This window comes from Euphorbia lathyris, chromosome 9 (assembly GCF_963576675.1).
Source record: "Euphorbia lathyris chromosome 9, ddEupLath1.1, whole genome shotgun sequence".
In the NCBI taxonomy this organism is placed as follows: Eukaryota; Viridiplantae; Streptophyta; class Magnoliopsida; order Malpighiales; family Euphorbiaceae; genus Euphorbia; species Euphorbia lathyris.
Window position 1 is genome coordinate 55,241,144 of NC_088918.1, and position 72,089 is coordinate 55,313,232.

General features: G+C 35.4%; 1 protein-coding gene and 1 non-coding gene across 2 annotated transcripts; both read right to left on the bottom strand.

Moving 5' to 3' along the window:
• Positions 1–2,800: 2,800 nt before the first annotated feature.
• LOC136207155 (protein PYRICULARIA ORYZAE RESISTANCE 21) lies at positions 2,801–4,029 on the bottom strand. Its single transcript, XM_065998439.1, has 3 exons — positions 3,878–4,029; positions 3,706–3,790; positions 2,801–3,612 (listed from the first exon to the last, which is right to left on the bottom strand). The coding sequence occupies exons 1-3, from the start codon at positions 3,887–3,889 to the stop codon at positions 2,954–2,956; spliced, it is 756 nt and encodes a 251-aa protein (XP_065854511.1). The 5' UTR covers positions 3,890–4,029; the 3' UTR covers positions 2,801–2,953.
• A 17,443-nt stretch (positions 4,030–21,472) lies between these two features.
• LOC136207636 (small nucleolar RNA R71) lies at positions 21,473–21,579 on the bottom strand. The gene has a single exon (XR_010676767.1). It is a non-coding gene; the product is annotated as a small nucleolar RNA R71 (small nucleolar RNA).
• Between the last annotated feature and the right edge of the window lie 50,510 nt (positions 21,580–72,089).

Here is a 72,089-nt window from a genome sequence, read left to right on the forward strand (position 1 = left end):
CTCCCAAACTCTTAGGAATTCCATTTTACCTATTCAAACACACTTCAATTACTCCCTACAAATCCCCTTTCCACTACACCTATTATTTCTATTTCTTCTACTTCTGTTCCAAATAAAATTTTACCTCCTCAACGCGATTTTAGTTTTTTTTTTGCAAACCCATGAAGACTCCATATTGGCTTCAAGATTTCTCTACACATTCTCCTAATTCCTCTTCTCATGTATCTTCTTCTCCTGTTCCTGTTTTACCACCATTCAGTGCATCACATTCCGCTTTTATTTCTACTATTAATACATGTAGAACCTACCAATTACAAACAGGCTTCAAGCCATGAATGTTGAATTAAAAGCATTAAAAGAAAATGATACTTAGGATATTACTTCTTTACCTCATGGAAAGAAGGCCATTTCTACTCGATGGATTTTTCGTATAAAACATAAACACGACGATTCAGTTGATCGATACAAAGCCCGTTTAGTGGCATGTGCCTACAATCAAACTTAAGGTATCGATTATTTCGAGAGTTTTTCTCCGGTTGCCAAAGTTGTTACTATTCGTTTCATGATTGCCATTGCTCTCGCCAAAGCTTGGCCCATCCACCAAATTGACATAAATAATGATTATCTTCACGGTTTTGTGGATGAAGAAATGTATCTTCATCCTCTGTAGAGTTATCTCTACGGTCTTAAACAAGTGGGTCGATAATGGAATAAAGAATTCACATCTCAGATTCTTGCATTTGGTTTCACTCAAGCATCTTGTGATCATTGCTTATTTACTTATACCAAAATTGATATTTTTTATCGTCCTTATTATTTACTTTGATGATATACTCATCACCGGTAATTCTGAGGATGTTATTCGTCATGCAAAAGATCATTTACATTCTCTTTTCACTATTAAGGACCTAGGTCCTGCTAAATACTTCTTGGGCATTGAACTTGCTCAGAATAAAATGAGAATTTTTCTCTCCCAGGAAAAATATATTTCCGATTTGCTTTCTGATACGGGGTTAGCTTCCGTAAATTCATCACCTTGTCTCATGCAATCTTGCATTAATTTGGACCCTTCACTTGGAACACCTATTCCCGCTCTCGGTCAGTATTGAAAGCTTATTGGATGTCTACTTTATTTAAATTTCATCTGTCCCGATATTGATTTTGATGTTCAGCAGCTTAGCCAATTTATGCAACAACCTTATTCTCATCATCTTTATGCCTTGTTTTATCTCCTACGACATCTCAAAGGCACTCTTCATTATGGTTTATTTTATGGTGTTACTAATGATTTATGACTCACCGCTTATTGTGATGCGGATTGGGGCGTTGCAAAGAAACACGCCTATCAATTGGTGGTTATTCTATTTTTTTTCGAAAAATCTCTTATATCTTGGAAAGCAAAAAAACAACCTACTGTTAGTAAATCTTCCACCGAAGCCGAATATCAAAGTATGGCAATCACCAGATGTGAACTAAAATGGATCTCCTATTTATTTTGTGCTTTTCAAATTTCACTTCCGTCATTCATTCCTCTACATTGTGATAGCAAGCTGCCATTCATATTGCTTCAAATCCAGTTTTTCATGAACGCACTAAACACTTGGACATCGACTGTCAACTTGTTCGTGATCACATCATTCTAGGTTTTTATCCACACCTCATATTTCTAACAAACTTCAACTAGCAGATCTCCTTACCAAAACCCTTATCCGCAACGGTACTTCATTTTTTTCTTCCAAAACTAGGTCTTGTTTCATCACAACCTCCAGTTTGAGGTATTAATGTATATAAATATCAATGGTAGAATAGTAATTAGACATTGTAATTATTAGTATAAATACATTGTAATATCACTATAATCAATAAGAGTGTTTATTATATTTTTACATTTCTGTCTCATTCCTCAATTTATCGTTTCATTTCAAACTGCAGAACATGTAGTGTTTGGTTAAGTTTATACAACATCATCGTTTAGCATTTTTCATAGAAACACCATAGTTTTGAGGTTTTCATGAAAAGTTGCTTGTATATATTTGATATTGATAAAATTATCCTTCTCCTGATTCAGACATTATCCTTCTCCTGATAAAATTATCCTTCTAATTGTCAAACATTTTTTTTTTAATGTTGTTCATATTTTTATAACATTATGGGTGAAAGAAAGGTTTTACCAATTCAATAAATTTTAATTTAATTTAGTTATTTGGATTATTTTTATTAATTTGTATTGTATTTTTTATTGAGAAAATTCCAAATATAACCATATATTTTGCCAATTTATAGATGGATGCTTGTTGTTTTTTTTTATCGTTAAAAGATGACTAATGTCTGACTGTTAGCAAAACTAAGAATATTTAGGTAGATATTGTCGGTTTTTGTTGTTGATAACTTCAAATTAGAAAATTCCAAAAATTAAAATATGCTCATATTAAACAATTGACATACTAACAGAAACAATTGATCATAATATTATCAAATATTAATATTAATCGATTAATAACAAACAACTAACAGAAACAATAGAATAACTACAACAGTGGTAATAACTATCATCTAAAAGTTTAGATGAATTAAAATAACAAAATACAAATTTACACACATCTTTGTATATATACATAAATCAGAAAACCCTAAACGCGCTTTATTTGAAAATGATTCCAAACCATTTATTTAGAATATAATAACAAAACCAGCAGGGCACACACGTCTTTTATGAACAAATACAAAGCATATAAACATCATTCAAACAAAAAGGCAAGTAAAAAGCGAATTTGTAAAGAAATGCAGAAATAAAATAAAATAAACATGGAAATAGAAAGTTGTATACATTAAAAATGTGAATTAACAACATTTGTTGTACCCATAAGAAGTGAACAAATTAATTGTAAACTTGTCCACTAATCAAAACATTATTAGTAATTTTACCCCTCAACTATTATATGAATCATCACATTTACATGACACTGCACGCACTCGGATTTTCTTCACTCATGCATTCACATCTCCCCCCACAACATCCCCTCCGGCAACCACCGTAATAACTTCCACCGCCACCGCCCCAGCTATCGTACACCGGCCTTCCATAAGCCTCATAACATGGCGCCGGTGCCGGAGTTCCATATCCTTCATAAGTACATGGAGCCACTGTTCCGAACCCATGATAACACGGTCCTCCGCCATATCCTCCATAACATTCCTGGCAGCACGCCCTTACCTGCGGCAGGTAAACCGGGGCTGGGGCCGGTTCAGGTGCCTTTGGAGCCGGAGCTGGGGCCGGTGCCGGTGCCTTGGGAGCCGGTTCAGGTGGTTTTGGTTTTGCAGCTTCTTGTTTAGGAGGTTCAATAATAACGACCTTCTTAGGCTTCTCCGGCTCTTTGGGTTTTTCCGGCTCTTTGGGTTTCTCCGGTTCTTTTGGTTTTTCCTTAGGTTTTTCTGGTTCTTTGGGTTTCTCCGGCGGCGGTGGTTTGGGTTTTGGCGGTTCTTTAATTTCAATACCTTTGATTGAATCACCGCCTTTGCAGCAAATCTTCTTCTTGATTTTGTCCGGACTGCAACAGACGACGGTGACCGTCACAGTATTGGCCTTCTCATCATAAAGTTGACTATGAATTTCTCTTGTACAAAAACACATAAAAAAAACTCAGTCACTTTCCTTCTCAAATTCCCAAAAATCTACAAATTACAATTTAAAAAAAAAGAACTCACGAGGGATTCTGCATAATGTTTTTTTGATTTTCTTGTGACATTTATCGCAGCCAAGGTCCACCTTGATCACCATAATTGTAACTTTCTGCAAAAAGAAAAATCAACTTCACAAAAAAGTCCAAAAAGGAAAGAACCCACAAAATAAAAATAAAAAGAAAATGAAATGAAATACCTTGTCTGCCATAGCTGTGATTGCAGAAATTGAAGATCAGAGATCAGGAGAGAAGAGGAGGATGAGGTGGAGGTTAAGTAGTGAGTAGATGGGAAAGTGAGAAAAAGCAAAATAAAAAACCAAAAATGAAGAAAAGAGACAACCAATAAAAGAAGGACAAGTGGGAAAAGGAGGTTGAATTTGATGGGATCATCAAAATTGTCGTTAGGGAGGAATGATGAATGCTGACTCTTTAATCTTCAACTTGCATGTGCTGGCTCTGATTGCCACATCTTACCTGTACTCCCAATTTTTTCAATCAAGACTAAATTATACCTCAAGTTACCGACCTAAAATCAATTTACTTTCAATTATATTTTAGAATCATAACCATTCACTATAAAATTAATCTGTTCAAATTTAATGATTAAATTCCCAATATAATTATTTATTTAATAAATCAAAATTTAAGTATTCAGATTTATTATATTAAAACTAATTTATTAAATATTTTTAGTTCTCTTAGAAGGTAAATATTGTAATTTATATCTAAAATTCCATCTGAATTAATAAGAATCTAAAATTCCATCTAAAATTCTAATATTTTTATTTCCCAAATCATTTTGATTCTCTATAAGTTTAGCACCACTATGGGCCCTTTTAGGAGTAATAAGAATCTTGCAGTTTAAGGTTCATAATAATAGTTTGGTCAGGTTCAATAATGGGTTGTCGGCAACCTTACACGTGTCCCAATACCTAGTGCCTAGCAACCTTTTATATTTGGGTCACCCTTAAGTTATGGACCTCTCATGTGACTCCACGTGCCTATTAAATCACACGTTTGAATTTCGCTACTACAAAAACGACAAAACCCATCTACAAATCAAAACGTTACGGCCCATCAGGCCATTTAAAACATTCAATGAAAATAGGGCTTTTTACCAGAATATCGACTACAAAATTATAATTAAATTAAAGGGAAAATGATACAAAAATTCATCTTTTAAAAACTATTTATAATATAGTTTTGTATTATATCAAACTAGTTAAAATCAGTACTTTTAATATATTTAAGAATTAGAATTTATAAATTAGAAGTATAAAATATATTTTTTTATGATTTATGGTTTATGAACTGGAGTCTAGAATTTTTAAATTATGATGTAAAATCATAATATATAGAAAATAATGACATATTAAGAATTAAGTTTGGTGATATGAATTAATTGTAATTTTATACTTAATTATGATATTCATGCAATTGACCTATTATTATATCATCAAACTTAATTCTCAATATGTCATTTTTTTCTATATATACTAAATAAAATATGTTTTTACACCTAATTTAAAAAGTTTAAACTCCAATTTATAAATTCTAAACTCTTAACAATGTATTCTAGATCCTAATTTATAAATTTTAATCTTTAAAAATAATAATTTTATTAGTTTAACATAATTCAAAATTATAATTTCACATAATTATAAATAGTTTTTAAAAGTGATTTTCTTACGTTTCCCATGAAAATACAGGACAGTCATAAATGAAAATCAGCTCATTTAAAACTTGGCAAAGTTACCACCATGTCTTTTCTAGTAATATCATGTGTGTGAAAACAAAACTGTTTTTTAAATTCCTTTTTCACACCGAAAAGAGCTAAATTTAACTATAACATTTCAAACGAAATGTAAACTACGTATAAAATGATGTAAATTTGATTCTTACGTTTTTAAGTAAGATCAAATTTAGTCATGTACTATCAAAAATTTGAAATGACTAGTTTGACTGTTATTTAACTGTCAAATCGGATATTCTAAATAAGTTTTTCGATAAATTAAAGCAGTTTCGTATATTTTTAGTTGATTTCTTTTATAACTATATTAATAACATAATAAATATTTTAGACATTTTGATTAAAAAAAAATTATGATTAATTTATACGTAGCAAATTTAGTTTTTAGCATTTTAATGCATATTTTATAATTTTATTAGTAATACTTAGACATAATTCATTTTTTTATTATAACGATGAACTTTTATAACTTTACTTAAAAAAAAGCTTTTATACCTTGAGAATTATTACCTGACACCTCAAATACAGATTCTAGAACACATGCTATAAATATATTACAACTTTGACTTATAATTGCTAACTTAGCTAAAGAGTGGGTTGTTGTATAGGCTTATCACTTGACATGACAGAAGGAAATTAATTCGCTCACACAACAAACCAGGTTCATTTCTGGAAGTGTTTTTGCAATTAATTGCTAGGATTAAGGATAGAGAATCGCTCTCGATTATCAATCTTTTAACCCACACTCCGCACCAATTTTTAAGTTAAATAACACTGCAAAACCTTTAGCTGATTAAAAATTTGGATAGGAAGAAGGGGAGGAAATAGTTGAAACTACATGCAATCATTTGTCATTTCATACTATTATTTCAAAGACCACATGACAACCCATCATTTTGGATAGCGGTGCGCCGACGTCACAATTAAGATTGTACATCAGTTCCGCAGGAAAGCGCCATTTTCAATGAGCATAAATGCATCCTCCTGATAAAACTATGATGGCAATTCAGGGAATCTAGCCCACATAAGAGTCGAGTCCATTGTAGCAGTAGAGGAGACAAAAGAAAGGTGACCAGGTCCGAAAAATTAGGTAGTGTTCCTAGACCAACCATAGCCAATTCTGAATGACATGGTCTCTAACCACATTGTACCTATTAAATACCAAATGTCCCATTAAGATTTTTCTATTTCATTTTCCTTCATTGAGTACCTTGCACCTATATTTTCCTCTTAAAAATCTACTTTAGTCTATATTTTACCTTTTTAATTTTTTTTGGCCCATATACTTTTTATTTTTACTTTTTTTATCTCTAAATTAATTTCACCTTTGATTATTGTATTTATATAATTTTACTTTTTTTCGAAAATAATTTTGACCAAATTTTGCTTTTAAATTTTTGTTATTGGTCCTTCTACATATTTTTTTATTTTTTTTTATTTCTAAACTAATTTGAATTTAATTCTTATGCTTATTTATTTTATTTTTTTGTCCTATAAAATAATTTTGACCAATTTATTTTATTTTATTTTATAATATTATTCATTTTAATTATTTCCTTTTTAAAATATAATTTTATAATTCTTTTTATTAATTTTATTTCACTTTCACCTATTTCATCATTTTTTGATTTTAATGCTTCAATTTGATTTTAATTTTTTATAATTATATGTGATTAATTTATTAATGCAGAATATGCATGTATAAAAATTATTGTTAAAAACATTCCATAACTCTAATTGATTATCTCATTTGAGCCAAACAACACAAAAAGAATCAGATGTAAATCATTCCTTTTCCGGAACTAAAACAATTAAGCAAGTCATTCATTTCTCTCCCTTTATTATTTTTTTTTGGATTATTCTTCGCTACCTCTGCATCAGCCAAACACTCCTTTGTATCTAAATAACATATGAATTGCTAAATGTATCTCAGGATGTGTTTTTTTGCTATATATTATAATAATCCGTATAACCTTTACCCCTATCATTTTATTTACTTATTTAACATTATATATGTTCTGCAAATTTATTATACTTTAGGGTAAAGTAAAAAAAAATTGTGCTTTTTACATTTCCTCAAATAGATAGATGTGGAATTTTTTTTTCTCCAAAATGGGAGTGAGTTTTTTTTTTTTGCAACCAGAAGTTTTTCACTTTACTAAAAAAAAGAGTATTGACAACCTTAAAATTGAAAAACTCACAAACTTGATGATATTCTAAGCAATTTTAATATTTCAACTTTTTAATTTTGAGGTTATTTAGTTGTTGTTGTTGGGTGATGAGAGATAAAGTGAATATTTAAAAGAGAGAAAACTCTGAAAATAATAATTTAAAAAAAAAATTTGGTAATTAAGTTGTTGTTGTTGTTGGGTGATGAGAGATAAAGTGAATATTTAAAAGAGAGAAAACTCTGAAAATAATAATTTAAAAAAAAAAATTTGGTAATACAGATACCTTTTTGACAAACCATGAAAATACAAGGATTTTTCTCTAAACTTTACCCTATAATTTATGGGGATATATTTCACTTTGGTCCCTCTGAAAACTCTTTAACTCTTAATAAAATTATTATTATGACTCCTTACGTTGGGGGATTCGGATTCTCTGAAGTTCAATTAAAACAGGACACATGTCCTGTATTTTAATCCTAGCCCTCTATTATACTCCATTCAATTTTAGTGGTTCAGATTAAAATCATCTCAATAAACTTAATCTAGTAGAAAACGGTGCAGTTCTGTTTTTTTTACATATATATATTTCAAAACCTTAATTACGCCCAACTACTTCTCTTAACTTTTTATTTGTTATTTATCAAATTAAGGCTACATTAATTTGGGTTTTTTTTTAAATTATTTGTCTTCTTTCAACAATCTTACAATTAAACTAATTAATGGTTGGTTCTGATTCTGTCCATGGTTATGTTCTCCATCTCCACCAATTGAATGGTATTTATTTGAAAATTATTGAATAATTGTGTTTATAAATTGTTAAACAATTTTACAGCAGGTTTATAAATAATTGAGAAGTTTTTCTTTATGAATTTTGGGTAAAAAAATGATTATGAAATTTGGAGTGGCATAGAAATCGAATTAACATAAAAAATGACAGCCATAGTATAATACAAAATGACCATGTTAATTTGTTATTTTCTATCTGTCTTTTTATACCAAATATAATGGTTAAAAATCTTTAAAAAAAAAATAGACAGAATGACCAAAAGATTAATAATGACAAATGATAAGAATCTTATAATGTATTTTTTAAAAATAGAAGGACTAACAATATGTTAGGTAAAAAGAATGTGACTAATAAATTATTTACCTTATAATTTATAGATAGGGTTATGGTGCAAAAATACCCCTAACGTTTTAGGCCATGAGCAATTTTATTCTTAACGTCTAAAATGGTGCAATTTTACCCCTAACATTGGAGGCCAAGAGCAATTTTACCCCTAATGTTGGTAAATTGGATCAATTTCAGACAATATTATAAAACACAGATATTTTTGTTCATTGTTCTGCACCAATTGCATAACAATTCGTTCTAAAAAAAGGATTTCATGTTTTTTATAATTTAATAATAGAATTTGAGATTAATATTTATAAATTCGGAGGATTTTTTGAATTTTTTTGTCTAATCTATACAAAAAAGACAGTATATTTTTTTTTATTTTTTTCACATCCCAACAAATGTTTGTGATTTATTACTGATAAAATGACACACGTATGAAGCGTAGATAACAAGATTCATGACCGAGAAGACAGTTTGATGAATTATTTCTTAAATTGACACAATTTATTAACGTTAGGGGTAAAATTGCTCTTCACTTCCAACGTTAGGGGTAAAATTGCACCATTTTAAACATTAGGGGTAAAATTGCTCCTGGCCCAAAACATTAGAGGTATTTTTACACCTTAACCCTTATAGATATGAAAAGAGTTTAGTAATACTTGTGTGTGGAAATAATGAGTTTGGTGAAAGTGTGAGTTTATAATTTGTGGTTTTAATTGATTTTCTAGCTTCCATTGCTAAATGTGTGAATGATTGTAAATAAATGAGTCTTAATATTTTATAAAGTTTATAATTTTTTTATATGAAATAAAATTTAGTTGTGACGATCATTTTGACAGATGATATCTATCTATAGTAATTGTAATTTTAGTAGTTGGGTCTAATTAGTATTATGGAAAAAATGAATATAAAATTGCACCCTTTTTTATCATATTAATTTTAATTGAAATGGTTTTAATCTGAGCCACTAAAATTGAAAGTAGTTTGATAGAAGGTTAGAATTAGAATAACAGGATATGTCCTGTTTTAAATGAACTTTAGGGAATCCGAATCGTACATTGGGTATCTTATTCTTAACCACTATATACTCAAAATTATCTATCCGTATTAGATTTTAGAAAAGCTTGTTAGCTTATATTTTAAATTACAATTAAAATTTTATTTGTTTTGTTTATGTCTAGTTAATGAAGCACACAGTTCTTCAAATTAAATGGAAGACCTTCCTTATATATTTTGTCATATATACTATAGATCCACCTATATTATAAGAATCTTCATTATTTTGTTTATTCAATGAGGTTACAATATACATGTCTAAATATGTAAAAGCTATGCTTACTTTGTTTTTAACAAAGTAAGTCTTACTTTGTGTGTTTTCACCATTAAATTAATTTTATAGTCCATCATCCAATGGTGAAAACATACCAAGTAATGATACTTTATCAAAAACAAAATAACCATAGAAGGCACCGTCTAAATATGATAACTTAATACGAATTTAGTGCAAAGTTTAATCAAATAATTACAATTCTTAAACATAAATAAATTACAACTCTCGTTACAATTCAAGAAAGTGATTTTTGTAGTACTTTTCAATGGATCGATTTCCGTTGTGGACGATAACAGCAGTATTCACTTTAGTTTTCTAGAGTCCAATTTATTAATATTAAAAACACAAGCAACAATGTAATAATATATTGCTCGGAATTTATTAATAAAGATCACATATATATGCTTATAAAAATTGGAATAATAATTCATTATTGGATTTTTTTGATTCATATAGAAGCATTGTGCGGAAACCTACAAAGAAACTGTAGCTGATTTTAATAAAATTAAGTAGAAAAAAGAAGAGCCATTTCAGCTCTAACTTTGGCCAGCTCCTTTTCTGCAACAATTATTTGATCTTGCAAATGAGAAATTACTCCAACGCAACCATGAATAGGATTTTCAATTCTGCATTGCGCCTCGTAATACAACGAGTCCGCTGCTGATTCTCTTAGATTAAGAGGAACTTGCTGTTTTATCACCATCAACAAATTAATCTTATGTTAATTAATTAGCAAATATTTGTAAGGAGTTTAAGATTATTATTATATTAACTGAAGCAATTTTGCAACATTGCTGGCGCCATAGATTTTGTGAACGCAAGCGAATCTTTGAGGATCTTGTGAAGGAAAATAAGGTGAGAAAATGCAATCCAAATGACATCTTTTTTTTTAAATACTTGCAAGCTGCGCAACGACGACTCTCACTCATATTCTTCAAAATCTAACAAAAATGTTCTAAATCTTATGTTAATAAAGGCAGGGGAGTAAGATATATAGCTGTTGGATTTTGAAAGCAACGGCTAGTTTTTTAATCTGAACAAGGAAATATTTGCAGCAATGCATGGAATTAGATCTGAATTTTGGAAATAATCAAGAATGGTAAGTATTCAATTTGGAGAAAGTAGAGGAAGATGGTGCATCGATCTTTAATTCTCATATTTTCATAAAACCAAAGTTTAAAAAATGAATAGTTTCAGTCACTAGTGTTCACAATAGTCTCAACCTCGATGTCTAATTCTGAAATTTTGATAAAAGCAAAGTTTCAAAAATGATAATGAAACAATTTGGAGTAAATATTACTAGATACATATACATATACTATAATTAAAATAGTACCCGAAACCTTTAGAATTTAGTGAAACTTTTTTGTTTAGTAAGATGTAATTGCTTTTTCTCAGTCCCAACCTTTACGCAAAAAAGATGTAATTGCTTTTGTAATGGAATGACCATTACTATAATTTTGTTCAACAACTCTTGTAATCCTCATTGATAGAAAAATAACTTGAATTCTCATTACAATCCAAACATGTAATCCTAATCTGTGCTTTCAAAACTCCATCTAACGTCTCATTTGTCAAATCTCATATCTCATCTTGTAAAAACGCAAAAAGTAAAAGAACATAAAAAAATTGAAAACGAGAAAAAAGAAAAAAAAACTAACAGAAAACCAGAAAAAAATATGAAAATAGAAAAACGGTGAAAATGTTGAAAATAGAAACTAAAAAAAATGAAAAAAATGTAAAAAAAAAACAAAAAGACAAAAAAACTATACACTAATTTATTGATTTCAATTAATATAATTTTTTATTTGATTTTGATTCAATTTTTTTTTTGTATTTTTTGTGTTTTTCGTGTTTTCCGTTTTTTCTTATTTTTCACGTTTTCATGTTTTTCGTTGATTTTAATTTATATAAATAAAATTTTATAATTACATTTAATTAGGAAAACATAAGTATTTTAATTATATTTGTCAACCAAATATGGTAATAGAATCACTTTCCCATTGTATTACATTACAAATTTGATTATATTATATTACATTACGACATACCAAATGGACTCAAAGTTTCATCTTAGTGAAATCAGATTAATTTAGATTTAAAAAAAGCAATCTTATTTCATTTTGTTTTAATAACCAACTTTCATTTTCATTTCGATAAAGTCATTCCGATCATTTTAGATAGAAAAAATTACTTGAATAGTAACATGATAATCATGTTGAAACTTCAAATTACAGTAAAAAAAGAAGTTGTATTTGTATTTTTTAGATTTCACATGGCATACACGTGGTATCCACATGGTTGCCATATTATATATAGCAAAAAATTTCCAATGTGGTTGCCACGTCACTATTCAAGTTATTTTTCTGTCTGAATTGGTTTAAATGATTTTATTGAAATTGTTGGCCCGCAAAATATTTTTTATTTTTTAGAAGCATATTGTAAATTTTATTGTAAAGTATGAAAAATAAAAATAGAAAGAAAGGAAAAAACGTCAATTCGGCACTCAAAGACATTCTAATGGCCAGCTCGATGAGCTGGTCTCCAGCTATAAGAAAAAGGAGAAAAGCACAAAGTCATTTTTTCTCAGCAGTATCAATGTTACTTTAATTGACTATTTTTGGCATCAAATGAACGAATTTTTTTACGAGGTCAGAAGTTTCAGAAACTAGACATCCTGAGAAATTCGGGATATATTCTTGGGCCTCATTCGGATCCATATGAAGAAAGAAATAAAATTTGGAAGTTAGAGTACGTGTATGTCGTACCAACATCACTTCAACTGACTATTCGGAGTATCGAACGGATGAATTTTTTCGCGAGGTCAAAAGATTCAGAAACTAGACATCCCGAGAAATCTGGAATATATTTGTTGGCCTAATTGTCATCCATATGGAGGGGAAAATAAATTTTTGAAGTTAGAAAACATGCTTAGAACATTAACAGTTTTTAGTTAAGTTAGTTGTGATCCATACTTTAACTCTAACTAACTTAACTACCCACCTTCCTAGCAACTATAACTGAAAAATAAGGGAAGTTAGGTAGTTACCAGAGCGAAATTAGGGGATAGTTGCAACTAAACACACCCTCTTCAACTATTAGAGGCCCATTCTCCTCAATTCAACACAACCAACACATCCAAAACATGTAACATCAAACACAATCATCTCTTCTCTGTTGGTCCCTTATAACGTGACAAGTTTAGTTCCAAGGGGGGATATGAACTATTTAAAATTTTGTCCGTTTAGGCTGACTTCTTTTCTAAAGAAAAGGTTTACACAGCGGCGCTAAGTAATTCTAAGACACAAGCTTAGTCAACTTGTGACTAAGTCTGCTTCTTTACTTGAGTCAGGAGATAGCACTTAGAGTCTATTCCCGAACTCAGCTTCTTAGTGCACTCAACTCAGCGTGAGTTTGTTACTTAGTCAGTTTTTATAGCAAGCAATATATGTAAAGGAGTTTAAGGTTAGAAATAAGTTACTCAGCAGACTTATCCTGGTTCGGCCTCTCCGCCTACGTCCAGTCCTCGGAACTCGTTCCGAGCTTTTTGAATTCTCTACTGAGCTCTTTAAAGGTAGAGCACCAAACCTTTTACAATAGAAGCTGAGTATACAAGAGTACCTTCCTTTATACCTCTACTCACTCCTATATCTACCGCTGAGTACTATAACCGAGTACTCAGCCTCTCCTTTCTATTATTCTAGAAATGATAAAGTGTTTGTCCTAAACAATAATTGCTAAGACACTTTAGATGATTGAAAATCACTCTAGACTTTTACACAATAATATGGAAATTGGTGTAAGGTTTTTGCTTTGCTTTTCTCACAGAACTTCGTGTATGAATTTGGACAGCGTTTCAGCTAATTGAAGATCTGCATCAAATGAAGCAAAAGAGAGGTCTATTTATAGTGACACTTGAGGCACAGGTAATTTCGAATTTCGAAATAACCGTTGGAGGGAAACGGCTTCCTGTCGTTGTCACTCAGTACGCGCTCAGTGTTGTTGGCCAATGAGATTCTTGCATCTTCTGTCCACGGCAGTGCTCGACAGCTTTTCGTCTGGCAAACAGAATGTTTCAAATTTTTTGGCAAAGTCTTCCAGACAGCTTCCTGCGCCTTCTGAACTTTACCCAAAGTAGAAATACTTTGTCTACAAGTTGGTTCTTGTCTGCCGCTGTCCTGACTGCTTGTCGCTTAACTCAGCAGCTTCCTCTTGAAGCTTTTGCTAGAAGGCTTCTCGATCCTTCTTCATGCTGAGTCGTCGTTTTGCTTGATACGACTTCGTTTCGTCTTCTTGGGCCGTGAGGTCTTGATTATGTTGACTTGGTCTTGACTTCCACTCATGGGCTTTTAGACTTTATATGTTAATGTCTTATAGATAAATAAACTCAACATTGAACAAACACATTAGTATAAATAAATCAAAGCATTTAAATTTAATGTGTTAGAATATTTTTTATCAATTTACTTAAATAATTTTGTCAAATCAAAATCATGTGGAAAGGAGTTTCAACAAACTCCCCCATTTTGATGTTGGCAAAAATATTCAGTTGAAGAACTCAGTGTTGAGCTCCCCCATGATAGTTGACCTTATATTACTCAGTATACTCCCCCGTAAGGGTTGAGCCACTGACTTAGTTTTACTTTAAACATTTCAAGGTTTAATCAAGTAAGTCTAAGGTCAGTTTTCAGAAATAGGTCAGCTTATAAGTCATATTCTTTTTAACTCAGTTTATGCGGAAGGTTTAGATATCAGAGAGCGCTAAGTATTTCTTTGTTCAATGTGTTTAAGAAGACATGTAAAAGAGGTCAACATCTTAATCAACACAACATACATTCATAAAGCAATGTAGACAAATAACACAGTTGATTTAGTGAAGATGTGTTTAACTATTCAATACAAAACATAAGTAAGCATCACATAAGATTGGTTAATTTTAAAAGGATAGATGCATGCATAGTTTTGTATTCAGGTGGTCAGCACAACAAAAATACATAAGGGAAAGACTACAAGTTTTAACAATATGAAATCTAGTCAATCCTAGTCAAGCTATTTCTTCTTGTAGTTGAGTTGGGCTTCATGCTCTTTAGCTTTGCCCTTTCCCTTTTGTTTTTGCTGACTACCTGAAGCTTCTTCTGAATGTGGGGTTCTTTGAGCTTGTACTTTCTCCCCCGTTTTGCCACCATCAGCAGGAGGAGAAAGTACAAGCTTGTGCTTTCGTGTGCTGGTATTTATACCATCAAAAATGGGAACACCATCATCCAAAATAGCTCGTGGAATCCTGACATCTATAGCACTCAGCATACTCAAAACGTATGCTTGAGACTTTCCAACCTAGTGTATACTGTCAGTGAGCATTGCAAATGCTTGATGAAACATCTTCAGCAAAGATGAATCAAAATACTGACACTGAGCATTGGTGTGTCGCACGTGGTTGAAAGTGACTCGAGAGTACTTCAGGATTTCGTTTGTTTTGAGCTGGTCAGTTTCCATTTCTTCCTTGCTTAAGTTTAGCAGACGCACAGCCTCACTAATTTGCTCAATGGAGCATTGGGAGGAGGAAGAGAGTTGGTGATTGGTTTTCTCTTGCTCAGTATGAAGTTGGTTGAATAGTTGATGAACTTCGGCAGAAATTGCATACGTTGTATTCATAGCTGACAATTGATGAAGTTGACCCTATAGAGAGTTCATGTGATCAACCATGGTCAGCTAGAGTTCGGCCAGCTTCGTTATAGAGTCCTGCCTGGGCTGTTGAGATTGTAATGAAGTCATGACACTCAGAAGATCCTTCAGACCTTTGATCTCAGTAAGAAGCTGAGTGACAAACGAAAGCTGAGTTGGCTCAACATTAATAGACCCAGCGGCATCGGCATTTGTTTGATGAAGGTCCTGGAGAAGGGCTTGAGCTGAGTCAATGATTCTTCGACCAGACTCAGAGGCAGTAAGATAATTGTAGGATCCATCATTTGTTGGCCCAGATGCCAAAAGAGGAGTAGAACCGAATGGAGGCGGTGTTTGGTTCTTCTCAACATTAGAAGTGCCAGCATGATCAGCAGCTGGTCTTGAATTAAGAGTTCCAGTAGAAGCTGATTGGATTAGATTCTGTACTTGGATTTATGGAAGAGGAGGATCGGCAGAATGTGTTACTTGCTCAGGGTCAGGCTGAAGCTGACTAGGTGTTGGAAGTTGAGGAAGTTCAGTGTTCACTTGAGCAGGTAATTCTTTAGCTTGCTCAACATGTTGAGGAGCAGGATCTTCGAGCACTTGCTCGGTATGCTTTTGGCTAGGGGAAGCAGTTAAGTCGGTATGTTCCTTTGGCTGAGAAACAGAGGCTTGATTTTCTTGTTGCTCTGGTTGAGACTCAGGAGGATTAGAGAAGAACTTAAGGTGTACTTCTGTTAGGTCAGTGATCTCATCCCTCAGCGGTGAGTCACCCATGAGGTCAATGACGGGGGCTCGATATGCCTTCTTCTTCTTAAGTCTTCTTAGTCTCTTTAGCTTTGGAGGAGTAGGGTCAGCAGGAATGGACTCAATAGAGTCAGTAGGTGAAGTTTCCCTTTGAACAGAGGGATGATTTGCCGTTGGCTCAGCGGCTTCTTCTTCAATCTCCTCAGTGTAGATTGTGCCATGTTGGTCAACGTCTGATGGCTCATCATGCTCATCCTCCACTGTTACCTATCATCGGACTGACCACCCAGTTCTTCTTCTTCTTCGAACTGACCACCCAATTGGTCTTGTTTTTCCTCTTCTTCTGACTGTTGTTCAGTGTCAATGTCTTGACTCTGTACATAATGTGAGTTAGGAGGAATGACAACGTCAGTTGGAAGGGCATCGATAGGACTTAATTCAGAAGAGATCTTCTTCTTCTTTCTTAATGGTTGCTCATCAATATCCTCTCTTTCTTCTACCTCAGGCTCAGCTTGCCTTGGTCTTTTCTCAGCTGACCTAGGTCCATCCTGACCTTGTTGAGGTTGAGGCTTAGTTCCTCTGGATACAAATTTAAGCTTCTTTAGTGCGGGGACAACTTCTTTGGAGGTGCTTTGAACAGCTTTCCTCTTTCTTTCCGTCCTTCCCTTTCGAGTTACCTTCCCCTTAGCTTCTTGGACAGTGGCCCCTTTCCCTTTCTTGGGCACTATTGGTTGATCGTAGAATAGACCAAACAGTGCCGCAGTAGTGATCTCTGTCCCTATTGCGTGGATTTCCTCAACTAAGCTCACCCTGTGATCCTTAAGGATTTTGGTGATGATGGAGCCCAGACTAAGGGTTCCGGTACTTCTTTGGAATCCACCGATTATGAAGACATGCATGTTTATCGGCGTATAGGTCAGCATGTGCCAGATAAAGCACTGCTCAAAATTTATCGCTGAGTTGGTGCAGTTGATTTTGGGGTAGAGAAAATTGGTCAGTATGTAGTGGGCCATCTTCTGATTCCGACCCATGGAGGTACTCGAAATTTCTCCTACATGACCAGGAGGTTTACAGAACTCAGCGGAGTAGTTGGTTTTGTCCTGGTCACCAGATTTACGAAGAATTGCTCTTTCGTTTTTCAGCTTGAGTAGCAAGGCCAGGTAAATAGGGTTGATGAAGATGTCCTTCCCTTTAACCTTGGTAACCATGTAGTCCCGGTCATCATCCGCGACTTTTAGGTTAGCGTAGAACTCTTTAACTAACTCTGGGTAGGTTTCTTCGCGAACAGAGAATAGCTCGGTCCAGCCGTTGTTCTTTATCCAGTCACAAAAGGGTTGCTCAGCTTCCACAAAACCCCGTGAGAACCATCTGGAATGGTCTACCTTATACCCCCTCACACTCTCGTAAACTGGAGTGTAGGTGCGTTCCACAGGCTTCTTTGCCTTATCCTTCTGTTGTTTTCCTTTTGAGGAGGTAGCTTGGTCAGCTTTGGTTTGTTTGCTCGGCGTAGTGACCTTAGAGTGGTCACACTGGGCAGGAGATGAAGGATTTTCATTGGAGCGATTAATGGCACCGGAGACATTCTGAGAATCTTTCGTCATGATTCTTAGAGAAGTTTGAGAAGTTTGGGAGATTTTAGGGAGAATGTGAGAATACCAGAAATTTCTAAGCGTAAAGAGATAAAAGTGGGAAATCATCCACTATTTATAGAGGTGTCAAAGTGATCCTACGCATTGAGGTGGCCGTTTGACCTCGAGATACTCAATCGACAAATATTCTGGCATTTATGACACATTCGACGCGTGTATTTTCTAATTATTGCGCCTACGTCATCCTAGGTAGCTATTTAATTCGCGTGTTTTGCATTAAGTTTTGCAACGGATGTTTACTCAGTGTTAAGAATTCCAAACGTTTAAGGTTTTGAGTAGTCAGTGTTGCGCAAGGGATAATTCGTGTGTTTAATCACTCAGTTTAAGATAAACACTCAGCATGTATATTTACCCAGCATGTGATAGTTACTAATTTGGCATGATTCACTCAGCATGGTAATCAACTCAGCATGTATATATCACATATTATACTTGGAATTTACTAAAGAGGATTAAACATATCAATGGCTTCTCTAAGTATGTTGAATTGCTCACGAGCCAGTGGCTTTGTGAAGATATCAGCAAGCTGCTCATCCATTGGGACATAGGTCAGCTTGATCTCTTTCTTGAGTACATGATCTCTGATGAAGTGATGTCTTATGCTGACATGCTTCATCCTACTGTGCTGGATTGGGTTCTTTGATAAGTCAATGGCACTCTTGTTGTCACATTTGACTTCAATTGTTTTAGTCTGAACGCCATAATCTTCAAGCTATTGCTTAATCCATAGGACTTGAGCAACACAGCTTCTAGCAGTGATGTACTCAGCTTCAGTGGTTGACAGGGCTACTGACGCCTGCTTCTTACTGAACCAGGACACAAGACAGCTTCCAAGGAAGTGGCATCCTCCCGAGGTGCTTTTTCGTTCAAGCTTGTCTCGTCCGTAGTCAGCGTCAGTGTATCCAAGGAGTGTAAAATCATGAGTATTGGGATACCACAAACTTGCATTCACTGAGCCTTGCAAATATCTAAGGATTCTTTTTACAGCTATGTAATGAGATTCCTTAGGGTTAGATTGATATCTAGCACAATAACATACTGAGAATTGAATGTCATGTTGGGGTTTAGTGTCCTATAGACAATTGTTCTAGGATACAAACTTAATGTAAATGAATTGTTCTTTATATCATTTGTTTAATGAGATATATGTTTTATAACTATATAAAGGTGTTAAGCCCAAAATATACCTAAAATATCATCGATAATTACATCAATATTGCTACGAATTTATGATATTTATAACTATTTAGAATACTTTTACTCTCGAATATGTTTCTTTCATGCAAGGTACATAAATATTTGGTAAAATCCAAATAGGAGTAAAAAGAGCTCAAAAATAGAAGAAAAGCCCTACAAAAGGAGTCGAAGACAACGAAAATTAATAACGCCAAGTCAAGGACACGAACGAGAGCCAAAGAAGTGAAAAATGCTCCGTGCCGCGACCGCGGCCCCCACTATTCACGGTCGCGACACGCGTCCCTCAACCTCTCCTTCCCTTCGTCCGAAGTACAAATTGATGCTCCCCTATTCTCGGTAGAGAATTTAATATTCTCGGTACGAGCAGGAGATTTTAGAAGCCTAGTTACACACTTTCGTTTTCGACAAAACGCGATCGTTCGGGTGGATAAAGATGTCCTTTCGTAACGGACACGATCCTTCACAACGGACACGATCCTTCACAACGGACACGACACTTCAATCAAGACACTTCAACATCTATAAATAAAGATTTGAAATAATGATATATGTGTAGAAGAAAGAGATTAGTGTAGAATTTATGCAGAAATTCCGAATAAAGTGATTCAGAAGTTAGATTTCGATTCTGTTCAAAAGCAATATGATGTACACACATTGTTTACTAAATAATAACAAATTCAGTAGCGTTTAGACATTGTTCCAGTTTAGTTTTCATTTTGGTAGTGGACCGACCCAGTCTCTATTACGAAGATTCAACGAGAAGATTGAGTAGAGGATTCGCCCCTGAGCCTGACAAACTCTAACGAAACCCAAGGAAATGATTGACAACCCGTTCACTTGCACGCCGTCGAAGAATTCAATGCTCCATGTTCTCTGTAAACTTGTATCAATTTATATTTCATCTAATAAAGTCCGTTCTATTCGATAGATCTTTATGCAGCACTTATGGTAACCAATCCACTAAAGTGACTGCTGGTGTTTTTATTAAAACGTATTTAATTCAAAATCTTTACAAGGAAACTTTGTTGAACACTTAGGCAAATTATTATCTCGAAAGAGTTTTAATTTGATTAAGGGCAATTTATCCCGAAAGGGTTTTGTCGTGTTCAAAGCCAATTAATTAGAGGTTCCGTCATTTATTTCATCTTTATAATTCGTACAAAGTTTAAAGTTGTTTTCTTTGCTTAATGCAAACAAATATACTTGTTTACTTTTTTAAAGTACTAAAACGTTCCTGTTTTGCAAATTCATTCTTAAATCAGATATTTTCTAACATCTTCATATTCTAATCTAATTCTTATTCTAGCAATTTCAAAACCAAAACCGATTAAACGATTTTTCCATATTATAAACCTTAAAGTAATTTTAACCGATTGTAAATAAGTTTTGTTAAAAAACGTTCCCTGTGGGATCGATATCTTTTATTACTACAAGCGTATACCGTGCACTTGCGGAAATCGCTCAACAAGTTTTTGGCGTCGTTGCCGGGGAACGCCAAAATTTTTGACAAAATTTTAAATTTTTCGTGTTTTATTACGAATCTAGGTTTATTCATACTTATTCAAACTTTTATATTTTATTTATTTTTTATTATTAACATATTTATTTTTCAAAATTCTGTTTTGTAGGTAGTTTCTGTTCGTGCGAAATTTCAAGTTCATGCGCAGTTCTCGAAGTTCAGGCACGTCACCAGATCCTATTGACCCAGAAATTGAAAGAACTCTTAAAAAGAACAAGAAAGAAAAGAAAAAGAAAAACCAAACCCCAATAAAAACTAGAATTACCGAGCCAGAAGTTATGGCCACACTTATGGATTATGCTAGGCCAGGAGTGGCCGGTATAACAAACAGTATAGTTAGACCCCAAATTAATGCACATCATTTTGAAATTAAGCCTGCGTTGCTTAATATGTTGCAAAATAATGTAACGTTTTACGGGTTACCTAACGAAAATCCTAATACCCATTTGATAAATTTCTTAGAAATTTGTGACACTTTTAAAATTACTGATGTAACAGCAGAAGCAATCAAACTTCGCCTTTTTTCTTTTACTTTGAAGGATCGAGCCAAAGAATGGTTAACTTCTATGCCAGCCGCATCAATTGAGACTTGGGAGCAATTAGCCCAAGCATTTTTATCAAAAAAATTTCCCTTTAGCAAAAACCGCAAGAGTCATTAAAGAGTTAACGTCTTTTTCTCAAAATGATAATGAAACTCTTTATGAGGCTTGGGAACGTTTTAAAGAACTTCAACGTTTATGCCCACACCACCAATTGCCCGCTGAACTTTTAATGCAAACATTTTATAATGGACTAAATCCTACAACTAGAGGTTCATTGGACGCTATGTCTGGAGGGTTATTCATGAAGAAAACATCTGCCCAAGCAAGAGAACTTTTAGAAGAAATGGCAATCAACAGCAGTATGTGGCCCGCGGAACATGGACACGTACCATTAGCGAAACCATCATCCTCAACTACATCATCACTTAAAGGTATAGTGAATCTTGATCCAGTAGCGATGTTGCAAGCCCAATTTTCTGCCTTGTCGCACAAAATTGATAGGTTTATGGCACCGAGTGATCCTAATGGTCAACCAAACCAAACAGATGTGGATTACGAAGGTATGAGTGAAATTGAACAGGTAAATTTTGTCCAAGGGCAAAACCAAAATAATAACCCTTATTCCAACACATATAATCCTGGATGGAGAAATCATCATAACTTTAACTGGAGAGACAACAATAATGTTAATGCTAATCAAAATCGTACTACTAATTATCAAAATCAATCAAGAGATTCGATTAGGACTTTATCTTCTAAAATCGACAAATTCATTGATGCTATGAGCGGAAAAATAAGTAATCACGACGATGGTTTTGAACGGATCGAGAATAAATTCGATCAGCTTATTAAAAACCAATCATCTAGCATCCATTATTTGGAGATTCAAATTGGACAACTCGCTAAATCAATTCCATCCCGCAAAGAGGGAAGTCTTCCAAGCCATACGGAAGAAAATCCGAAAGAGCATGTTAAGGCTATCACTCTTCGTTCAGGGAAAAACTACTTAGGCCCGGAAATGCCCGGAAATTCGACTTTATCTGGAACTGATTTACCAAAGTCCAAAGAAGATACATTAAAACAAAAAGATGCACCGATTGACTCTAGTACAAAAACTTTTGTACCCAAACCACCTTTTCCACACAAAGTCCGCAACAAGGACTATGACAAACAACTTTTAACATTTTTAGACAAACTTAAGAATTTGCATATTAATTTAATGTTTATGGATGCAATTACGCAAATTTCCAATTATGGTAAATTCCTCAAAGATTTAATTTCAAAGAAAATCAATTGGGAAGGAATTTCATCCATTTCGCTAACTGAAGATTGCAGTTCGATTGTGTCAAGCAATTTGCCCACAAAACTCAAAGATCCCGGATGTTTTACCATTCCGTGTAAATTGGGCGATATAGAATTCCCAAGTTGTCTTTGTGATTTAGGAGCAAACATTAACTTGATGTCATTATCTATTTTTAATAAGTTAGGCTTAGAAGAAGACATCAAACATACCAATATGGTTTTGCAATTAGCGGATCAAACCACTAAAAGACCATACGGTATAATTGAGGATGTTTTAGTTAAAGTTGACAAATTTATTTTTCCTACCGATTTCGTTATTTTAGATTTTGCTTATGATGTAAATTGTCCGCTAATCTTTGGTAGACCGTTCATGAACACGGGACGTGCTCTAGTTGATGTGTCGGAAGGGAAAGTAGTTTTACGAATAGGAGATGATAAGATTGAGTTTGATATGAACCAAGCGATGAAATATCCTATGAAAGATTTCGCTTGTATGAAACTTGATTTAATTGAAGAATGTGTAAATGACATTGTTCAAAAAGAAGAAATAATAGAACCTATAATGAGTGAGGAACTAGAAGATAAGGACCCAGAACCTTTGATTCGAGAAGATGGACCAGTTCCGCCTTCAATTATAGTTCCACCTAAATTAGAACTTAAAGAATTACCAAGTCATTTGAGGTACGCTTTCTTAGGCGAAGGCGATTCTCTACCTATTATTATCTCTAACAAATTAACACAAGTCCAAGAAGAGAAATTGAAAGAAATTGTTAGAAATAGGATAGGAAGCATGTGTTGGCAAATTTCAGACTTAAAAGGTATTAATCCAAGTATTGTGATGCATAGAATTCACTTAGAAGAAGATAAGCCACCTAAAGCGGATAGGCAAAGATGCCTAAATCCGAACATGAAGGAAGTAGTGAAAAATGAGATTACTAAACTTCTTGACAATGGAATCATCTACCCTATCTCGGATAGTGAATGGGTTAGTCCAATCCATTGTGTACCTAAAAAGGGAGGCATAACAGTTGTAAGGAATGAAGAAGGTGAATTAATACCTACGCGAACCACCACTGGTTGGAGGGTTTGTATAGATTATAGAAATCTAAATAAAGCAACTAGGAAAGATCATTTTCCTCTTCCTTTCATTGATCAAATGATCGAAAGGATAGCTGGTCACGCTTTCTACTATTTTCTAGATGGTTACTCCGGATTTTTTCAAATATACATTTACCCGGATGACCAAGATAAAACAACCTTCACATGTCCTTACGGAACATTTGCATATAGAAGAATGCCCTTTGGTCTATGTAACGCACCTGCAACATTTCAACGTTGTATGACTGTGATTTTTAATGATTTCATTGAAGATATCATGGAAGTTTTTATGGACGATTTTTTTCAGTTTATGGAGATTCTTTTGATTCGTGCCTAGAAAATTTGGATAAACTTTTGTCTAGGTGTGAAGAAACAAATTTGGTATTAAACTGGGAAAAATGTCATTTCATGGTTGACGAAGGAATTGTTTTAGGTCACAAAATATATGAAAATGGATTAGAAGTAGATAGAGCAAAAACCTCAATAATAGAGAAATTACCCCCTCCAACTACTTTTAAGGGAGTAAGATCATTTTTAGGACATGATGGTTTTTACAGAAGATTTATAAAGAATTTTTCTGTAATTTCCAAACCACTTACTAATTTACTCATGAAAGATTCCACCTTTGATTTTAATGAAGATTGCGTTAAAGCTTTCGAAACCTTAAAAACAGCTTTAGTCAGTGCACCTGTTATTGCTAAACCCGATTGGGATTTACCATTTGAAATTATGTGTGATGCAAGTGATTTAGCTGTCGGTTGTGTTCTAGGTCAAAGGAAAGATAAGAAACTTCATGTCATTTATTATGCAAGTCACACACTGTCTGGTGCACAATTAAACTACACCACAACAGAAAAAGAAATGTTAGCCGTAGTTTTTGCATGTGACAAGTTTAGGTCATATTTATTAGGTTCAAAAGTTATTATTTATACTGATCATGCTGCATTAAGATATCTATTTGCTAAAAAGGATGCAAAACCACGTCTAATTAGATGGGTTTTATTGTTGCAAGAATTTGATTTAGAAATTAAAGACAAAAAGGGAGTAGAAAACCTTGTCGCCGATCATCTATCGCGACTTGAAGATGAAAACGGTCCTATAGGTGAAACTATCGGTATACGAGATGATTTCCCTGATGAACACCTCTATCAAATAAAAAGTGCCATGTCACCTTGGTATGCAGATATTGCTAATTATCTTGCAGCCAATATTGTTCCGGAAGGATTAGATTTCCAACAAAAGAAGAAATTTTTCTTCGATATTAAACAATATTTTTGGGAAGATCCCTTTTTGTTCAAGACTTGTGGTGACGGGATAATTAGGAGATGTGTTGGTGAAAATGAATACGAATCCATAATGTCGGAATGCCATTCTAGCTCTTATGGAGGACATAATGGAGTTAACAAGACAACAGCTAGAATATTTGAAAGCGGTTTCTTTTGGCCTACGATGTTTAAGGACGTCCGTTCATTTATTACTCGTTGTGATAAGTGCCAAAGAACATGAAATCTAGGAAGGAAAGATGAGATGCCCCTCACAATCATATTAGAAGTTGAAGTCTTCGATATGTGGGGAATAGATTTCATGGGACCTTTTCCCCCTTCCAATGGTAAAACTTACATATTAGTTGCCGTTGATTATGTTTCAAAGTGGGTTGAAGCAATTGCAACCCCGACGAACGATTCTAAAGTTGTCGTTAATTTTCTTGACGATATATTTTGTAGATTTGGTTGTCCAAGAGTTATCGTTAATGATGGCGGTACTCATTTTATAAACAAGAGTTTTGAAACGCTTATGAAAAAATATGGAGTACGCCACCGCGTATCAACGCCGTACCATCCTCAGTCAAATGGTCAGGCGGAGATATCAAACAGAGAACTCAAATGGATTCTCGAGAAAACAGTTTCATCTTCTAGAAAAGATTGGTCTTCTAAACTCAATAATGCGCTATGGGCATACCGTACTACATTTAAAACGCCAATAGGAATGACTCCGTACCGTTTAGTGTATGGGAAGGCATGTCATTTGCCAGTCGAATTAGAACACAAAGCCTATTGGGCTATTAGAGAACTAAACTTTGATTTACAACAAGCAGGTAAGAAACGTTTGCTCAATTTGAATGAGTTAGATGAGTTACATCATCTATCTTACGAAAATGCAAAGATTTATAAAGAAAAAGTGAAAAAATGGCATGATGCCAAAATTAAAGTCAAACACTTTAATGTTGGGGATAAAGTGCTGTTATTTAATTCACGACTTCGTTTATTTCCAGGAAAACTTAAGTCCAGATGGTTAGGACCATATTTAGTCGTCAAAACATTCGATTATGGTTCTTTAGAACTGGAAGGTCCTACCGGAGTTCGATTCAAAGTTAATGGTAATCGATGTAAAATCTATTACGAAAATATTTCACAAATAGAAATTCCGTTCGTAACAAGATTATCTGACCTACTCAGTTTCTCTTACACAGTTTCTTTTGTTTTATTGTTTTTATATTTTTGTTCATTTTTTTTATTTTTAGTTTAATTTTATTTTTTCAAAAAATGTCATTTTTATGATTAGATGACTTTATGATATGATTTAAATACATAAAATATTTTTATTTCATGATTTTAGATTTAATTTGTAGGAAATTAAGATGAATTTGAAGTTTCAGGCAATTCTCTGCTGAGAATTTAGAATTCCCTGCCGAGAATCCTCTTTTTTAGAACAGTCCAAATAGGTTAGGATTTCTCTGTTCATACCGAGAATTTTAAATTCTCTACCGTGAATTGGGAAGAGCTATCGATGCCTGATTTCCGCAAGGAAATCACGTGTCGCGACCGCGGCTTAGCCATTCTCGGTCGTGACACGCGTAATTTCTGCGCTATCAGGTCTGAAACATCCTAACCCTTTCGACGAACCTCTTGCCAAACGAAACATTACGTTTCTTCATTCCCGAAAGGTGTAATTTTATACCTTTTCATAATTTAAACAACACCTCTTTTCATCTTCAACTCTTATAAATTAATCCTAGAGAATTCAAGTTCTGTTACAATTCTTTTCATCTTTGTCAAAACTCTGATTTTCTTCGCAAATACCGTTCTTTGCTAAAGTAACACTAACTTTGCACCATGCCTACCAAATACAAATCATCTAGGCACAATGCTGCCTCAATCAACAAACGCCCAGACTTATCCAAGCGGTTTGGGGCGCCTTTTCCTATCTTCAATCACGATGAAGGTAGGCGTTATTGGAATCACCGTTACGAATTCTTCACCGGAATGTTGTATATGGATGAATTTCTTAATAGCCAATTAGGCATTTCTGATGACATGAGCCGCTATATGGAGCGCCTAGGGTGGATAAAATTCGCCCAAATGCGATTTCCAATAATAGGCGACTGGATACTCGAATTTTTCTGTACCGTGCGTTTTACTAATAAACGACGAGTACGTCTCAGTTTTCATCGGGAAGGCGAAATCTTTACTTTCGGCTATCCTGAGTTGCATGCTTGGTTTGGTTTTCCCCCGAGGGATACAATCAAACGTCATCCTGGACGAGACATGACATCCTCGGATATTTGGAGAATGCTCACTGGATTCTGGCGATTCAATTCAAAACTCGCCTATAACCACTCTTTTCGCTCCAACACCATGCTGTATCTGCACAAATTTCTGTGTCACAGTTTATTCGGGCGCACATTCAGTAGTGTGGTCCGTGACACGGATTTATATGTTCTTGGAGATATATTCTAGGGAAATGCAGTGGATTCTTCTAAAATTCTGATGGAGGGTCTTGTCGGCGCTTCTCGATCCAAAGATAAGAAGATTGGGTTCGGCAATATAATCTGTGGAATAATTCTCGGTTCAAAGGGTACCATTGATGTTCCCTAGAGTGATGATGAATTCTTCCCAACAATTGACTATGAATTTCTCGAGCACGAAGGACTTGTAAAACGTGTCTTTCGAGCAGGGCCTCAATTTTTGTCTGCACCGGAACGTGAAACTTTCGTGCAGTTTCAAATTGATCGTATTAAGGCTAGAAATATCCCGTTAGATAGGGATGAATATGTAGAATAGTTTATGTCTTTCATTTTATTTTTGTATATATTTTGTTTTGTATTAATTATTAGTTTGTTTTCATTACTTGTACATATGTTTATATAATAAAGATCTTATTTAGTTCAATTCTGATAACATTAGGATATTATCATAAGGACCAAAAGGGGTAGTTACCTTAAGATATGCCACGTAGCAAAGGAAGCCGTCTGGCGGATCATCCTAGATCAGCTCTAAGAGATCCGTCGGCGGATCTCTTAGGCGAATCTCTCCATTTACCTAGATAATGGCTGGCCGCCGTCTCGGCCATAAATGATTATTAAATGAATCATTAAATAGTCTCAAACCGCCAAATTAAGAGTAACTTGTAACCGCCATTAAATGAGCATTAATGGAGGCTTTCTAGTTACATAGGGGTTACGAATTCCTCAACTATATATAGCCTACCTTTCCATGCTATCAAGGTACACTTACTTTTATATTCTCTAAGCTTCGTCAATATAGTTTATTCTCCCTATATTCTACTGACTTTGGCATCGGAGGGTCCCCGGCCGATCCCAACGGCGCCTCACAGGGACGTGATCCGATCAGAAGTTTCTCTTGTGTTATCAATTGGTGCGGTGAGCGTGGAATCCTTGATCAAATAAAGGATTTTTTCGTTCACAGTGAAACATCATGACCGATGAAGGACCAAATCCCTCCTCTAGGATTGAATCACCGATAATTACACCATCTAGTGCTGGACGCATAAGCACAACTGCTCCTATAATAAATATTGATGGAAATATGCCCACTGCCTCTTTCATCGATATGTGTGTTCAGGATATTGAGGCACGATATGGACTTGAGATAGGGAACCGCCTACGGGCATCCATGACTATCCCTCCGCGTTGGAGTACAATATCTACGACATCTGTCTCATCCTTACCTCCTTTAAACTTTGGTCTGGGACCGGGTGCCCATGGCTCTTCATTCCTTCAAGCTCATAATATTGATTCCATAATAACCACTACGGCACCAGGTGACGGACGACAGGTTAACAGGGAGTTATTTCCTGGCGAGGGAAGTCGAAGGAATGATACGGTCCCTCCTGGCGGATCGGGGGTTCCAAGGTTTAGTCTCGATGGACCAAATGTACCCAGGCGTCCGCGGACAAATTCGTCTCTTGGCGGATTCAAGGAGCCCATGCGTAAAAAGCATAAAAAGAATAAAAATAAGCGAGCAGGATCCCCACGCTGTGGCAGATCTCCTCCATCTACTGGTCGTAGAAGAAGTAAAAGGCCAGAAATAACATCTCATATAGGTGGACCACCGCCGCATCCATCTTCGGGAACTGTTGGACACACTTCGTCAGGAGGCTAGCAGGGAGGAAATGGTCCAACTCCACCAGGCAGAGGAGGTAGTGGAGGAGATGGGGGAGGAAGGGGAGGGAACGGACGTGGTAATGCAGGAAGACATTCGCCATCAGATCCATCGTCTGAGTCAAGTTCTTCTTCTTCTTCTTCTCCAAGTAGATCGCCACGAAGGGGTCGCCCCAGGGCGGATCCGAAGAATTTTGATGATAGGGTGAGGGCCCTAGTACTCCAAATGAACGAAGAAAATGCTAGGCATAATCCATTCGCCAATAGGGATTCGCCTTTTGCAGCCTGGATCGAGGCAGAGGAAACCGACAGAGCTTTCAAGATTCCCAACCTTGCGATATACACAGGCAAAGATAATCCGGAGGCTCATATTCGAAAATATCAAATCTTAGCTAGACTCAATAGAGCTACTGAACCCGTGCTTTGCAAAATGTTTGTCACCACACTAGGAGGTCCAGCTTATTTGTGGTTTCAATCTTTACCTCCAGGCTCAATAAACAGCTTTGATCAATTGAGCAGGGAATTTTGTGCAAAATTTGCTGGATGCATCCCTGCAGTGGTGAAATCCGGAAAGCTTTTCGAATTAAAGCAAAAGGCGAATGAGCCCCTCCGAGATTATGTGGAAACTTTCAACCAGTTGTGTATACAAATAGTTGATGTCGATATCTCCGTAGCTGTGGAATGTTTCGTGAGAAACACTACATGTAAAAGTTTACAAGAGGACCTCATCTGCAAAAAGCCTACCAGCATGGCAGAGTTGATGGAGCGTTGCAAAGAATTTATAGAGGTTGACGATATTCGCCGAGGTTCTCCATCATCGCCAAAAAAAGACAAAGGCGAATCTCGTCCCCGAGATCGGGACAGAGACAAACGTCAAGATTCTTCTTCTCGGAGCAAACGAAGGGATTCTAGGAACAAATCGACGTTTGTCACTTCCTTCACACCTCTCAATGCTTCTAAGAGCGAGGTTCTTATGTGGATCGAGAATAGTCAACACAAACGGAGCATTTCATACCCCGAGCCAAAAGGAGGGGAGTACACCAATAAAGGAAAGAATCCTAAAAATTATTGCAAGTATCACAGGAAAAATGGCCATGATACAGACGCTTGTTGGGAGTTAGCTCGAGAAATTGAGCGACTCATTGAAAGAGGAAAGTTGGATCGGTTCATCCAAACAGAAGGAAAGGAAGATGATAGATCCAAGGAGGACCCAAAGAAGAAAGGAAAGGGTACCATCAATGTCATAGCAGGCGGACCTGGCTATCAGCCAGCATTGAAAAAGGCGAAGACAACCACCCTTGATAGGACATCGCTAAACCGCCCCTTCTCGGATGCGGGTCCTGAGATTTTACCCCATGCGGACGCACTGGTCGTCACTATGACGGTCGAAGGTTAGGAGATGAAGAGGGTAATGATCGATACGGGAAGTTCATATAATGTCATTACCCGAGGAGCATTCGCCAGACTCCGAATTGATCCCGTCCAGGTGGAGCCAACGGTGGTTGACATTTTGGGAGTGACAGGTCATACCATTCAGACGAAAGGCCAAGTAACTTTGGATTGTGAGCTTGCTGATAATGATCAAGTTTGGAGAGGAGATTTGGAGTTCTCGATCTTGGATGGACAATTAGCTTATAACATTATCCTTGGACGACCTTTTATCTCCAAAGCTGCAGCTCTTATCTCTATTCGCCATTTGACACTTTACATTCCCACGGTCAAGGGAGGTGTGATGGTCAAAGGTTGTCAAAAGGTAGCCCAAGAAACATATACGGCATCCTTAACGATTCGCCCTCAATCTAAAGAAGAAGATGAGGAAGAGCGTGTCACAATGGCCCTAGGTGAAACCGAAATGTACTTTGTGGCAGAAGAGAAGCAGGTGCGAATAGCTAAGGGGCTACAGGGCAAGATCCGGGATGCGATCACCAAAGTACTTTGTGAAGCTGAAGATGTCTTTGCATGGAAGGACGAAGTTCTCCCGGGAATCAGCCCAGATGTGATCACCCACAAGCTTAACATCGATAAAGATGCAGTTCTTGTGGCTCAGAAGCGGAGAAATCATGGTCTAGAAAGGCAAAAAGCGATAGAAGAAGAAATCGCCAAGCTCCAAAAGGCGGATGCCATTGAGGAAGTACTTTACACTCAGTGGTTGGAGAACGTAGTGCTAGTCAAGAAAGCTGGCGGATCTTACCCCATGTGCATTGACTTTACGGATCTCAATAAAGCTTGCCCTAAGGATAATTATCCTTTGCCATGCATAGACATGCTTGTAGATGGAACGGCTGGTCACGCAATGTATTCATTTACTGACGTAAAGTCAAGTTATCATCAAATCCCGATGGAGCCCTCAGATAGGATCAAGACCTCGTTCGTAACTCATCAAGCGACTTATTGTTTTAAAGTCATGCCCTTCGGGCTCAAAAACGCAGGAGCTACCTATCAGAGGATGATGAACAAGATATTTGCAGACAGTAAGACTGATAATTATTCTGTCTATGTAGATGACATGATCATTAAAAGTACAACTGTGGAGAAGCATGCAGAGGATATAAGGGGGGTACTGGACGTACTTCGCCACCACAACATCAAGTTGAATCCAGAGAAATGCACTTTCGGGGCAACATATGGCAAATTTCTAGGGTTCATGATTAGCGAAAGAGGAATCAGCCCAAATCCTGACAAAGTCAAAGCAGTCCTAGAAATGCAACCTCCTAGGAATATCAGAGAAGTACAACGCCTCAATGGGCGTATCATAGCCTTGGGCAGGTTTATCTTTTGCTCAGCTCGTAGATGTCAGCCTTTTTTCGAAGTTATCAAGGGACAAAAGGCGTTTGAGTGGAATGAAGATTGCCAAAATGCATTCGAAGGAATCAAGCGGTTCCTTACAGAGCCACCCATGATGAGTCGACCTTTGAAGGGGGAGGATCTATACATGTATGTGTCAGTTACGGATAAAGCCGTATGCACAGTCATGGTGCGAGAAGAAGATGGCCAACAATTCCCCATTTATTACGTGAGTAAGGTTTTGAAAGATGCTGAAACCAGATATTCGAAGTTGGACAAAATGGCATTGGTTGTCGTAACCACGGCAATTCGCCTTAGGCCATACTTTCAGGCGCACACCGTGATAGTTCGAACCCATATACCGATGAGAAAGGTATTACAAAAGCCGGACACTTCGGGAAGGTTGATGGAATGGGCGATTCGATGTAAAGTATGAAAGCAGGTCATCTTTGAAAAGTCAGGTCCTGGCGGACTTCGTGAATGAATTCACTGACGAGGGGATATCTCATCCCAAGCCTCCATTAGAAGAGTGGTCGATGTATACTGATGGAGCTTCCTCTGCAGATGGAGCTGGTGTAGGAGTTGTGATCAAAGGTCCCCACTATATAAGATTGCGATACGCAGCAAAGTTAAATTTCTATGCTACTAATAACGCTGCTAAGTACGAGGCTCTAATATTGGGCTTACGCCTACTTCAAGAAATCACCCCGGAACAGATCGTGATATACAGCGATTCTAAACTAATGGTCAACCAGGTGATCAAGAATTACGAGGTGAAGGACGAGGTTCTACCCAAGTATGTAGCTGAAGTCAAAAAGATTCTAGATAACCTTGAAGCTAAAGAAACTAAGTGGGAATTGGTTCACATACCAAGGGAATCCAATACAGAGGCTGATCAATTGGCCAAAATGGATTCTTATGAAGTAAACTGGGCGGATCCAGATTGTCCCTTCGAGGTAAAAATGGCTCCAGCATTCGCTACTAAAGAAGTGTCCGTACTCACAACGGTGGAAGATGATTGGAGGACAGTCATCCGCCAATATCTACTAAATGGAACATTACCTGAAGACAAGGAAGAGGCGAAGAGGATTGTCAGGAGATCAGCTTACTTCTCCTTGATCAATGATGGTCTTTACAGAAAATCCTTTAGTCATCCTTGGCTAAAATGCATTCTACCAGAAGAAGGGCAACAGATCCTCAAGGAGCTGCATGAAGGATCTTGTGGGTCGCATGAAGCATCCGCCACGATCTTGAGGAAATCCAGGATAGCAGGTTTCTACTGGCCCACAGCTGAGTTAGATGCCCAAAGTTTGGTGGAATCTTGTCACAGTTGTCAGATTCATGCGAATGAGTCACACACTATCAAGCACATTCAGAGACCAATTATTGAAGGCCGTCCGTTCGCCCTTTGGGGAATAGACATCATTGGCCCGTTTCCTCCAACTCGTCGGCAAAAGAGGTATGTAATAGTAGCAGTGGACCATTTCACCAAATGGGTAGAAGCCGAGGCCGTTTCCTCCATTACAGCAGAACAGATAGTGGAGTTTGTCAAGGATAACATCGTAGGAAGATATGGCATTCCACATACCATCATCACTGACAACGGGACACAGTTTAACTGTGGCAAATTCAAAGCTTTTTGTGAGGGATTGGGCATCCTGAACAGATTCGCCTCCGTTTATTATCCCCAGTCCAATGGAATGACCGAAGTGACCAATCGAACGATTGTAAAAGGGATAAAAAAGAGGTTGGGTGAACACGACAAAAAATGGGCGGACCAGCTTACAAGTGTTTTGTGGGCCTATCGCACCACCCCAAGAATTGCTACGGGAGAAACGCCATTCGCCCTTTCTCATGGAGTGGAAGCCGTAATCCCTGTTGAAATACAAGTCCCCAGTGATCGAGTGGCCTTTTACTGTGAAAAAGACAACGATAAGCGATTAAGGGAGCGTCTGGATCAGGTTGAGGATCGCAGGAATCAATCCTATGTACGCATGGCAGCATATAAACAGCGGATCGCATCCTATCATGATAAAAGTGCCAAACTTGTGAATCTAAAGATAGGAGATCTTGTGCTTCGCAAGGCTGATAAAGTCCAATCTCGAGAAGGCAAGGGCAAGTTGGGGATCAATTGGATAGGTCCATACCAGATAGTGGAGAAGGTGGGACCAGCCACATTCAAAATACAAGATACGGAGGGCAACACCTTGCCACGCACCTGGAACCTCCAAAATCTCCGCAAATACTTTGTTAGAAAATAAAGTGTGGTCTTGAGTACTCTTTTTCCTTTAACAAGCTTTTTCCCATGGGGTTTTTCTTGTTAAAGGTTTTGACGAGGCTCATCTATAAAAGACCTGTCCGCTGTAATAAGGTGTTCATCCCATTAATAAATATCATTGGTTTTATTATTCATGTTCTTTTTATAATTTACTGCTGCAATATCAATATTCCAGTCTTAAAAAGAAAGGGGAGGCACCCAACGTTCTCCACATTCGCAATATATCGCTATCTTAAAGCACATAAGAGGATCAATCTTATGGGCGGATCCGTCTCTGGGCGGATCCCAATCTTCAATAAGAGTTAAAACGATCCTTGGACGCAAGGTCTTTACACTCTCTTATCCTTTTCAAAAAGGAATTCACAAGTCCTACGGGCGGCTCACTTCACCTCAAAGATAGGTAGCAAGTTGAACCCCTGGGCAGCTTTACTTCCTCTAAAGAAGGAATAGAACAGCTCCAAACCTTCACAAAGGTTCATATAATGAAGTATGGCTGGCCACCTACTTCAAACAAAAATCCTAAACATACTCACATTAAAAAACACTGTCCTGCGCAAGGATAGAAGTAGCATAATGTTTATACATAGCAATGTTTGGAATTATGCTTGAAAAGTTTTTACAAAAACTTGTTAACTAAATGATAATAGGGGCATCTTCTTTTGTGCTTCCTTCGCCCCCAACGCTCACTTGAGGGTCTTTCTTCTCCACAGTCAGGGATCCGCCTTCAAGAGATACTTCCTTATCCCCTTTTTATTCAGAATCAGCTTTGGACGGCATCTCCTGGAGGTCATCCAGCGCAACTGTGGTAGAAGGTTTGACGTCCGGCAGGGTTCCCTTCATCCATTTTCGCACATAGTTGCGAAGGTACTCCTTGGCATTGGGCATCTTCTTGAACCTTGCCACATCTTCCGGTTCGGGGACAGCGAACTCAGGATCTGTGAAATCAACTTCAGGATGGGATAAAGAAAAGTACGCCATAAGCATCTCTCCATAAAAGAAGGCTTGTTCGCCCGCTGTGTATTCCGCTTCCCCAAGAGCATCTTCATGGCTTTTAGCATCAGAAGCTATTTTTGCCTTCAGGTTTTGTATCTCCTCGTCTCGGAGGACTAAAGCAGCGGTAGCGGAGGCTAGGTTCGCGTTGGCAGTGGCAATAGTGGAATTGGCATTTGCTATCTCTTTCTCTAGCTTTTCAATAGTTGCCCTATTCGCCATATTCTGAAGAACTCCATTCTCCAGAGTGCGCAAACGAGCATACAGCTGAGAAAAAACAAAAAGGATTTAGCCTAAGAACGAAACAAATCATCACATTCTTTTAAAAACTCACCGAAAGAAGCTCAGACATTCCCTTATGGACGTGGATCGATTCAGGAATTTGGTCATAATCCTTTTGTACTTCTCCCACCTGTCCTAAAGCTTCGTCCAGGTCATTTAAGAGAGATTCATTCTCAAAAGTTCCTTGAACCCCAAACTTGGCGGACCAATATCCGCCGATATCAGGCTTCGCCATCTGCTTAAACAGGAAAAATCATACGCCACTTTAAAATCAGATGAGCAGGAAACAAAATCAAGAGACTAATTACCTGAGCCACTTTCTCAGTAGGTTTGGCGGATTTAATCGCGTCCGCCATTATCTTGGTACTCCCAACATTATTGGGCCGCCTCTTCTTCAGCGGCGGATCGATAGCCATCTCCATAGGGCATTTTCCCGTATCAGGTTGAGGGTTAGCCGCCTGATTTTTCTTGCGGGCTTCCTCTTCTTGAAACATCCTGCACGTCTCTGCAAGAGCACGATTTGCCTTAGACACACCCCTGTCAAAGAAGATATCAAAATAATTAAAGCTCCTGAATTATACAAAGTACCTTGATCAAACTGAGTAATTTTTGAATAAATGAATTGATCCTCCACTCGGCGGATCAGAGGAATGTCACTCATCATGAAGGCTAAGGCATCCGCATACGTCCATGCATCCGCCTTAATTTGCTTCATGAGATCCGCCACCTTTTCATCACTGTGTGTTAAGATTCGCATATCGCCCGCCATGTGTAGCGGACGAAAATTCCAGACAGAAGGAAAACCTAACGGGTCATCCTCCTTTATCTTCACGTAGAAAAAACTCTCGTCCCAACTATGAACGTTGGACATTTTGTCGTAAAAGGGCGAATAAACACCAAATTTAGCAAATGTAAGATAAGACTCCGACTTCCTCCTGGAGGGTTTGTGAAAAGCTCTAAAGATTCGACCATTATACACTACACCTAAATTTGACGCAAGATAACAATCTAACGCCATGTCAAGCCAGCCGTTGGGGTGTAGCTGGCTGACGGCGATGTCAAAATACGAGAGGATATCCGCCAACATCTGAGGAAGAGGAAGGCGAAACCCTCTTTCAATATGACTACAAAATACAGTAAAGAAGCCCACCGGCGGATTGGAGGGGCGTTGATGAGAAGCTGGGAGTTGGGTTTCGTAATTTTTGATCCACGGAAAGCGATCCGATAGACTCGCCAAATCCGTGGCACTCATACGAGACGAAGTAGACTCCGCTCGAGGATTCTTTTTTCTAACAGGAACAGAAGAAGAGGCCATTAAACCCAGAAATCGGTTACGGGCACCGGCCGGGGTAAAACTGGAAAAGAAAGATGGGTTTCCGGTGGAACGAGTCTGGTAAGGGTTACGCGCCGAGTTATTGAACTCAGTTGAACCAGAATTAATCTCGCCGACAGAAGATTGGGAGTTTTCCGACGAGGATGTGGTCCAACTAAAATCTAGTTCAATCTTGGGAGAAGGCGTCGAATTAAAGAGCTCGGAAGTTGACCCAGAGGATGAAGATGAACTTCTAAACATTCAGAGTAAAAGAAAAAGCACTTACATGGAAATGTAGAAGCTTGAGTAGGATCTTTGAAGTTTATGAGGAAAAGCTTCGAAAACGGGAGGAGATGGAAAATGAGAAAGGAAGAGAAACTCCGGAAGATGAAAGATGGTTTTTGAAACGTTCCTAGGGCCGTGTGCTATTACACGTGTCGATCATCAAAGGACGTTGAACAGAGTGCACATTAAATGCGGAAGCATAAGACGGCGCGCAGAAGTCCAAAAGCCCTAAAGGACTTTAAAGGCATTTTGGGGGGGGGGGGCTTCTGATAACATTAGGATATTATCATAAGGACCAAAAGGGGTAATTACCTTAAGATATGCCACGTAGCAAAGGAAGCCGTCTGGCGGATCATCCTAGATCAGCTCTAAGAGATCCGTCGGCGGATCTCTTAGGCGAATCTCTCCATTTACCTAGATAACGGCTGGCCGCCGTCTCGGCCATAAATGATTATTAAATGAATCATTAAATAGTCTCAAACCGCCAAATTAAGAGTAACTTGTAACCGCCATTAAATGAGCATTAATGGAGGCTTTCTAGTTACCTAGGGGTTACGAATTCCTCAACTATATATAGCCTACCTTTCCATGCTATCAAGGTACACTTACTTTTATATTCTCTAAGCTTCGTCAATATAGTTTATTCTCCCTATATTCTACTGACTTTGGCATCGGAGGGTCCCCGGCCGATCCCAACGGCGCCTCACAGGGACGTGATCCGATCAGAAGTTTCTCTTATGTTATCAAATTCTTAATTTTATTAGACTTATCCATTTGATCCATTATCTATACTTAGCATATTTCATATGGATCGACTCTAATTATAACTCAATTTCTTTTCAATGAATTAAGTTATCATTTAATCATTTCAATTCATGTATTAAATATGTATTAACATGCACTTATTATGCACTTATTATGGTTCTCTTAACTTATATGCATAAATGAACATTTAAGTTTCATTAATTACTCATAAACCAATTTATCTCACTTTAATTCAATTTATTAAGGTACAACCTTTGGTTTTCCTTGGAATTAATGACATTTATTTAAGTTTTAAGTGCAGGAACACTTCATATTAAGTTCAGGAATCATTCCATCAACATAATTGCACAAACCAAGTCAAAAGGCATCCAAATAGGCCATTTTTACCAATTCTCTACCGAGAATTAATAATTCTCGGTATGAGCAGCAAGTTCGGCCAATTTTCAGGACGAAAATTGCATGAAGTTCGCGTGCCGCGGCCGCGGATTTGCCATTCGCGGTCGCGACACGCGTATAATTTGTCCATTTCAATCCGATTTTGACACAAAATTTTGCCTATTCCTATTCCTATTCTACCTATTCACCTACCTATACAACCCTATATAAACCTACCTCTTACACAAACCTCACATCACCTCTATTTTTACCCAATTCCTTACTCCAAACTCTTCCCAAAAAATCTATTTTTCCTCTTCCCAATTTATTCACTCCAATTTCTATCCTCTTTTCTATTTTCAATCACTTCAAATTCAACACCACCAAACTCATCTTCAAGCTTTACTTTTTCTCTCCATTCCTTTTTCTTCTTCTTCTTCTTCTCAAACCCTAAAAACACAAAACACCATCACCATGGTTAGGACTAAGCGTGTTGGTAACAAGCCCGCTGTTACGGAAGCTAATCGCCTTCGGGTTCAATGTGGAGCTTATTTCGACATCTATTCGGAGGAGGAAGCCGCTCGTTTCAAACATTTTTCTCAAGCCGATCGCCAATTTGTTGATATGCACTTCTTAGACTTCCATTCGGTAAGAGCATTAAATTTCTCTACTCGAATTGATGCCTTTATTGAAGCTTTGGGTTGGCAAGAATTCGTTAATATGCGTTTCCCGCGTATTAATGAATATGTAGTGGAATTTTTGGTCACTTTGACCATGAACAAGAAGAAAACTTCAATCTCTTTTAGGAATAATGGTATCACATACACCATTGACTATGAAGCAATGGGAAATATGTTTGGTTTCCCTACTTCTGATTTTTATGATAAGCCTAAAGATTTTGATAATGATGCGGTTTGGCAAACTCTCTCGGACCAAGATTATTTTAATTCGAAAAACACTTCAAGCAAGTTGATTAAGGACAATTGTGTGTTCTTCTTTCATAAGTATTTGAGTTTCTCCTTGTTTGGTCGTGTTGAGAGTTCCAAGATTCAGGTTCGGGATTTGTATGTTTTGGATAGTTTGCTTAAAGGCTTGTGGATTGATAGCATTGGTATTTTGTTTGATAATTTGTTCCGTGCTTCGAGGGCTAGTACCATTCAAATCCCTCTTTGTAATTTTATCACCGCTCTTATGTTAGGAGCACGGGGAGAATTGGCTGATTATGACATGACCACCTATCGTGGGTATGTTCCGCTTTTGGACATCTCGGCTCTTGAGCGAGCTCATTTATTGCTTCCACAAGGACCTCCCGTCTTTATTTCCTATGCTACCCGAATTGCCCATCTTCGTGGCACTATGGGTGGTGGCGCTTCAAGTTCTCAATTTGTAGGTACCGAAGGCGGCGGAGAGGCGGAAGGCGAGGAGGATGAACCACCGGATCAAGAACAACCCCAAGCACCTCAAGCGGAGGATGATCCGGTAGATTTGCGGAGGATTTTGAACCAAATCAATTCCAACAGTCGTCAAATGAATTTAAGAATTGATGATTTGGTTGAAAACAATATGGTGATGAATGACAACCTCAACCTTTTGAGGCGTGAACATCGATCGACTCGGCATCAGATGCTTTCCTTTTTCCGACGCCGCAATGTGGAGACGTCACCTACACCTCCCGATTCCCCACCTCAAGCTTAGGTTGTTTTCCTTAATTTTATTATCTTGTTATAATTGGGTACAATTTTCATTTTCATATGTTTGGTACAATTTTCAATTTTTAATTTTATGTTGAAATGTTTCATTTGCACCATTCCTATCTTTATTTCGTATGCTTAATTTTTGTGCTTATTATTCTTGATATCTCGCTTTTGCACCAATGAGGACATGGTCCAATTTAAGTGTGGGAGGAGATGTACATCATTTTCATTTTTCTAGCACAAATACCAAATGCAACGAATCATTTATAACAAATGCAACGTATTTTGCAACATAAACTTGTTTAAAACGCTATTTTTATTAACTTAACATTTTCATATGTTTTTAAAATTAATCATAAGTTAATATGATTATTTTTAGGTTATCATTATCGTTAGAAATGATATTTCTATACGGGTAATATTTTCATATTTTTTATAAAATCTCCGATACGATTTTTAAGTAAAATTGTCTCGAGTGAATGTATTTAAGTAAAAATTCTTTATTCTATCTCTATTTTATATCATGAAATTCATGATACAATAAATCTTATTTTAAATTTTCAATTAGGTTTATAGGCATTAAATTGAACTAACAATTTTAGCTCGGTATTTCGTCTTACATTAACACCAATTGAAGTTTTTAAGGAAACTTTAGCCATAATACATGTTGAATTTTAAGTCAATATAGGATGAATGTGCTATCTTTCTTTTTCCCAAGTTACAATTTCAAATTTCTAATTCATATTAATCAATCAATTAGTTGAATTCTTAACTTTTGGCCACGATTGAGACCACCCTTATCGCAATCGAGGTATGAAAGGGAAGCAAATTAAGTACCGTTTACTTTTGGCCACGGTTGCGACTACCCTTATCACAATCGAGGTATGGAAGGAACGTTTAAAGCAAAAATAATAAGCGTGTATAAGTTTAAAGTAACGATTGCGTCCACCCATGGCATAGTCGGTACCTCTTAAGCAAACACCAAACAATAAAATACGTATAAAGTTACGATCAAGACCACCCTTATCTCGGGCGTAACTAAGCAAATAATTAACCCAAGTACTTATTTAAAATTTAATATATCTCATATATTAGTTTAGGTTTGGGAAAGGAAATTTAGTATTTTGAAATGCCTTGAGACGAAAGACTCAATAACATGCGTGCTTACATTGTCCCGAATGCTTCGATTCAAAATTGAAAATACAAGACGAATGATATATCGTATTTATACTAAGTTAGTCTTTTCGGCTTAACTAATTTAAAAGGTAATACAGAGATATATGTTTTATTTTCATAAAGAGATTAGTTAGAGAATAAATTCAGTGAAATTTTGCTCGGGACTAGCAAAAGATTAAGTGTGGAGATTTGTTAAGCCCAAAATATACCTAAAATATCATCGATAATTACATCAATATTGCTACGAATTTATGATATTTATAACTATTTAGAATACTTTTACTCTCGAATATGTTTCTTTCATGCAAGGTACATAAATATTTGGTAAAATCCAAATAGGAGTAAAAAGAGCTCAAAAATAGAAGAAAAGCCCTACAAAAGGAGTCGAAGACAACGAAAATTAATAACACCAAGTCAAGGACACGAACGAGAGCCAAAGAAGTGAAAAATGCTCCATGCCGCGACCGCGGCCCCCACTATTCACGGTCGCGACACGCGTCCCTCAGCCTCTCCTTCCCTTCGTCCGAAGTACAAATTGATGCTCCCCCATTCTCGGTAGAGAATTTAATATTCTCTGTACGAGCAGGAGATTTTAGAAGCCTAGTTACACACTTTCGTTTTCGACGAAACGCGATCGTTCGGGTGGATAAAGACGTCCTTTCGCAATGGACACGATCCTTCACAACGGACACGACACTTCAATCAAGACTCTTCAACATCTATAAATAAAGAGTTGATGGAGAGTTGAAATAATGATATATGTGTAGAAGAAAGAGATTAGTGTAGAATTTATGCAGAAATTCCGAATCAAGTGATTCAGAAGTTAGATTTCGATTCTGTTCAAAAGCAATATGTTGTACACACATTGTTTACTAAATAATAACAAATTCAGTAGCGTTTAGACATTGTTCCAGTTTAGTTTTCATTTTGGTAGTGGACCGACCCAGTCTCTATTACGAAGATTCAACGAGAAGATTGAGTAGAGGATTCGCCCCTGAGCCTGACAAACTCTAACGAAACCCAAGGAAAGGATTGACAACCCGTTCACTTGCACGTCGTCGAAGAATTCAATGCTCCATGTTCTCTGTAAACTTGTATCAATTTATATTTCATCTAATAAAGTCCGTTCTATTCGATAGATCTTTATGCAGCACTTATGGTAACCAATCCACTAAAGTGACTGCTGGTGTTTTCATTAAAACGTATTTAATTCAAAATCTTTACAAGGAAACTTTGTTGAACACTTAGGCAAATTATTATCTCAAAAGAGTTTTAATTTGATTAAGGGCAATTTATCCCGAAAGGGTTTTATCGCGTTCAAAGCCAATTAATTAGAGGTTCGGTCATTTATTTCATCTTTATAATTCGTACAAAGTTTAAAGTTTTTTTCTTTGCTTAATGCAAACAAATATACTTGTTTACTTTTTTAAAGTACTAAAACGTTCCTGTTTTGCAAATTCATTCTTAAATCAGATATTTTCTAACATCTTCATATTCTAATCTAATTCTTATTCTAGCAATTTCAAAACCAAAACCGATTAAACGATTTTTTCATATTATAAACCTTAAAGTAATTTTAACCGATTGTAAATAAGTTTTGTTAAAAAACGTTCCCTGTGGGATCGATATCTTTTATTACTACAAGTGTATACCGTGCACTTGCGGAAATCGCTCAACAAAAGGCAATCCCTTTTAAGCACTAGATAAAGTCTAATAAAAGGAAATCCGTAAGTTTATTTAAAGTGATTATAAAGTGTTCATACAAGCATGAAGTGAGACAAAACTTTATAGTAAACTGATAAACATAAAATCACCCTAAGTCAAGTGATATGTTTGGGATTGACATATCACTGTTGAGACTTGTATGTAACAATGTCTTCTGTCCGACAGAAAGCTGATCTCACAAGCTTCATATATACAGATATCTGGACAGTTACATAGATACGATGAAACGTTGTTCATTAGGATTGGGGATCCGATTTAAGATAACAGGATGGGTAGATTCATCCTTGTCACATGTTCATCTCATTGGTATTAATAGGTATAACTAATCCTCAGACTCAAAGGAATATTAATTGGTATTCTAGATTACGGAATGTGATGCTTTGACTCTGGTGTAACACGATCCTTAACAGAGATGACTCTGGGGTGTGAATAGTAGACGTTGGGTATCACAGGAAGTAATTGCGGAGTCGTTATATATTGGATTGAGCATTTATCACTCCCGATAAATGGGAGATACATCCATGGATCGCTTGTGGAAGACTCGACTCTAAATCCTTGCAAGGTGATAGCTTAATAGTTGAAATACAGATTTCACTTAACCTATCTATTTGAGTTGACTCGGCCTGTACAAGTAACACAAACGTCTCGCTATATGTGACTTGACATCACCCATAGTCATAAGATTCAGTTCAAGGATGTAGTTGATAAAGGATCGAATTATACTGTAACTAATACGGAAAGGTTAACGACAGAATCAACCTGTCTTCTTATAGCTCTGAGGGAATGATTACAGACTTGCTAATCACATACTCTGTACATCATTCCGTTATGCAAAGATTAAATATAATTCTTTGAAAATTAATTTAATAACGTTGCATACGGCTAGAAGCAATAAGAACCTAATGGATCACACATAAGACTTGGAACCTAAAAGAGAGATAGATGTTAATTAATTGATAGAAGCCCAATTGAGCCCAATAAGGCCCATGGACATAAGGGGGTCGAAATTCATGTAGTGATATACATGAATAATTAATTTGATTTTGTTAATCCTAATTAGATTAGGAATATGAATTAAATTAATTAAGAGATAATTAAGTTAGGAGTTTTAATTAGATTAATATACTCCTATTATTATCCAATAAGGTTATTATTATTATCCTTAATATATTAGATATATAGTGAGATAATAATTAGGAATTCTATTCCGAATGGAATTCCTATTCAGTAACCTAATTCTATCTAACTAGGGATTAGATACAAGAGATTATAAATACCTCTTCCCTTGAGATTTTCGCAATCCAAGCAAGCCATACCCTACTTGTGATTTTCGAAATTCACCTAGTCCAAGAGAGAGAGAATTCGACACCCCTAGTTCGAGGACGAGATTTCTCTACGGCTTCGTTTGATCAATTAATTTTCATCTATTTCTTTTATCCTTGATCTCGTGTTGATTAATTAGAGGCAATCTACTTTGGTTGCTATTCAACGGTTGATACTAAATTAATCTTCTCGTATTTTATTTCGTGTTTGGGAACTCGAAGAAGAAAAACAAACAAAAGGGAGAAATTCGTTTTACTACTCCTACTTCAGGCCAGTTCACGATTTCGCGGATTCCCGGAGATTGAACCGTCGGATCGTCGCGATTTTTGGACAGGAGCTTCTAGACATATTCTGCCACGTTTCCACCGATGGGATTGTCGTTCAGAGGTCTGGAAGGTCTGTTTCGGATAGGGGCAGATTGGTAGACAGTTTCTATCTCTTTTGAAGTTGTTGGCACTTCGTTTGCAACGGTAGATAGAACTTCTAAAAGGTATTTCTTCTTATCCTTCTTTATATGAAATAACGGTTAACGGATCTTGTGGTTAAATGGAAATAGGTTAAAATTTTTATATTTCCGCTGCTATACCTTAGCCTAATTTCCAACATGTCCGGCCTACTAGCAGTTAAGTAAAGTAGAGAACCAATCATACCTCGGTACAATCTGCTGTCTACTGACTTACTACTTTTGTTAGCGCAGAGGACAGTGTCAGTGCCCATAGGGGTAGATATTGGCTTGCAATTTTCAATTTCATACTTCTTCAATATCTCCTTAGCATACTTAGTTTGACTGATGAAGATGCCATTTTTCCCTTGTTTGATTTGAAGTCCAACGAAGAAGGTGAGTTCTCCCATCATTGACATTTCAAACTCAGTCTGCATCTACTTACTAAATTCCTTGCACATTGACTCGTTAGTGGCACCAAAAATAATGTCATCAACATATATCTGAGCCAATAGGGTATCTTTACCCTTGCTCTTAATGAATAAGGTTGTATCAGATTTACCTCTGACATAATTTCTAGTCAGTAGGAAACTGGTCAGCCTCTCATACCAAGCATATGGTGCTTGCTTGAAACCATACAGAGCCTTTTTGAGTTTATAAACGTGGTTTGGAAACTTGGGATCCTCAAACCCTGGAGGCTGATTAACATAGACTTCCTCGTTTATAACTCCATTAAAGAATGCACTCTTAACATCCATTTGAAACAATTTAAAGTTCATATAACTTGCATAAGCACATAAAATTCTTATAGCCTCTAGCCTTGCCACTGGGGAGAAGGTCTCACCATAGTCAATACCTTCTTGCTAACTGTAGCCCTGAGCTACAAGTCTTGCTTTGTTTCTGACCACGTTCCCTTGTTCATCCATCTTGTTGCGAAAGACCCATCTTGTTCCTATGGTCTTCTGGCTTTTTGGTTTTGGCACTAAGTCCCATACTTCATTTCTTCTGAATTGATCAAGTTCTTCTTGCATTGTATTCATCCAGAACTCATCATACTCAGCCTCAGCAAAGTTCTTTGGTTCCTGAATTGAGACGAATGCTACGTTGCTGAGGTATCTCCTGAGTTGATTCCTTGTCATCAGGGTGTTCTCAGCGGCATCAAGAATGGCACTCTTTGAGTGTCCTCTTGGTATTCTGATATCTTTTGGTAGATTGATGTCTTGTGCTGGTTGTGTTTCAACAATCTCTGCAGGTGTAGATTGGTCAGTGAAAACAATTTGAGTTTCGCTTTTACCTTTGGTCAACCCTTGAGGCAATGACTCAGCGGCTGTTTCTTGGTCAGCGGGAGCTGAGTGGGGATCATCCTCAGTCAGCTGCATGTTTCTTCCTGTAGGGTTAGTTTCATCGAACTCAACGTGTACTGACTCTTCTAAGACCTGAGTTCGTTTATTGAAAACTCTGTATGCTTTGCTATTAGTTGAGTAGCCTAAAAAGATAGCTTCATCAGCTTTTGAGTCAAACTTAGCTAGACTGTCTTTGGTATTTAAGATAAAACATTTACAACCAAAGGCACGAAAGTATCCAATGTTGGGCTTTCGTCCTTTCCAAAGTTCGTAGGGGGTCTTCTTTAATATGGGTCTAACTAGAGCCCTATTAAGTATGTAGCACGCTGTGTTGGCAGCTTCTCCCCAAAAGTACTTTGGAAGCCTATGCTCACTCAGCATTGTCCTGGCTATTTCAACCAAGGTTCTGTTCTTCCTTTCAACAACCCCATTTTGTTGAGGCGTTGTAGGAGCAGAAAAATTATGGTCAATGTCGTTGGCTTCACAGAATTCAACAAACTGTTGGTTCTTGAATTCTCCACCATTATCACTTCGGATGTGAGCTAACTTAAGGTCTTTATCATTTTCAAGTTTTCTTACTAAAGTTGAAAACGTCTCAAAGGTTTCATCATTGCTACTCAGCAAGATGATCCAAGTGTACCGAGAAAAGTCATCTACAATGACCAAGGAAAATCTTCTACCACCCAAGCTTAGCGGCTGGACTGGACCGTAGAGATCCAAGTGTAGTAACTCTAATGGACACTTAGTTGAGACAATGTTTTTATTATGAAAAGATTGTTTGGTTTGTTTTCCAGCTTGACAAGCGTGGCATAATTGATCTTTTTCAAACTTAAGTTCTGGCAGTCCCTCAACCAATTGCTGTCTTGCTAATTTGGCCAGGGGGTCCATGCTTACATAACCAAGTCTCCTGTGCCATAGCCAGGAATTTTCTTCCTTTGACACTAAGCATACAGTTTTTGAAAACTTCTTTTCTAAGTTCAGCATGAAGACATTATCAATACGAGGGGCAGTTAAAATCAACTCATTTGTTTTACCCTCAAATATTTACATCCAGTGTTATCAAATATAACTTTTCTCCCATTGTCACATAGCTGAGCTACGCTGAGTAAGTTATATTTGAGTCCGCTGACTAGGGAGACTGACTCAATAGTAGGATTACCACCAACGGTTCTTGACCCTACTATCTTACCCTTTTGGTTGTCTCCAAAACTTACACTTCCACCTCGTTTACGCACAAATGTGATGAACTGAGTTTCATCACCAGTCATATGCCTCGAGCATGCGCTGTCAATGTACCACATCTTTGACTTCTCAGCACACCTCAGGCTTACCTGCAATATAGCTAGTTGCTTTTAGGTACCCAATTCTTTTTGGGTCCTTGTTTGTTAGGTTCAACAAGTAAAGCATCATATTTCATTTTATGACGACACACTTGGACAGTGTGTCCATTTTTCCCACAGAAGTCACAGCTGACCTTCCGTTTAGGATATCTCATTGACTGGTCAGCACCCCAGTGCTGAGCGTGCCAGCACACCTTTGTGGTGTGTCATTTCTTCCCACAGAAGTCACACTAGACATTCTGCTGAGGATTCCATCTCTGCTGACTAGTACTTCAGTACTGAGTGTTCAGAGGAATATTTCTTTTATTCGGAACCTTAAGTTGGTTCTGAATAGATGTAACATCCTTTTTCAGTTTCTTAGAATCTGATTGGACCTCAGAGACAAACTTTTGCATAATTTCTACATTACTATGCAAAGTTGAGTTATCCTGGAGAAGATATCAAAGGTCACTCAGCTTGACCTCCTCAATCTCGTCACATCGCCTGCTGAGTGCTCTAACCTTTTTGTTACACTTTTTGACAAGTGTGTAGAGGTCACTCAGGGCATTAACCATTTCATTTCTGAGCAAGGGTAGTGATATTACCTCAGTTGAGTGTTCCTCATCGTCAGATGCAATGGAGGGGTCAGCATGCTCAGAAACACAAGGCTCAGCAAGCTCATCTGCCATGAAGCAGATTTTTGCTGACTTAGTGGCATCGTCTCCTGATGATGATGACTCATCACTATCACTCCAGGTTGCCACCATTGCCTTCTTGCCGTTCTTCCTTTCCTTCCTCAAGGTAGGACAGCTTGATTTGATATGGCCAGTTTGATGACATTCAAAGCATGTAATGGGCTTTGAGCTGTCCTTCTTGTACTTGCTGTCGCTTGACTCAGCTTTGTACTTATCAAACTTATTGTAAGGCTTCTTGGAATATTTATCATTCTTTATGAACAGCCTTTTCATCTTTCTAGTGAACATTGCAATTTCTTCATCATCTGTTGAGCTCCCATCAGTGGAGTCAGCTTTCATGACAATAGACTTTTGCTTCTTGTCTTCAGACTTTTCCTTCACCTCAAAATTCTTCATTGAGATCTCATGGGTCAGCAACGAGCCAATGAGTTCATCATACTTGTAGGTGGTTAAGTCTTGAGCTTCCTCAACAGCAGTTTTCTTGGCTTGCCAGCTTTTAGGAAGACTCCTCAGTATCTTCTTGACTTGCTCTTCCTCAGTAAAGATCTTGCCAAGTCTCTTGAGCTCGTTGATAATGTTTGTGAACCTTGCGTTCATCTCAGAGATTCCTTCATCATCATTCATTTCAAAAAGCTCATACAACCTCATGTGCTGGTTCACCATGGACTCCTTCACTTTGTTGGTTCCTTCGTAGGTGACCTCCAGCTTCTTCCAGATCTCCTACGCTGACTCACATCCTGAAATTTTGTTGTACTCTGCAGCATCTAACGCACAGTGAAGCATGTTTATAGCCGAAACATGATTTTATAGCTTTTTGAGATCATCATCTGTCCATTTAGTCTCAGCTTTAAACCGTTTGGCCGTCAATAGTTTCAACAGGAACAAATGGGCCTTGGACTATAGAAAGCCATGCACTCATATTTGTTGCCTGAATGAAATTTTTCATTCTGTTCTTCCAAAAGGTATAGTTAGACCCGAAGAACAGAGGAGGCCGAGTAATGGACAGTCCCTCAGGTAAAATCTAAGTTGTCTAATTTCCTGGGAGGAAACGAGTGCTGTTCTCAGCCATGGTGGGGATCAGCTCAAGATAGTTATATCTTGCTCAGTGAGCTGTTAAGCTCTGATACCACTTGTTGGTCCCTTATAACGTGACAAGTTTAGTTCCAAGGGGGGGAGGGATAGGAACTATTTAAAATTTTGTCTGTTTAGGCTGACTTCTTTTCTAAAGAAAAGGTTTACACAACGGCGCTAAGTAATTCTAAGACACAAGCTTAGTCAACTTGTGACTAAGTCTGCTTCTTTACTTGAGTCAGGAGATAGCACTTAGAGTCTATTCCTGAACTCAGCTTCTTAGTGCACTCAACTCAGCGTGAGTTTGTTACTTAGTCAGTTTTTATAGCAAGCAATATATGTAAAGGAGTTTAAGGTTAGAAATAAGTTACTCAACAGACTTATCCTGGTTCGGCCTCTCCGCCTATGTCCAGTCCCCGGAACTCGTTCCGAGCTTTTTGAATTCTCTACTGACCTCTTTAAAGGTAGAGCACCAAACCTTTTACAATAGAAGCTGAGTATACAAGAGTATCTTCCTCTATACCTCTACTCACTCCTATATCTACCGCTGAGTACTATAACCGAGTACTCAGCCTCTCCTTTCTATTCTTCTAGAAATGATAAAGTGTTTGTCCTAAACAACAATTGCTAAGACACTTTAGATGATTGAAAATCACTCTAGACTTTTACACAATAATATGGAAATTGGTGTAAGGTTTTTGCTTTGCTTTTCTCACAAAACTTCGTGTATGAATTTGGACAGCGTTTCAGCTAATTGAAGATCTGCATCGAATGAAGCAATGAGAGGCCTATTTATAGTGACACTTGAGGCACAGGTAATTTCGAATTTCGAAATAACCGTTTGGAGGGAAACGGCTTCCTGTCGTTGTCACTCAGTACGCGCTCAGTGTCGTTGGCCAATGAGATTCTTGCATCTTCTGTCCACGGCAGTGCTCGGCAGCTTTTCGTCTGGCAAACAGAATGTTTCGACATTTTTGGCAAAGTCTTCCAGACAGCTTCCTGTGCCTTCTGAACTTTACCCAAAGTAGAAATACTTTGTCTACAAGTTGGTTCTTGTCTGCCGCTGTCCTGACTGCTTGTCGCTTAACTCAGCAGCTTCCTCTTGAAGCTTTTGCTAGAAGGCTTCTCGATCCTTCTTCATGCTGAGTCGTCGTTTTGCTTGATACGACTTCGTTTAGTCTTCTTGGGCTGTGAGGTCTTGATTATGTTGACTTGGGCTTGACTTCCACTCATGGGCTTTTAGACTTTATATCTTAATGTCTTATAGATAAATAAACTCAACATTGAACAAACACATTAGTATAAATAAATCAAAGCATTTAAATTTAATGTGTTAGAATATTTTTTTATCAATTTACTTAAATAATTTTGTCAAATCAAAATCATGTGGAAATGTGTTTCAACATTCTCAACTTTTTGAGTCTTTTCCTTGATTTTTGAGTTTTCCCAGTTCTAGGTGAGTAATTCTTAGCTTTCTTTCTTTAGTCCGTTTATTCGAAGTCCGATTTTAGAGTTTTCGTTGCTCAAAGTTCATAATTTCTACTTTTTGTTCTTCTTTTACACATGTTGCCTAGACATCTTCGTGACCTTATTTATATCCTTTCAAGTCCAGTTTAGTCCTAAATTTTGCTTTATTCTTATTCTAACATCCTGAATTTCATTTTACGCTTTCATTTTGCTGAACTCCGTGTTCGGAAACTCATTTTATATATATTTGTGCGTCTTGATTTCCTGTTTCAGTTTTCAAAAGTTTGTTTCTATTTAGTTTTTATGGCACAAAGTCAATTCAATCTAGAGTCGTCCTCTTACTTTATTTAACATCGTTTAGGTTCTCATACTTGATGTTCAATTCAAAATCATTTATCAATCCCGATCTAAACCCAAAATCCTCCAAGCATCCAATTCGTTCACCGTCAAATCAAAATTAAGCTTTCCTATTCAAGGCGTTCATATCAATGATCGTTCGTTCAGGACACTCTCACACTCAGGGAATGGAGACCAACTTCAACTCAAGATTTGTCGAAGCTAGCCATTTAGTAGCTCTAAGTTTATCATTGCAAATTGCTTTTGATTCTATTTTTAGCATTTCAATTCCGTTATTTCATTTTCACATTCCAATTAATATATGGTTCATATCTTATTTTATCTTGATGAGAGGTATGTATTTACGATACGTAATTAATTATCAAATCATCAAGCATAATTTAGTCTCTTAAGTTTTTTTTGGATACTGATATTTACCAGAATAATTTGCAGTTATTTGTAAAATATGTACAAGCCTTTGATTCGATTCGATCCTCATGTTGTTGTTGAGATCCTAAGTAAAATGACAGTGTTTCTTTTAAAGCACAAACCGAAATGAGGCAATTTTTCTAAATTGGTCAAGGAAAAATTAGGAACATTTACAAATTAGAATTAGGAAAATTTACACACAAATTCATCTTTTAAAAATTATTTATAACTATGTCAAATCATAATTTTGGATTATATATTTTTTTGAAACAAATAGTAATTCATTCCTTAAATCAAATCGGCAGAAATAGTCTCATGCAACCAATCCGGAGCAGAAAAAGATACAAACCCGTTAGTATTGGACAAGGCATGTCGTGCAACAACATGAGCTCCCCTGTTTGCTAGACGTGGAGAAAAAGACACTGAGTAATCGTGCCGTCTATTTATAATTTTGGATTATGTTAAACTAGTAAATTCAGTACTTTTAATATATTTTAAGGATTAGAATTATAAATTAGAAGTCTAGAATATATTTTATAGGGTTTATAATTTATGAATTGGAGTCTAGAATTTCTAAATTATGATGTAAAATAATACTAATATATAGAGAATAATGACATATTAAGAATTAAGTTTAGTGATATGACTTAGTTTAGTGATATGATATTCATGTATCCGACCCCAAGAATTATTACTATTCTTGACATTTATGTAAAAAGCCCAAACTAGGCCCGTCAAAAGTGAAACTCAGCCCATTTAATGAAAATACAAGGTCCGGGATAAGTGAAATTCAGCCTAATAGTAATACTAATAACAACTTCACATAACCGATGTATTTCACAAATCAACATCCATTGTTTTTCTTAGTTTAAATAAAATTTATATTTCATATTTTCTTTCGGTTAGAATTTATTAAAAGGTTTCTATGTTAATCTTCTATGCTAATTCATACATCTTATAATTACTATTAATTTCTATCTTTTTTGCACTTTTCATATTTTCACCAAATTAATCGTTGGATCTCCTTTAAAACAATACAACATCAGGTAACTGAAATCAAACAATACCTTCAACACCAAAGACATGGGATCTTTGCAATACTTTCTTGATTTAAATTTGCAAGAGCCAGTGCTGGTCTTCACATGTGTATTGATAGGTGAAAATAGTATATAGTAATTCGGAGTTTTTATTGATATTTGTAGCTCATATTGGTTGATCACTAGCCTTAAAATCTTATAAATACATGTTTATTGTGCAAATTGTTCTTGGACAGGGTTACCTGCTCGCTAGAGGTGTACTCATGTTCACTGGACATAAAGGAAAGCAATGATGATGATGAAAGTGTATCCAAATGGTCCTTTTTAATTAAGTCTATTCAGTCTAAATGTCCTACCACTAAACTTGCATTATTTTGTAATTGAGTCGCAGTTGATTCTACTTAATCCTTAAACTAGGTAGTCATGATCTTGATTTATTTCTCTAATATATCCATGGCTTTTTTTTGTTCTTGTTTCAATGCTCTGTTCCTTCTGGTAGAATTACCTCGACCGAAGGAACGAGATCTCTAATACCAATGTCAGAACTATAAGTTCTGAATTGCTAGATTTATTTAGGAAGAATTAAGAAGAAGAGATAATACCAAGAGAATTGAGAAAGGAATAGAAATTGTTGTCTTGATACTTACTAACGATAGAGATAACAAGAACACCAAAATAAGTAAATTAACAAAATTGAAATAAGAAAATATCACCCATGGTCCTTCTAATTCTTGCGTCTCACATACATGACATAATTGTCCTAAAGACGCATGAATATGAAATAGGGGATCTCATCTCAGTTTTGTTTTGTTGACTTGTTGCGTTTGGGTTTGGTATTAAATTCATTTACAATTGGCTTGGGGTTGAAATTCTTGAATCAAATAACGACGGAGGGAGGCGGGAGTCATGAAGTGTGTGGGTTAAAAAGGGCAGTGTTTCACTGAGATTTGGGCATGGGCTGGACCGGATCGAGGTTGGGTTGGGTCTATCGGGCTTTTAATAAAACCTGACGAACTCAAACTCAGTCCAGCACAATCCGTAATAAATTGGGTCGGGCTCTGGTTCGGGCTGGACTCAGCCCTAAAATATAAATCTCAAACCCGTCCATCCAAACCCATCTATATATTTAAAAAAAAATACAATTAAAATGTCTAGTCCTAATCTCCCACTGATTTATTTTATTTATTTTTATTAAAAACCTTTTGCAGTAACATATATATCTCTTTCTATTTATGGTTTCAACTTCAACTACCATAATTGCAAACTTATTAAGAAGCAATTTCACTATTTCTTTCTTGCATTACACCTTGATTTTGTAAACTATATAGAGAATGTTGTTGTTAAGAAGATTGCTAATATTTTTGACAATTGCATTAATGCTAAACAGACATTGAGTAGCTTCTTCGTCACATGAACCATGAAAATTTGAGTTGCTTTGTTGGTCAATACTTTTGCTTTTATTTATATATATATATATATATATATATATATATATATATATATATATATATATATATATATATATATATATATATATATATATATATCGGGCTGGGCCAATAGAAATTCATATAACCCAGTCCGTCCAGTTTCTGGCAGGTTTATACGGGTTTGGACTCGATCCGGACCTGACACAAATTTTATGTATTCAACCTCGGTTAAATGGGTCTGGAGTTGGACGGACCGAACGGACTGGCCGGCCATGTTCAGGTCTAGGTTTCACCAGCGAGTATAAGCACCCCATTTTTCTTAGTTTGCTTAGTGATTTAGTTCTGAACCCATTACAATATATATAGAGAGACTGTAATGGCTACAAAATAAATGAGAAAAACCTTCGCGAAAACAAAGTTGTACCCATGTTTTATTCATGATTAATGATACATGAATATAGATAGCTCTAGTCGAGTCCCCACTCTTTTCATTGCATAAGAAAGACTTTTAGAAATTATTATTTATATATATGTATGGAGTATTATAGATTCTTGAGCTATATATTGGAGTATCCCATAAGCAGAACCAAGTTGGGTATGTGAAGACACAACATTAAATCAACTTTTTTCTTTTCAAAGGCCATTCATTTTCATTCATTCGGAGACTGATGTGATGATAATGCTTATCACTTACACGTGTCTTCCATTCAATGGTTGAAAATTATTGATTTGGGTCCCATCTACTTTTCCAAAGAAAAGATCCTTAGGCCGACCCATTAAGTAGCTTGGTTTTTGGTGTCTCAATCCCACTTGATGCTTAGAATCCATAAATGTGGGCTCTATACTCTATTCTATTTCACATCTATATGTTATGATCATCATTTTTTGACAGCCATATTTTTTTTTTTTTTTGAAAGAGACAACCATATTTTCTATTTTCTATGAACCACAAAAAAAATGGTTTTTATGGTCCTTTATTTCGCCAGAAAGAAACCCTTTTGGAAATTGATGATATATTTACACTTTTGAAAATTAATTAATCGATTTTGCTGCTTTTAATCTTTAATTTTTTCATTTCCAACACATTCAACTTTTCATTTTTTATTTTTAGTTATATTAAATCATTGCATGTCGAATTAGTTAGTTGTTTACGTGAGTAAAGCTTTAAATAGTTGTTGGGTGTTAATCACGGTCCCTTCAATGCCTGAAACAAGAAGAAAGTGAGATCAAAAGAGATGTCAGAGACCGACGACCTTACTCTGATCTTAAAATTAGCAAAATTAAGAAAGATGGATGCTCTTCTAGATGTTTATTCTCCTTTGGATACTGATAGGTATATGCGACTTCCATCTTTGTTTGGTAGGTCTAAAAATGACATTTTTGGTTTCTTAAAGACACTAATTCTTAAACATTCCAATAGTTAGACATTTCAGTTTCTATCTGCTGCAGGGAAGGAAGTGTTACTGAAGTCAATAACACGAGCTTTCCCCATACATAAGTACTTTTATGCTTTCAAAATCAATCTGTGATGAACTACAGAAAAAGATAAATTCTTTCTGGTGGGGTGCGAAGGAGAATGAAGCTTGAAGAATTCATTGGTGTATCTAAGATAAGTTGACTATGCGTAAAGATCATGGTGGGTTGGGTTTTCGTAATTTACAAGACTTTAATTTCGCACAAGTTTGGAAACTTATTGATACTCCTAATACGTTGATCAACAGATTGTTCAAAACTAAATCTTATGCTCGTAGGTTTTTCCTTTCCTCTAAATTGGGCAATGACCGTAGTTTTCTTTAGAGAAGCGTATGAAGTTCGATTAAGATTATCCAAAAAGGTATTCGATGGAAGATTGAGAGAGGAGATTCGGTTTTAGGATGACATGATTCATGGTTAATAAATGAAGAATGTCGTCACACCACCTCTGTTTGCACTAATGAAAACAAAGATGCGATGGTTTCTGATCTTCTTATACTAGAAACTTACATTTGGAATCAGAGTAGGTTAATTGAATGGTTCTCGTCTCGGAAAGTCGATATTATTTCTAACATGGTGGTGTCTACGGCAAATAAAGATGATAAGCTCATTCAGAATTTTTATAGAGATGGTTTATACTTGTCTAAATCGGGTTATCATTTGCTTGAAGATACATGCACCGAGAGCCTCACTAGTGCGGGTTGGAGTGGATTATGGGGTGTTCGTATTCCGGGTAAAATCAAATTGTTTATGTGGAAATTATGTGCTAAACTATTGCCTCTTAGACCAAAACTGATACAACGCCATGTTATTATTTCGAGTAATTGCTTATTATGCTCATCAGATATTGAACATGGTTTCCATTTATTCTCGGTTTGTGATTTTGCCAAGGCGTGTTGGGGAAGGCTAGTTTGCAAGCTCCTAGACCCAAATGGGATTGAGTGTTGCATATGCTATGAACAGTGGGTAGAGAGGAAGCGAGCATGTCTGTTATTATTTTATGGGAAATCGGGCAGCAACGTAATGCCAAACTATGGATGGAGAAGTGCAGGTCTCTCATGACTGCTGTTACAAGTGCATGTTGTTTCCTGTCAGAATGGAACGAGGAACGGTAGGAGGGAGATGATCGAGTTCTGGGCTAGATATTGGAGACCCTACTTTGATGCTAGAGTTATAAGAGTTGATAAATGTGGATATTGTAAAGTATGCAATTAAGGTTACATGTTAGGGGAATTTATGTGTTCCTTTTTTCTGCATAATAATACGTTCTATTCATATGATGTCAAAGGTAAACCTCGTAGTTTGATAGATTGCACACCATAATCTAGCTCACGGACACACGTTACTCTTTGAGTGGGGATTGTTTGCTCACAATGACAATTTACATTTGCCAAAATTGTCATTCCACGATTCCATGCATGGAATGATGTATGTTGGTGTGATTTACTGTCACGTTCGTGTCTAAATTTTTAGAATTTATATCTTGATATTAGTATATATTATAAGTATTGGGTATATGATATTAATTTGGTGCTATAGAAAAAGTTTGGAGTTAATTTGATGGTTTTAAGTGTAAATTAAAAGTTTAGGATAATTTTAAAAGATTATATAAAGATGGAGGATCAAACGGGATATTCGTCAAGTTTGAGATATATATATCTCAAATCCGTAGGCGGTATAGGCGGTGATGATCATATATATTATTTTCTTTTCTTTTTCTTTCATATTTATTATCAGTTTTCTCTGAACCGTTTCTTCACTGTTTCTTTGATTTACGGAGATTCGACCGTTCGAATCACTCGAAATTTAAAACATAGTATCCTTATGTATAGATCTAAGTCCTAACCAAAGAGTTTTTAAGTTTCGGCAATGTTTGGAGGGAAACGTCTTAGACAGAATTTAGAGGAGAATTGAACGTGTGTGTTTTCCTCAATTAGAGACCAATGTAAGTAACTATCAACTATATTTTGAGTTTTATGATATATATATATATATATATATATATATATATATATATATATATATATATATATATATAATCAAAGAATTTTCAGAAATTGATATTTTAAAGTTATACAGGAATTTTGTAAAATTGGGGTTTTTCATGGTTTTGCTTTTTATTGTGAAATTATGGTTCAAATGAAGCTATTAACTATGCTTCTATGTGATTTTCAGATTTTAGTTGATTATGTTGATTTAAGGTTTACTTTGGTTGATTAACTTTAGAATTTTTATTGATTAAGGATTGATATTTTGAATAACTGTGGTTATTTTTACAAAAGAGCTAATTTAAGCCAAATGATTTATGGTTATGAAATAGTTTGGAATTTGATTGTGAAAGGAAATTTGAGCACGTTATGATTTTATGATTTTATATCCATCGAGAGTTATCCGGATCAGTGGTTTTATATTTGAAGACCATGTTCAGTGAGGGACATGACCTGTGTACACAGTCTGAAGACCTATCGGGTATGGCAGTGAAGTGTCGGGTAAGACCATATGGGATATGCAATGTTAAGAGACGTCTCGACTATATGTGTGGTTATGGATTGATACTGAAACTCGATGATGGATACAATGTTTTAAGTTCATTTGGATTATGTTTTCGGTTATGATTGATTTTGATATAAGGTTTTACATTTGATTGAATACGAGTTGGTTTGATAAAACACTTATTTGATTATAAGTTGGTTTTTATAGCTGATAGTTTCTAACTGAGATTTCTGTCTCACATTTTTAAATGTTTTAATGTTTTTAGGTGAAAAAGTACAAGGTATAGAGAATGTTACCGACCGTTTAGGCGATGTTTGGAAGTTGGCTGCTTATTGTTAGACTTATGGTTCGAACTTTGATATTTCAATTGGAATATAATGGAGTTGGTACATATACGTTGAGGTCCTCGAATGACTAATGTAGTAGGAATATGAATTATTTTAGAATATATATTGGAGAGGAAGACGTTATTATGATATATGGATAAATTGGAGACTCCTAAGTATTGATTATGATCTTTCTATTTTACGCCCGATGCCAATTGAGATCGTTTAGGATCGGGTGTGATATTTACCCTTCTTCTATTGGTCCACGCGACTTAGCAGTTGTATGCCTTTATTCAGCTTGATCTAGTAGTTGTCCTCGTGACACGTGTCTTTACTTCATATATTTGATGAACATAAGTCTCGATTAAGTCGTCATTCCTCATTTCATTTATGATTGAAATTACATGTTTTACACTTTGAAATAATTTTTTTATAATTTTTCTATAATCACGCTATATCTATAAAAAAATTGATTTCCAAATATTAAAACTTATATTTCGAACACATATAAAATTAATAGTATTATATTAATCGAGTTTTATGTTAAAATTTTATTTAATTGATCATCGCGAATTTAATGTGATAAAAAGTAAAAGATTGTAGATTTGATAGGTAGATGAGGATGATTTTTGATCTTAATTATAAGAAACAATAATTAAGCTTGTCTTGAGGCTAATAATAGTGAAAGTATTTTCTTGGGGAACTAAAAAGAAAACCTTATCATGAGTGTTATTTTTTGGACCTTCATTGGAAATCTTGCAAAGCTTATTATGTGAAATTATTTATCAATTTATAGCAAATAGTTTCGTTTTCATTATAAATCTAACTTAAGTAAAAAAGAAAGAAAGAGACATTTCATACTTGAAGATATTGATTGGTTTAGGTCATATATGGTTCCGAATATATAAATTTAATCTCTTTTTTTCTTTCAAAAATGTATGGTTTAGAATGGAATCATTTAAATCGTACCTTTCTGTTTTAGCCGTGTTATATGACCTAAACCTAAAAAATATAGAGCATAATTTTCCGAGCATAACAATTTGTACTTAATACCCACTGCCCGTACCTTGTTAAAAAAAAAACAGGGTTGTTCAAAAAAAAAAAGGCAACTCATCATATCAAAGAATAGAGCTCCAACTACCTTCATTTCTTACAAGTTGGATTCTACGAGTATTATTGCATTGTGTGACCAGGTAATCTATTAAAAATTTGCATTTTTTCCAAGAATAGCTAGGTAGCTTTGTCACAAGTGGTATAAGTATAGTGAAAAAAAAAAAAAAAAATCAAATTTGAGAGTTCCAAGAAGCAGTATGAAACTTAGAAAAAATAGAACAACACCCAGTAAAGAAAAAAAATGAGATAAAACATTGTTGATTAAAAAGGAGAATTTGGAGTTTTTTGTTTTTTGTTTTTTTTTTTTTTATCTCCGTTGCTGTTTATTAATGAATATGAGTCTTGTTATCTGATAAGTTTCGTTTTGTCATGTCTTTTGATAAGTTTCTTTTTTTCTTTTCAATTTTTGAATCAAAAGTTCTTTTTCCATCTATGGCATCATCGAGTAATCACTCTGGAGAATTCATTCTAGTTAAGATGAGAGATTTTCAAGGAAATCTCAATCTTCAGCTAACTGAGGCCGTGACTATCAAAGAAACTTTAAGTTGGATTAAAATGCATCATCCCACTGAGAAAAATTCAAATTCAGTCAGATTGTCTCGTCATAGTTAAGGCAATTCAAATGAGTTTAGAAGGTCTTTCGTATTTAGTTGACATTATTTCTGATTGTATTCATTTATTACGAGATTTAGAGTTGTGCTCTATCTCTTTTATTAAGCATTCAGCGAATTCGACTGCCCATACTCTAGCAAAAATGGTCAATTTTGTGTCTATTCGGGATAAGTGGGCCTTAACAATATTCCTTCATCTGATTTAAATTAATAAAACTTGAGTTTGAGCTTTTATACATACTTACGTATATAAAGTATAAGGCAAATAATTATAAGGTCCCTATATTTTTACTTAACTCACTAGTAGATTCATCATGTTATTATAAGGTCCTTAGGTTTTACCTTAATCAACTCTTTGGTCCCTTTATTTATTTTTATATATGAAAGTACAACATTGCCCCTATTTATAATTTATACAAATAAAATAACTTATCTTCTACTTTTCAAATTTAATCAAAATAGTTTTAATGAAGATTGTGTAGTATATATACACTGAAATTCTTATACTTGTGTATATTAATTATAAAAAGAAAATTATATTTCTTATTCTCTTAAAAAATCACTTTTATAATTTTATATTGTTATATTCCAATTTTAATAATTTTAACAATATTTATCATTCATTTTTTAATAAATAAGCTCTACACTACTAAATTAAAATTTATAATTATATGAAAATTAATAAAAAAAGTAATTAATATTGGAGAGATTATTATTATGAAAGAAAAAACATAAAATAGGAAAAATGAATATTTTATTATTAAAACATATAGCAAAGGGTAATTATGGTATTTTAAATTTTATAATTAGTCTAACTTGACCATTCGCTCAAATATAAGGACTAAAGAATTGACGAAAATAAAAACCGAGAGACTATATAATCATTTCTAAAAACATAGGGACTAACTAATGTATTACGTAAAAATATAGAGACTTTATAATTATTTACTCTAAAAATATAACAATATCAATATTTCACAAACCGCTTGAAATAAAGTGTTTGGTGTTTTTTTTTTAAATTTTGATTTTAAGTGTTTTGGAACAAAAAAAAATGAAGTTTTTTGACAAAATTATTCCTTTTTTTTCCGTAATACACGTTTCTTTTAGGTAGTGCTTAATAATTTCTAAGTTCATGATCACTACAACAAAATGTGGTTATGGAGGCAGTTTTTTTCGTTTGTAGGGGCGGTTAAAACCGCCCATACAAAGTCTAGGGGCGGTTTTATTAACCGCTCCAAATCCGTCTCCAAAAGGTGCGGAGCTACAGATTACCGACGAAAACAGTCTTTGTCGGGGTAGATTTTTTTTACCGACGGATTTGTATAGGGGCGGTTTAAACCGTCCCTACAACTTCTTTTAAAATGTCTAATTTTTATTATAGGGGCGGTTTTAACCGCCCCTACTTGGGATTTATTTATTATTATTATTTATATACATATTTTATATTCCAATTGGTACCTAATAATAATTATAGTTAATTTTAAATAAAGAACTCATAGAAAAAAGTATATAATATCAAAATATTTAAATTTTGATACATTATAATTCAATACAAGATTTTAAAGGAAACTAAACTTAATGGAACATGCCATTTCAATATCACTAGTTTTATGTTGATCATTTCAATTCAATATAAAAAAATATAACTTGAGATTTCCTATTGTTTCAAAGACACTTCGCCTCATCTGTGCTCACATCCCGTCTCTTCAATAACCATTTAGTGCCCATACTACTTCGAATCCAATCCCACTCTGCATTTGAAAATAAAACACAAACATGATATGTAAGAAATCATCAGCGCCAGAGGATTTGCAAAATTACAAATTGAATTGAGAAATCTGGAATCCCATTTACTTCCTCATTCTAAAAAGAATAAAAAAAAGAGTAGTGTAGCATAATTAGTACATCTAATCCAAATCCAACGAATCATATATATACATACACCCCATTAATAAATCATAATCCATATCACAACAATCATACCTAAAAGTAATGTTAAAAAGTAGAGTAACTCCATAGACAATCATGTTCACCATCATGACAATCAAGTCCATAATTCACATGTTCAAGTTCAATCCATTACTAGTATTTGGATATAGACAAGTTCAAACCACAAATTGACTTTTAACCTTTAATGCAATGAGTAACTCTACAATAATTCACATGTAAATCTGGAAAAGGCAGGAGGATAATGCAGCAATTCTATAATTCAACAATTTATATCTTCTGTAGAGATTGTGACTATTAATTCCACATTAGAAGCTTAAACAAACAAATTAGTGCTAAAATAATTAAGAACATACCTATTTCAACTAAAGTAGAGATCATGGCTTGAATTTGATGAGTTATGTGATGGGACTTGATAGAATGAAGGTGTATTCCCTCTAATTCTAACACCACAAACCTATTAAAAAGAAAGATAAAGTAAATAATAATAATAGAATACGGTTTTAAAACCATATGAGGAACACATCATTACCTGATTGTCAATTTCTTGAGTATTAGGCATCCATTGTCCAGGAAATTTTTGAGATAGAAAAGCATCCACAACAGTCAATTTGTTGGAGACTATCTCATGCCTAGCAGCTAAATCTTCATATTTTCCATATACTACCACGTGTCTAGTAGCCAAATTGTCATATTTGTCACATACTTCCTCATGCCTAGTGGACAAATCACTAAATTTAGAAGTGATGTCATTCAACTTCACTTTAAGTGATTCCACGTCATGTGATTGACTTGATGAATTCCATCTTCCTCCGACATCATAAGAGGTAGATCCAAAGTAACTTCTTGGAGTTGGTCCCAATCCTAAACCCCTGACACGACCATTATATTCCTTTCCAAAAACATCTTCAAATACCTTCTCATTTATTTCACTTGTAGAGGCACTTGAATTAAGGCTTCGTTTAGCTTGAAGTGTAAAAGTTGTATCCTACAAATTAATAATAACAAATTAATTTTATAAATGCATAATTACTAATTACTTACTCAACCATTTTGGTAGAGATTACCATGAAATGTTTGGTACTCTATCAGGAATATCCGTCTCCACTTCCTCTCTAGATCTATTTCCATCACCATAGAATTTTGCTTTCAAGTCACTTTTGTAATTTCGCCATTTCTTGTTAATCGATTTTAGAATCCAACTGTTTAATTCGGGTGGAAACACAAATCGATCCTGCTAAAAAGAAAATATATGTTCATTATAAAATTTAAATAGTAGCAAACTAAACAAGACAATATTTAAATTACCTTAACAATACATAACATTTTTCGATGGAATGACTCAAAATCTCCATGACTCCATTTAGGGATATTTAAAGGTGCAAGTTGTCCATTAATTACAATTGCACCGAAAAACGATCCTAAAGTACTTCCTTCCCTTGTGCAAGACACTCCAAACTTATCCACCTCAATAAAAAATTTCTCACTAGTGTTCATATTCCACACTGAAGACATTATATTCTTTCCTCGCTTCTTATGTCTTTTTCCGTCATTATCTAAAACAAAATACGATTGTTGAAATAGAAACCTTCTACATACTTATATAAAAGGAAATTCATATAAGAAAATCAAAAGCTTAAAAGGTACCGATAACTTCTATGTAGTCATTATCATTGATTTGCTCATCTTGGGATGGAGAATTTTGAATTTGTACTTCTGGCTCATCGTGATCATCATCTGATTCTATTCTTAATTTTCTTAATCGCCGAGGCATCTTCAATGCTGCAAAAATTCTTAAAAAGAACAACAATAATTCTCAAAAGTTGAATAAAGATGCAATTAGGATGTTCAAATAAAAGAAAGACTATTTTTTAATATTTTAATCATCTTCAGATACATCAGTACGAACCCAACTAGGATGTTCATCCAATACAAAAGACATACTAATATCATTATCTACCATTTCCTCGTTACCCATATCAAACACATCTCTAGGTGTAACCCTCCTAACTACATACCAAGCAGTGTTTTTTGGATCAGAAACATAATAAACTTGCTCAACTTGTGAGGAAAATACATAAGGATCATCTTCAAATTTATGTCCAGTATGTATTAGACGAGAAGAATTAACAAGAGTGAATCCAAATTCATCTTGTTTGATACCTATGCCATGATGAACATCAAACCAGTCACATTTGAATAACACTACTTTAAAACTACCATAATAATCCATTTCAACAATATCTCTAATTCTACCATAATACAAAACACCTCCAACTTCAGATACATTGACCACACCACTATTTTGAGTCACTCTTTGTTCTTCACGAGATGTTGTATGGAATCTAACTCCTTTTATGATAAAACCGGAAAATCTCTTAGTAACTTTGTTTGGACCTCTACCAAGTGCCTTAATTTCTTCTGAAATGGTCGTATTGTCATTCATTATAAGAACCTATCAAGGTACAAAGTTCAATATGTTTAGCTTTGGAATACTTATAAACTTATAAATGTATAAAGCTACCTTATTTTGAAACCATTCATGAAACTTTTCATTGATTATCTTTTATATCTCACTCTCATCAAGACGAGCATGACGACGCCTTTTTTCTCTTTTCCAACCGTATGAATTCACTATATCACGAAAGTAATCTCATAAACAATTATTGAAACTAACTAATTATATTATTAAATTAATAGGAAAAATGTGTTTACTTCCGAAATGGTTCAATCTCATCACAATGTCGTAAAACATAACGATGTGCTTGAAGCAATGATAAGTCATCCAAGGTAATATTTTCTGCTTTTCCAATAGTTTGACCAGCACTTGAAAATAAATATTTGATATTGTCATCCAAAGGAGGATCCGGATTTCTTAAAGGCCGATTAAATCTAGTCTCTACTCCATCCAAGTATCTTGAACAAAAAACTAGACATTCTTCAGATACCATTCTGCAATTGATCCTTCTAGATGCGCTTTATTTCTCACAGATGATTTAAAAGGAACAAAACTCCTTCAAAAAGAAAGACTAAATTAGTTAACAAAGACAAGCAATATATATTTAGTAAAAGACATGACATACCTTTCTATAGGATACATCCATCTATATTGCACTGAACCACCCAATTTCACCTCTTCAATTAAATGTACAATCAAATGAACTACTACAGTAAAAAAAATGAAGGAAGAAATGTCTTCTCCATATTGCATAGTGTTAAAACAATTCGCTCCTGGATTTTTTCAAGCTCTTCAATAACAATAACTTTTGAGCATATTGCTTTAAAAAATGCAGCTACTTCTATAGCAATTATAATCACTTCTTTTGATGGGCTACATGTTCGTAAAGCCACGGGAAGGAGTTCTTCAATAAGAATATGACAATCGTGACTTTTTAACCCAATGATTTTGTGTTATTTAAGATTCACACACCTAGATGTGTTTGATGCATAACCATCCGGTAATTTCACACTTTTAAGAACTTGATAGAAAACATCTTTCTCCTTTGATATCATATTGAAACAAGTTGTAGGCATCCTCTTATTTCTCTCATTCTCATCCACTTGGGGGTGGAGTTTATGTCTGATATTCATTTCTACCAAATCAAGACGCGCTTTCATGTTGTCCTTTGACTTATGGTCAAGATTCAATAGTGTGCCAACAAAATTATCACAAATATTTTTCTCTATATGCATCACATCAAGATTATGACACAAAAGGTTGAATTCCCAATATGGCAGTTTATAAAAAATACTTTTCTTCTTCCACCATTTTTGTGTATATACTGATGTAAATTCAATGTCATCTAACTGTCTTACCACATCAGTACCACTAGCTCGTAAAGGAGTCTTTATGTGCTCCTCTGTGCCATCAAAAAATTCCTTTTGATAAGGAAATGGATGACCATCAGGCAACCACCGATGATGACCCATGTAGCAATGTTTGCCACTATTCCATAACCATTTTGAATCAGTTGATTCCCCACAACAAGGACATGCAAACTCACCTTTCGTGGTCCATCCAGACAAATAAGCATAAGCAAGGAAGTCATTTATGGTCCACATTAATGTTGCACGCATATTAAAATATTGTTTAGTAGAACCATCATAAGTTTGTACCCTTTCCCATAATAGCTTCAGCTCTTCAATTAAAGGTTGTAAGTAAGTATCAATGTTATTTACTGGACCTTTAGGTCCGGGAATGATCATTGATAAGATCAAAGAAGACTGTTTCGTACAACTCCAAGGTGGCAAGTTATAAGTGATCAACACAACGGGCCACGTGCTATAAGAAGTGCTCATGGTTCTGAAAGGATTAAAACCATCACTGGAAAGAGCAAGTCTAATATTCCTAGCATCAGATGCAAAATCAGGATATCGAGCATTGAATGATTTCCATGCTTCTCCATCTGCTGGATGCCTAAGTAACCCATCCTTCTTGCGATAGTCTTCATGCCATCTCATATCATTCGATGTTTTTGATGAGAAAAACAACCTCTTCAACCTAGGAATCAAGGGGAAGTACCTCAGAATTTTTGCAGCTTTCTTTTTTCCTTTGGTAGAAGATGTCTCAACATCACTAACACCAACAACATTTTCTTTTTTTTCTTTCATTACCCATCGAGATGATCCACATTTACTACACAATTCTTCATTTTTTCTCTCTCCCCAAAATAATGTGCAATGATTTGGGCAACCATCAATTTTTTTATAATTGAGACCCAATGTCTGAATTATTTTCTTAGATTGGTAATATGATTTGGGCAGCAATACACCTTCAGGAAATGCGTCAAGCAACAAATCTAATAACACACTAAATGATTTCCCCGTCCACCCATTCAAACATTTGAGATGATACAAGTTCAATATGAAAGATAATTTAGAGAAACTCTTACACCCTGGATAGAGTTCTTCGTTAATATATTTCAGCAAAGTCTTAAACTCATCGTCATCAATTCTAGTGTTTTGTCCAAGCTCCTCTTCTCCATCACTTTCCTCATTTGTCTCTTCGGTTTCTATTTCACATCTTACTCTATCCATAATTGACACCTCTTCATTAACTTGATCTACAACCTCCAAGGCATCACGTAATAATACTTCCATGTTATTTGGTATGCTAGTGTTACTCTGCATACTACATTCTTGCACATGTTCGATATTGAACTGATGTGTAGCACTTGAAAAGAGTGAAAAAGGTGAGTTGTTATATTCCTCCCCATGAAATACCCATCTAGTGTATGCTTTAAGAAAACCCATCACATATCAAATGTTCTCTTACTTTTACGGCTATTTGAAAAGAACAATTAACGCATTTAACACAAGGGCACATGATTTTCCCATTTTCAGAAGCATTTCGGAATGAGAATTCAATAAAATTCTCTACTCCTCTTCTATATTGACTACTAGATCTAGGTTGATTCATCCAAGTTTTCTCCATTCCTACATAATAAAATGAAGATTGAAATAGAATCAATATTAACCATAGGTTCAGATATATTAATTTAACTAAAATTTGTCCTACTTTTATTTATAGGTTGAAATTTTATTAACAATTAAAAGTAATTATTGTAAGTACTAAAGAGAGTAGATCCTAAATTACGGCAATTTACTAAATTAGGGCGTTATAGGTTTGTGATTACACTATAGAACTAAATCCAGTATTCCAAAAAACATAAAAATAAATTGTTGATATATATAGTAATGGAACAACAACAGTAATGGAACGTAGGATGACTTGCTATTTTGCTGCAAGTGAAACATAACATCCTCAGAGCATAGTCTTCTTTCTCCATTATTTCAAGTAGGATGAGTGATATTTTAGATGCCGAAAAATGCTTAGATACTTCAATTCAACTGTTCTAAATCAAGATCAATGTGATAATCAATGGTGATTGGTCACATAAACCATTATTCTACAACACAATATGACCAGACTCGTTTACGGGTATGCTAGTTGAAATTTTATTTCTGATTTCAATGGCCAAAGATATAATTCTAAAGCTTAAATGGAAAATCTCTTACCCCATCCCATGTTTTAGGAACTACATAGTTCATATTCACATATGCCCTTTCCTAACCTACTTGTTTTTTCTTTTTCAACTGAATATCAAAATTATATTGAGAAACTAACACTTTACGAAAGAACCAACAGAAAACAAGGGCACTCAAGCCCAACTGTCTAAAAATTGCATCTCCAATTAATCCCAGAAGACTATGCTCTGAGGATGTTATGTTTCACTTGCAGCAAAATAGCAAGTCATCCTACGTTCCATCACTGTGTCATATTCTATCTAGATATATATGAATCTTCAAGCAATCTATGAGTAGTATCTATCATCTGCATATGATTTAGTTCCTGTAAACTAGCAATGATGATGAATCATGAAGGCCCACTTATAAAATATGAGCCTATTATAAACATGCATAATATATGTCACTTTGGTTTTTAAGTTGAAGCACAGAAGAAGTGAGAGGACATAAGCTTAAATGTTGTTGTGATAGTTATATATTTCAGAAGAAGTAGTAATTTCTTATTATCTACTATGAACTTTTCTTAACATGGAACTTGCATATAATTATTTCAAAAGTTAAGATAATGACAAATTACATGATACAATTGTGCTAAAGTATCAATTATAGCAACTACATGACAACATAAGATGATAATACATTAAAGGAACTCATAAATCAGGACCAAGTAAAGTGGACATAAATCAGGACCAAATCCAATTAACCATCAAAAGGAACTCATTCAACTATGACAAGAATAATACATTACAACTGAAATTAATCATTAATGTCAAAGAAACTTAAACCATGCTTCATATAAATAAGAGGACATAGATGCAAAACACCCATAATCAAAATAACCCTCAACATGAAAGACTAAACAATAAGATAGGAATGCAATTCACATCAAACCATAGCATCAGAAAAAATGTTTTCACCATAACATCAAATTGCGTTTCATAAGGAAAAGCTCAACATCAATCAACCAACTCTACATACTTTGAAGCCAAATTATGCTCTACAAGCAGAAAATTCAAGCATCTAATGAAACAGCACAAGCGGAATCAAGGAGCTGGAGAATAAGGTGCTATTAATTCACAATAACCCAAGTTCAACCAGCAATGCTAAAACCCATAATATACATATGATATATGCGTTGAATTGAAATTTGCCAACTACCAATTTCCAACAGAAAAAACAGAGAAACCATCTCAAACCCAAGCAATGTAGCAGAAATCCCCAGGAAAACCAAAGAAAAACCGAGGTTGGGAAGAGATAGAGAGAGAATGGACACAAACCTCCGTAGCTTTGGATTCCGAACTGATTAGAAGCTTAGAATCGTCCTAATAGAGTGGTTCAAAATCGTGAATCATAGAGGAGAGGAAGAAATCACATGGTATGCAGCGTCGTGAAGTCTGAGTGAAGAAATCACATGGTATGCGCAACGTCGAGAAGTCTGAGTTTACCGTGGATGCTTTTCTCCAACAAATTAGATTTGAGCAAGAAAATAACCTAATTGCTCATGAGCTTTCATATACTATTATTTAATTAAAGCCCATTGGGGCACTTTTTAATCTACAAAAAATAGCTAAAAGCCCATTGAGGCACTTAATCAAAGTGCTGCTACAAAAATGCCACTAAAGCCTTATTTTTTTTGTAGTGTCACAAGGATCCAATTTTTTATTTTCATCTTAATTTCATTTATGTATAACCAACTAATCTGAACTTCACATCTCTATCAGTATAAAATCACCTTAAGATATTTTTCTAAAGAACGTTGTTCTTGTTTTTCAAGACAACGAATGAATTGAGAGATTAAATTGCTTCTAGTCTATGGAAAAAAAAAGTGAAAAAATGTGTTAAAATTTTATTTATAAAAACTTATATAAACATTTATATTGTTATTATTATTTTTGGACCAATTTATATTGTTATTATTTATGAATTTTTTAAATTTATATTATTTTGAATTATGTAATTATTTAGATTTTTTTATCAATATTCATATAACATGTTTATTTATAGATATATAATTTATTAGTCTCTATATTTTTACCTACCGCGGTTTAGTCCTCTTATTTTAATAATACACTTTTTAGTCCTCAACTTTTATTCTATTCAACAGTTTAGTCCCTCAAATATTTGAATTATTAAAATAGTATATTATTAAAATATGAGGACTAAATAGTGTAATGGGTAAAACTATATGGATTAATAATTTATTTACCCTTGTTTATATTGATAGATAATATATTCATATTAGTCTTTTCACATTTTAACAATAGCAACAAGGGTTGTAAATGAGCCGAGCCGATCATGAGCGGCTCGATAAAAGCTCGGGTCGACTCTGCTCGATTTGTAAACGAGCCACTCGTGAGCACGATTTATTGGCTCGGTTCCTAAACAAGCCAAGCTTGAGTAGGCCAAAGCTCAGCTCGAAAGCTTCCGAGCAGGCTCGATTAGAAAATTTACAAACAAATTTTAGTTTTGTAGAAAACTATATAGTTTTGTGTTAGTTCACAAATATCTAAACTTAGTATTATTTCATTTGCAATTAAATGAGTTCATTCACAAACATAATAAATGAATAGTAGACGAACTATTTGTAAGCATCTTGTTTATTTATTCACGAACTTTGCTTGTAAGCTTGTTTATATAACACAATTAAAGAGCTATTTGCGAGCAAACTTTATAAATATAATTAACGATTTGTTCACAAACAATTTATGGTTAGATAATTTTCTTAATGAACCAAGTTCAAAGAGGATTTTGGGTTCGAAACAAGCTCGAAGCTCGGCTCGAGCTCCTTTATTTTTTAATGAGCTGAGCCAGCTCAGGCTCGAGCTCGAGCAAGCCAAAGCTCGGCTCTAGCTCGAGCTCATTAATTCTATAGAGAGCCGAGCTTGACACTACACTATAGATTGCCTATAGCAACCAACTTTCTAAAATCGTTACAGTAAATCGTTGCGTTATCTTGCATTATCTATTGTTTTTTTATTGTTCATGTTTATGTGAGTCTAATGCAATGACTATGCATGGATCGTTGCGTTTGATTTATTTTTAATTGTTCAATTTGAACTAAGGCAACAATAATAAGACTTTTACGGCATGTCATTGACTTATTTAACTTGATAATTAAATAAAGCAACGGTGTATCTTATAAAACTACTATTTCAACGTTGCATTTAATAAAAATAATCACTATACCTAATTAATTAGGTATAGTGATTATTTTTTATAAATTTAATTTCAATATTTATTAATTAAGGATTTATCTATAGTTTGTAAATAATTGTATTTATTGAATAAAAATAGTGTAAAATAATATAATAATATATCTTAGATAGTCATAGAAAAAAGCTAAATAAATAAATTATATACCAATTAGTTAATATATTAAAAATTTGTTTCAATTAATTAAAAATTGGTAAAAAAATATGGATACCAAAATACTATCAAATTAACTAATAATATTGGACCTTTATTTGTTCAATAAAAATTCTATCAAAATAATCTTTTCATTTCCCACCATAATTTTTACCCAAAAAAATTCATTTCCCCCCAATTTTTACTTTTCACAATTAACTTTCACTTCCCCCAATACTTTTCACTTCCCCCCAATTCTATCACTCACTCTCTCTCTCTCTCTCAAGCCATTCAGGATTACTCTAAGCCATTACGATTTTGCTTTCTCTCTTAGCCATTTTTCGTTTCTCTCTCTCACAACTCTCATTCAAACTTGAGTTTTTCCATCTCAGAAAGCAAAGCCATCTTACCCATTTAGGGAAAAACTCTGTGCGATTAGGTCGAAATCTAGTTTTGGGGGTGGGGTTTCATCCTCCTTTGTGACTGTGGTTCCAGAAATCCAGAATCAAGGAATTAGAAGTAAGCAAAAGAGGATGGCTCGAAGCTTTTAGGTCGGAATCGATTAGGTTGCTGATTAGAGAATCCATGGAGTCTAGGGTCCTATTATCATCATCGACAAGTTGAGGGAGGGTCTCGGGATTCAACAAGGTAACTTCTCATTCTTCTGATTTGAAAAGTTTCATACATTTGATAAGCCTGGGGATTAACATGCTAACAAGTACAACAAAAGAATAACATTAACCAAATTGCAAATGCCCATGCCTTGTTATAGAATAAGGATTTGTTTTTCTCCCCTGTGTGAAATTCTAAAGTAAATGTACCGATGCCTGACATTTAAGCCCGCTAAATTTCTTTTTGAGATCATTCACAAGTAGAACATTATACTCCCAGTGCACATGGCAGAACTGGGTGGTAGTCAACTTGTATTACTGCCCTCAACCAGTACAAACCTTTAGTCTCTTAAGCTAGGTGTGAGAACACTAAAGGGAGAGTGATCAACGTCTATCAATCGAACAAGGTAACAAGTAC

What these genes read in the sequence shown, in the direction of transcription:
- LOC136207155 (XM_065998439.1), bottom strand. An exon ending in AACATTATGCAGAATCCCTC is followed by an intron (nt 3,613 to 3,705) that starts GTGAGTTCTTTT and finishes TTTGTACAAGAG; the next exon opens with AAATTCATAGTCAACTTTAT.